This window comes from Mixophyes fleayi, chromosome 7 (assembly GCF_038048845.1).
Source record: "Mixophyes fleayi isolate aMixFle1 chromosome 7, aMixFle1.hap1, whole genome shotgun sequence".
NCBI lineage: Eukaryota > Metazoa > Chordata > Amphibia > Anura > Limnodynastidae > Mixophyes > Mixophyes fleayi.
Genome location: NC_134408.1, coordinates 2690269 through 2762357, shown reverse-complemented (window position 1 = coordinate 2762357; position 72089 = coordinate 2690269). Strand labels below are relative to the sequence as shown.

General features: G+C 36.6%; 2 protein-coding genes across 2 annotated transcripts; one reads left to right on the top strand and one right to left on the bottom strand.

The window, feature by feature from the left end:
* Nucleotides 1-30168: 30168 nt before the first annotated feature.
* On the bottom strand, nucleotides 30169-31065 carry LOC142098213 (taste receptor type 2 member 40-like). Its single transcript, XM_075180879.1, has one exon. It carries the CDS (start codon nucleotides 31063-31065, stop codon nucleotides 30169-30171), a length of 897 nt encoding a protein of 298 aa, XP_075036980.1.
* Nucleotides 31066-37509: 6444 nt separating this feature from the next.
* LOC142098206 (taste receptor type 2 member 9-like) lies at nucleotides 37510-40419 on the top strand. The gene is made up of 4 exons (XM_075180851.1): nucleotides 37510-37536; nucleotides 38744-38879; nucleotides 38990-39052; nucleotides 39596-40419. The coding sequence occupies exons 1-4, from the start codon at nucleotides 37510-37512 to the stop codon at nucleotides 40417-40419; spliced, it is 1050 nt and encodes a 349-aa protein (XP_075036952.1).
* The last annotated feature ends 31670 nt before the right edge of the window (nucleotides 40420-72089 follow it).

Genomic DNA, 72089 nt, shown 5'->3' with positions numbered 1-72089 from the left:
TCAATACGTAAAGTTGCGATGTACAGATGTATACCTGTTGAGTGGCATATGTCATAGATGAACGAAACATATGTATCAGTATGTGAGCTCCAATTGTAGAGAGTTCAATTGCCACAGGCAAAACAGGTAAAGGTCATGCATCTTTAACATCAATAGTAGAGATAATAGATCCCAATAATGTGGAATCGATGTCAATATATAGAAACTACACCGATAAATATAGTTCCGTACATGTCTCGCAAATATGCATATAGCAGTTTCTTGCTGGTGCAGATAAAAAACAGCCGGATATGGAGTGTCACCAATCATATGGTGCAGTACTCCATTCAGCGATGGTGTAGATATAGTGGCTGGGAAATATCATCCAGATTCTCATCAGTAAATGGATCAAATAACAGTGGGTATATCCGTGAGTGGATTACTCAAATATATGTAGCATAAGCCAGTAGGCTGCAGTGATGAAAGAGTCAATAAGCTCCGAACAGGGTAGTACTCCACACCAATTGGTGCCGGATTGCAGGGGACTTACCAGATCCCGGGTGATGTGAATGATATGCCCTCTCCTACATGGAGTGTCTGCTCAGTGGTTGGATACTCCCGGTGAGGCAATAGTGTGTTGGCGCCTCACCGGGAGTATCCAACCACCGCGCAGACACTCCATGTAGGAGAGGGCACATCATTCACATCACCCAGGATGTATGTCATTTAGAGGGCGTGAGCCTACCCCTCTGTTGTATCTTGAGGCAGCCTATCGTCCATATACACCTCAAGGAAGCGAAGGCCCCAATCCATCTCCATATTGATCTGTATAATCTCCACGCCTATGTTATGTTTATGAGTTATATGGCTGCAATCTGATGTATATATATATATTTTATTTATTTATTTACGCACGATACCCTCGAGGCCTCTTGGTTATATTAATTTGGTCTTATGTGCTTATGCTTTTATAGGAACAATAAATTATGTTTTATTTAGATATATACGCCACATGTATTTGTTCTAATTTCAATATTTGTATCCTATGTCATCGAATTATATGACCAGTTAATGATATAACTGGTCATATAATACTCATTACACACAGGTCAGTGAGCGCAGAGATCTGTTTTTATTGTTTAGTTCTTGTATAAGGAGGGATCCTTATTTCTGTTACCGCTCTTGCCATCCAGCGGAAGTTAAGCGCAAACTCATTCTTTTTTAAACGTTCCATCAGGTTAGCATCTACTCTCAAAGGCTTCAAGTGTGCCCTTAAGACTCATTTCTTTATTCAAGTCTATCAGTCCTCCTCCTAACTCCCTTGTCCTGGCTCTCTCCCCCAGTTAGTACCACCCTATTTGTGTCTCCCCTTCCCTTTAGGATGTAAGCTCTCATGAGCAGGGTCCTCTTTCCTTGTGTGCTCCTTCTACTATTCCATCACCCCCTGTACCTCTTGGCCTGCTTCACTAGCCCTGTTTTTCCTGTTTTCTTAAGCTTTGGCCTTCTTCTCGCTGATTTCTACCATCCCTTTCACTATCTGTCAGATATAATCTGATTTGCTTTACCCTGTCACCTGTGTTTGTATATATTTTTGTATCATGTTGTGTCTTGGTTCTGTGTTCTGTATATGTAATGTAAGGCACTTCGGACCCTTTGTGGCGCCTTATAAGTCAAAGATAATAATAATAATAATTTTCTAGGATATGATCTGGTACTGGGCACATGATTTTGAGGACAATACACTCAAAACTGGCAGATACCTTCCTTGATGAATCATGCATTCAGCTATTTCATCTGTCTTAAATCTCCCCCTATGTCAATGGATTTTCAGCAAAAAATTTCTTCTGTGTCCAAGGAACCTACCTCTAAGAGGGCATATTGTTCGCATATATAGTATATTAAAGATTACAATACATAATGAATGCATTTGATCTGACAGATAACATCAGCTACCTATTCCCATCACACTATGGAAAACCATTAAAATAGTATACAATGTAGTTATTAGGCTGGAACACATTTAAATATGTTCAAACCGACTCGGACACTGGCGAACCCATTCACATTGCTCAAAGTTTTTTTAAATCGAAACGTTTAGAATTCATTAAAAAATGTTCAAACTTTAAAACCGATTTGTCAGATCATTACGAGATTCTCTTTGAAACAATTTTGAGCATCGGTATAGTTAATGCATTCTGTCTAATCAGATTTTTTTTTCCTTTTTTTCTCTCTTCATTAAAAATTTAAATGTTCTATAATATATAACTATATTGTGTTGGTATTAAGGTCTGTGCTGAACAATAAAGAAAATTAATCAACAATGATAAAGAAAAGATCCAAAGTAAATTCATGTTTTCAGTGGCCTTTCCTGTGGCTTTTATGTTTCACATCACTTGATTTGTCTTCTATTGATGTGGAAAGTTCCATCAGATAAGGATGATACTGATATAAAATAAACAAGTATCAGATGAAGCCAGAGTATCACTCTGACACCTGATTATAGATGCACTGTCCATTAAACACAGCCCTCACCTCTGATACTGGTACTGAATATATTTGCATTCAACACTCAGGTTTATATGAATCTTCTGCTTCAGTCTAATCATTACACTGTAGACTTCTCATCCATAAGGTATTTATTGCTAAAGAGGAATCAGACGAGGTTCATAACTTAGATAGACAATGTGGCCAGCTCTGAACCTGTTCAGATTAATTATTACAATGATCACTGGGATATCTGGGATGATCACATACTGTTCAATTTTCAAAGTGTACTTTAGACACTGGAAAGAGGGTCCTAATGTGGGTGTTGGTGATAAAATCCAGCTTGTTACAGTGCTTACAAATGGCCTTTTCCAGATCTTCTTGACAGTTGATGGCATTTTAGAATTCTTTGGGATATACCTTATGCTGGGCAAACACATATTACTATTCTTTTTTATGCTACAAGGTGTCCTATTTAATATTCATTTCTGGAACTCTACCTGGATCTCCATCTTCTACTGTGCTAAATTGCTGAATGTTTCACACCGTTTTTTTCTATTTTTCAAAACAAGATTCACGTCTTCTGTTCCTCAGCTCATAGTGGGATCACTGTTATGTTCCATTGTCATTAATATACCAATCTTATGGCCAACAAGTTTTGGTATCCACGAAAATAACACTGACAAACCAAATTTTGCTGGTTACGCAATTACCTGGAATTCTGATTACACCATCCTTAGTTCATTGATTGGATTTTGTCTTCCATTATCTATGACTTGTCTCTGTATCGGGCTCAGTGTCACAACTGTACTGAGACACATCTGGAGGATGAAGCTGGGACAATCTAATGTAACATCTCCTCAGCTCCAGGGCCTTGTCCGAGCAATCTGGTCTATGATTGAACGTTTTATACTGGACATCACTTTCTATTTTGTATCTGTAACACTACATTTTACTTCATTGTTCCCTCTTGGTGATATTTTGCAATTTACCTTATGGTTGCTTGTCCCACTTTATCCATCTGCTCAGACTCTGATTTTAATCTTTGGAAATCCCAGGTTAAAGAGCAGATTATGTGGTCACAGTGTCACAGCCTGATTATAAATTACTTGTAACTATCATAAGACATATTAATTTCTTCTTTCCTGACTAGATCTGTAAATAATAAGACGACTGTATGATCAATGATTTTAGACTGGGGAAATATTCTTGTGTGTATAAAAAAATAAGTTTGTTACCATTTATTAAGAAAAAGAGTAAAAACTATATTACAAGTAGTTATGTTTAAATATGAATTTAGATTTTACATTTGTTATATATTACTTGTGCTTTCAACTATTGTATAATTCTGTGTAAGATAATGCAGCCATGTTTAATTCATCAGGAAGGGACTGAATGAGGTTGGAAGAAAGCTCTGTAGGAAGGTGGCTCTTTGAACTCCAGCTTTGAAACCATACTGCGGAAATTTTCTACCGCCACTAAGATTATTTGATCCATAGGGAGGCAGAATTTTATTCAGCTAAACCATTTTTTAATGGATCTCTTTTTTGTAGAGAGGGATAAACTGGGAAGAGAAGGAGCCAGAATTGTGGGCCTGCTGGTACCTCTGACTCTGTGATTCCCTTTGAAAGATCAAAAAAGCTCGCTATTAATTCCTGAACCTGAATTATCCAGTCTAAATATCAAATTACTAAATCAGCTCCTGTTGTCCATTGTTCCCTCTATTTCTTCCCTAACCCCATTATCTTACCTATTTTACTTTCTTTGTCTGTGTCTCCCCCTCGCAATGGTTTTTGTTTTCTATCCACTCCTAATTAAAGTTATAACACAGGTTTGTGAAAAGACTTACAATCAAGATGTGAGAATTGTGAATATTAACGCGCTGGTTCAGTTTGATCTACTCCATATTTGCTCTGTACACTGTAACCTTTGTTTGAAAAATAGAAAATAAAGAGTGTGTATATATATATATATATATATGTATATATATATATATATATATATATATATATATTCAAGATATATTTCTACCCTTCCTCTCTAGTGTGATACATGTGCAATTATTTAAATATAATAACATATATTAGGAATCCAACATTGTAATATAAAGTCCTGTATGATGGTGTCACAAGAGTAAAAATCACAGGGTTTGTTGAGCCAAAAAAGATACATTATATTCATTCACTCAATGCCTTCTATTCTCTTTCCCTCTCTCTCCTCTAATATTCTTGACTTCTGCATTGATAGAAAGAAGGGTAAGGTTTGAAATTGACAGATATAGGTTTGTATAATCTTGTGGTAGTAGCACTTAACAAACTCTCATTTATTTTTTTGCTCACAATTTTTTTTAAACATTTTAAAATCTATTTAATTACCACAATAGACTAAACATTGCAGTAATAAAATACATTCTTCCCATCTAAACATATATCATCCGTTACAACTGGAATTGACTGTGTGATCGACGTTGCATGCAACATGTAGTTGATTTCAGCTATTGTGCTTTATGTGTATGAGTGTGTATTCTCTATGTGTATGTTCTTCTACATAGAAGATATGTTTGTGAGTGGTGAAGACTTACTTGTATAGTGATTACTGAAGGTCTGAACTGAGCTGTTGGGAGTACAATTGTTGGGGGATAATGTGTGTATTATTATTGGTGTGCGGGTTTGTTGGGGAGAAGTATAATACAACAGATACCAAGAGGTGTGAGAACACTTCTTGTGATCTTGTATATACTGGTCAAGGTGTCTTGCAGATAATCCAACATAATACCTTCTCCATGATGCACCAAAAAATTCCCATGTCACCAAGAAACCTTGTTTTGCACAGCCCCACAGGTTTAAAGAAAAAAGAAAGTTTAGAAGAAAATGGTGCGAACAAGGATGAACAAGGGATAAAATAAGGAAGTAAAACCAAAAAGAATCTTTCTGGTTTTGTGTATCGTGACATTAAATGTCTCCTAAATGAGACTCCTCAACAAAAGTTTACATTTTCACTTAGTAGCATTTTAAAAAAAATGCAATAAATAGATTGTTATACGTTATGGTTCCCAGTATGAAAACCACAGAAATTTCTTTGAAAATAAAATCAGTGCTTTACTTAGGACAAGGATCACACAGGTAATACTAGATGCAGACAATGGCAAATTTAGTCATGTACAATTGGTAAATTGCATGTACAGGATGTCAGGATAACCAGGTTTAGCTAAGGAGCAGGAGTCACTGGAAAACTAGATACAATTGGAGAACTGCAGGCACATGATGTCTGGATTACCAGGCTTAGCTAAGGAGCAGTAGACGCAGGAGATGCACAAATGGATGGAGGTCATGCAAGCCAGGGCCAAAGATCTGGAGATCCACAACAGTACCAGGGACTAAAAAGGAGCAAGGCCAAATTAAGCCGAAGTTGGGTTCTGAAGAAAAGGTGCAAAAACAAGCCAAACAAGAGTCAAATGCATGGATATTAATCAGGCAGTACTAACAGAGACCACGTGCAACAAAAAATTGAACTGTCACCAGTCTGTTGGAAAGGCAGTCTTAATAAAGGCCAGACACAGGTGTACACAATCCAGAGTAAAGGATGGGGTCTTAAACTCTTACAGGCAGGATCTGAAACAGTCAAGGCAGCATCCAAAGAGGAGATGATGTACTGCAGACAGAGGCAGATCATAACAACATACACACATTCAAATTAACAAACCAATAAGGATGTAATGTCAATACTAAGGCATAATGAAATATATAGAAGTATTCTACTAGAGAAACCTAAAGTTATATATAGAATGTAGACAGTTTACTAAACAAACTTGTAACAATTGGAAATCCAATGAAAGAAATAAACTTGGTTGGGTGTGTCAGCATATTGTGCTTCCTTCATTCTCTGTCAATATGCACACATTTTGTGGTATAACTATTTATAATAGACTGTTTAGTTATCAGAATACAGAGATGACAGGTCTTACATGAACAGCAACATTTCTTGAACATTCCTGTACAACAGAGCACATTTCTCTAATATAGATTAATTAATACATTTACACATTTAGTAACAGCACCACCAGCTATCCCTCCAGTGTAGTCATGCAAAGAACTTTAAGTTTCAGTCTGCTGTAATATCTCAACATAGTGATCATAATTATGTTGTTCTACTACTGTCCAATGTGCCAAGCATCCAGCAGTACAAAGCAGCAAAACACCAAACCTGTTACCAAGTTCAATTCCAACAATAAAGACTATATAGTCGGGTCTATTGTGATGCCAATGGGGAGATTTATATGCTTAAATGCCAATGCATCCTTCAATATATAGGCTGCACAATATTTGAAATTTGAAGGTGGAAATTGCACCTATGGAATATAAAAAACAATGATATCACGTACACAGCACAAATTTCAACAGTCACTGCTAATCTATCTAGGAATAAAAAAGGTAGCAAAACCATGGAGAGTTGGTTATTATATAGCATTAAATTCAGAAGAAGAGTCTAAATGGATTTCTAACATAAACAAACTCTCCCCAAATGGTCTAAACTTTGGCCTTAATTAAAACATTAGTCCGACTTGGGTTCTTCTACTGATTTTTAAACTTTCAACCATTCCCAGTACCTTGAAAGTGCGAAAAAGGGACAGATCCAGCTTCATGATCCAGATCCAATACACTGAAGAGTAATATCGCATCAGGAAATTAGCTGAATATGTTTTATGAATGTGCCTATTAGACTCTTAAACAATATAATAACGGAATTTTCATAATAAACAATTAAAAATGTTAAAACTGTCAGAAGGGAACTGCCCGGGTTGGATTCCCCAATGCCCCTTCCCCTGATCGAATTCTACCACCTCCATTTTTGAAGAAAATCACTTCAACTATGTGCTGTAGACGGCAATTTTAAAATTGTAACCATAAAATACTTTATGTCAATACCTTAATAAATTGATGAAGTACAAAACAATGTTACATAAGTTGGAATGAAAAGTATGCCCACCCCAGTTAAGCTGTGAGTGCGTGTAAGCAAACCACTAATGCCTGACAAATATCAGCTTTACATAGTAAGCAATACAACAGACCATATACACAGCGCAATTTGCTAATGCTTTTCATCCATTTATAGTATATAATAAAATATTGTGAACACTCATTTATGTATAATTTGAAATACAGAAACATGTTTCTATATATATATATATCAAAGAATAACTTCCATTCTTGTTAGGAAATATGGTTATCACTACTCATTATTAAAATGCTTTTTATCTGGATAATACAATTCCACTTCACATATCACATCAGCTCAGGTGCTATATCTGGGCATCCAGGACAGTGGTTACACATTTAGTCCTAGACTTGATCTTCCGATTAATAATAGCTTTGTTATTAATTACAATTTGCTACCGGAACAGTATGGGTTTATCATTTTATTTCTAAGAAGTCCTAAATTAAAGACAAAACTGTTATGTAATAATAATAATAATAATCAATAAATATAAAATCAATAATAATGATGTAACATGACTTTGAAACATTTAGGCCATTACGGAATGTAATTTAATTGGATTCCTATTAATGTTACAAGATATAGAAAAGACATCTAAAAGGTAAATTACACTGAATATTCACACTGCTTCCACCAAAATTTTAAAAATGATAATAATTCTACATATTTTGTCCAATTGGCCACCGCTCTATTTATTCCCTGACTTATTACATTAAGTTATTATTATAATTATATTATTGAGTTGGGGGAGGACTGTGTCCACTACTTCTGTTCTTCTATACTGGACATGGGGTCTTACGGACACTCCTGGTACACTTCCGCTGGGTGCCAAATGCTCTGTTCCATGAACTCCCAACTTTATCAAGAAACCATGTTTTCTACAGCACAGTATGTCCAGGTAGAACTACTAGTAAGCCTGTAGTTATCATTAAAATTGACCGGGCCCTCATGGACTGTGATTTTTAATATCTTTCCTAGTTGTATTAGCTGTAAAGAGAAAATAAAATAGTAAAAATGGAGAAGGGGCATCTTATAATTGTAATGTTCTCTTTGTATTTAATAAAACAAAAATTAAGTTAGATTGTAATAACATTTCAAATAAGACCACCCTCCTTGAAGCACCACCAGCATTCCATTCTCAGCATTTGCTGCTATCTGGACCATTACAGATGAGCAAACCCTGAGTTATTTATTTATATAGCACCACCATATAATGCAGTGATGTACAGGGAATATTTAATTTTTCAGTCCCTGTCCCATTGGAACTTGCTGTCTAAATTGCCAAATAACCTACTAGTATATTTTTGAACTATGAGAGGAACATGGAGCTTTCAGTAGACACCCACACAATCTCGGAAAGAACCTTTAATCTCCACACAGATGGGGCCTTGTTGAAATCAAACACTGTGAAGCAGTAGTGCTAACCATGTCCCACTCTGTTGGCCTACTGTACAGTAGTTCACATACACCAATGGCGGGGAACATTTTTTTTGCCAAGAGTCATTTGAGTATTTATAACCTCAATCACGGGCCATACAAAATTATCAACTTAAAACTTAGCCTGCTATATTTGGTCAAACATTTAATTAACTCACCCCTAATGTGATGGCTGGAAATGCTTCTCTTTGGTGAGACGTGTGATGTTAGCTGGTACTGATGATTTTTCTCCCCTTTGTCTCCCCACTTTCATGCTGTGCCCTTTTATGCTGTTTTTCTACCCTTCACTTACCTTTCAATTGCCATCTTTATTATCTACTGTTTTCTTTTCTTCTAGTACACTTCTTCTTCTCTATGTTGTTCACGGCTCCTCACTGCATTTGCGGGTGTGATGACGTCATGTCCGACATTCTGTGCACAGGGAGGAGAGGACAGAAGGAGTGTGCTGGACTGGTCTGTCAGATAGTTATTTTTTATTTTATTTATTTATTTTTTCTTTTGGGACGGCGGAGAAGTGGGATGGCAGAGGGCCAGAACAAATGATTTTGAGGGCTCTATACTGATCGCTGACCGGATATTCCCCATCCCTGAAATACACCAACACCACCTTTGATAGAGGAGGTTACGCACACATTGACAGAGACCAGCAATGGCTATTTTAGCAGAGCAGTGTGATTTTAGACATTTTGACAAGATTGTAAAGTTTGCTATCAGTGTTGTATGTAGTACGCATTAGTATTTACATAATTTTCAATAAGTCATAAATTTTGGATGTTTCATGTTTTGCTTTTTTACAAATGTTATAGTTTAACCCACTCGTTTGTATTATTGTATGGCAATGGCTCAAACAGACATTGCTTCATTATCCAACCATGTGACATGCTCAATCTCAGCCTTTCTCTACATTGAATGTGCTGTAATTTAAGTGGTCAGCATTGCTCTGTCACATAGCTGGGATCTTGGGTTCAATTCAGGCCAAGGCTCAATCTGTGTGGAGTTGTTCACTTGTTTGCATGGGTTTCTCTGGGTGCTCTCACATTCTAAAAATATACTGGTAAGTTAATTAGCTTCTGAATTAATTGTGTGCTAATGTGGTAGGAAATATAGATTGAAAGCCCCACTGTGGCATGGACATGTTTGAATACTCTCTGCCAAGTGCTGAGTAACATGCATGCATTAAATAAATAAATGTTAAATTGTAAGTAACAGTCTCCTGAAATATGAGCATTGGCTGTGATAGCTATTATTAAGACTTCCACTTCATGATTGCCCACTTTTTGGGGTTTATTTTTGTTTGGCTACTCCAGGCCCTTGGATATGTGTTTTTTTTTGGATACCTACAGGACCTGTAGAATATTATGGGGTTTTTTATGATTGGTTTCAAGAATTATTTGATTAAAAGCTTGCAAGATTGGATTATTTACAGATGAAGACATCAGATGGTAAGTATGTGGGGATTTATTATATTTAATAAATATATGTGGTTTTAAGGAGGTGTGTGGTTTATTTTAGGTCTTTTATTAATTTTATTAAAGTAATATGATTGTAATGAGGGTTGTGTATTTTATTTAGATTTTACTTTATGGGACTACATTCTGACTTTTGTCCCCAGTTATCCTGCTTGTTGTCTGGCTTAAGCCTTAGCCTGTTTGATTCTTGGACCAGATATTGCCTAGTGCACGTTCATCACTGCTCTGCTGTCTGTTCTGTGTCACAGATCCTGCTCCTCATCACTCTGCACATCTTATTTACAGACTGACTCTTTTCTGCCTCCTTGGGTTGCTATTGTTCTGACCTGTCTTCTGGCTGTAAAGCCCACTCCTGCTGGTAATGGACATTACTGATGCTACCAATTTTCCAAGTTCTATCAGTATTTGTGCTGCTTATCACTACCATTGTAGTGATGGCTAAAAACTGGTATACAGCTTGCACATTAGTTTGAGGGTAACTATATTACTCAGTACTCTCTACTGCAAGACTAGTGCTGGTTGCACTTGGTACTGCATCATTCATGTCCAAAATACGCTTAATTTATGTAATAAATCGAAGTTAGACATTTATTAATACTGTAAACTTTATCCTAGGATAACAGTTTTTAAATGATTAGTGAAACTGACAGTTTAACATAAGTTAAATTAATCATTTTAATCTCTAAAATGTAAAATACACTGTAAACATAACTTACACTCATGGCCTTTCCTTTGGCTTTCATACTTTCCATCACATGATCTGTCTTCTGTTCATGTGGAAAGTTCCATCAGATAAGGATGATACTGATATAAAATAAACAAGTATCAGATGACGCCAGAGTATCACTCTGACACCTGATAATAGATTCACTGTCCATTAAACACAGCCCTCACTTGTGATACTGATACTGAACATATTTGCATTCAATGCTTAGTTTTATATCTCCTGCCTCAGCCTAATCATTCTACAGCAGACTTCTCATCAATAAATAATCATTGCTAAAGAGGAATCACACGTGGATCATATCTGATAGACAATATTGTCAGCTCTGAACCTGTTCAGATTCATTTTTACAATAATCATTAGGATATCAGGGACCCTCAACTACTCTTAAATTTTCATTCTGTATTTCAAACACTAGAAACAGATCAGTGATCTGGGTGTTAGAGATAGAATCCAGTTTGTTACAGTGCTTCCAAATGTCTCTCTTACAGAGCTTCTTTACTTTTTTTGACATCTTGGAAATATGTCTGATTCTTGGCAAAAACACATGTTTATTCCTGTCACTTCTACAAAGTGACCTGGATGATAGTAATATTTGGAACACCACCCGGATTTCCATCTTCTACTCTGTTACATTGAATAACATTGCCTACTGGGTTTTTTTTGTGTGTCAAAAAAAGGTTCACTACTTCTGTTCTTCAACTCATATTAGGATCACTGTTATGTTCTATTGTCATTAAGATGCCAATTTTATGGTCAAGAAGAATTGACATTTCCCAAACTATCACTAAAAAACTGATTAGATGTGATTATGTAGTCACTGCTAGTTTTCATTACACATTCACCAGCTTATTAATTACATTTTTTCTTCCATTTTCCACAGCTTGTCTCTGCATCAGACTCAGTGTCACAAATCTACTGAGACACATCTGGAGGATGAAGCAGGGACAATCTCATGTAACACCTCCTCAGCTACAGGGCCATGTCCGACCAGCCAGGACGTGTGATGATGGACATCGCTTACCAACTGTAGCTGGATCTCCATTGTTCAATTTTGACAACATTTTGCAATGTACCCTTTGGCTATTGATGCAGATTTATCACACTGCTAAAACCCTCATTATAATGTATGCAAATACCAGGCTAAAGGGCAGATTACGTGGTCAAAGATTACCACCTGAACAATATGGAAGTAACTTGATGAGCAGTGATGTCCACATTATTATTATTATTTTTATTTATAGGGCACCACTAGGTGTCCGCAGCACCGTACAGGGACAGACAGAAACACGATACAGGGTGAGACAGCACGGTACAGTTAACAAAAGCACAGTAACTCCGAAGCTCAATGTACAGCTAGATGAGAGGTGAGAGCCCCCAGCGGGGTAGAGAGAGGGGTAGAAGGGCAGGAGGACCTCGTGGAAGAGACAAGGAGCTGAATAGCAGAGTTAAGGTGGTGGAGAACAGAAGGAGAGGAGGCCCTGCTCGAAAGAGCGTACAATCTAATTGGAGGGTAGGACGGACAGAGACGCAATGGTAGGAGGAGGGAATGGGGAGAACAGAGGCAGAGACGGAGAGGGGGGGAGAGGAGAATGAAAAGGAGGGAGGTAAGAGGGGGACAGGCGGGAGCGCAGGAGTGGGAGGGGGGTAGGGGGAGACTGGGAGGAGGTCAATTAGGTGGGGGACTGGAGGGCTTTAAGGAAGATGTGGGTTTTTAAGGCCCGTTTGAAGCTGGACAGGTTGGGGGAAGTTCTGATGGAGCGGGGGAGCTGGTTCCAGTGGAGGGGGCAACGCGGGAGAAGTCTTGGATGCGAGCATGGGAGGAGGTAACCAGGGGGGAAGAGAGGCGGCGGTCATTAGCCGAGCGCAAAGGGCGGGATGGAGCGTGAATGGAGATTAGGTTGGAGATGTAGGGAGCAGTGGAGTTGGAGAGGGCCTAGAAAGTAAGAGTGAGGAGCTTGAACACGATTCTGTAGGGGATGGGGAGCCAGTGGAGGGATAGGTAGAGGGGGGAGACAGAAGAGGAGCGGCGAGAAAGGAAAATGAACCGAGCGGCAGCATTGAGTACGGAGCGAAGGGGAGTGAGATGAGAGCAGGGGAGGCCAGTAAGGGGGAGGTTACAGTAGTCCAAGCGGGAGATAATAAGAGAGTGGACAAGAGCTTTAGTGGCATCTTGGAAGAGGAAGGGCCGAATGCGTGCGATGTTGCGCAGCTGGAAGCGGCAGGATTTAGCGAGAGAGAGAATTTGAGGGGCAAAGGAAAGAGAGGAGTCAAGGGTGACGCCGAGGCAGCGAAGTTGAGGAACAGGGGAAATAGGGGAGTTGAGAACGGTGACAGAATGGTCGGAAGGGGGGGGAATGAGCGGGTGGAAAGACAATAAGTTCGGTTTTAGCGAGATTAAGTTTGAGGAATCTAGAGGACATCCAGGAGGAGATGGCAGAGAGGCAAGCAGACACCCTGGAGAGGAGGGAGGGAGAGAGATCGGGAGAGGAAAGGTAGAGTTACATAACTGCTGCTATAAAATTCGGTCAGTGCAAGCCTGCCTTGATTATTGAGTGTATCTGATTCTTGTCCAGCATAACTGTTCCTGTGTTTTGTGCAACTGACTCAACTTACATTTGATCACTGTCTGATCACTGCCTACAATACTGACCCAGCTATTGGTTGTGACATCTGCTTCTCTTTCGTGAACATTTCTCAGATTATTACCATAGTTAATCAATGATGTTAACTTGCATATTGCTTTGGAATTCTTGGGTGATTCTATTGCAAAAATGAACTTTTATCAATGACTTGATCTGTTGTTGCTGTGTCGGTTCCTGTCTGGCTTCTTCTGATTACACATCATTTGCACCATGGTACTTACGTACATCCACTCCTTACCCAATGCAGGAGATTTTGTCAGACTGTCCTTGATGTCAAGGAAGGCCTGCTCTGTTTTCTCAGTGTGTTGGACATGCTTAGGTTTAGATAACGAGACTAGTTCTTGCAATGGTAATGCGGAATGGAGAACCTTGGTATCTGATATCAAAGTGTGAAAGTAATAATTAACAAAATATATATATATATATATATATATATATATCAAATATAAACTTATATATTACTGATAAAGAACTAATCTAAGTTTATGTGCCTGTACTTTTAAGAGGAAAAGTACTGACATTTCTTTTACATATTACACAATAGAGGAAAACAACAAGTTATAACGATAGACACACTTTTTGTAAATTTCCATTATCTCCATTATCCCACAATGATCGGACAATGCCAGGGACATATTTGCTCAGAATAAGGTCAAAAAAACCCTTCCAGAAGACCCCTCCAAGAACATGTTACTTTAATGATGAAATGTCAACTTTGACGCGGGTCAAGAGGTTTGGTTTGGCAAGGAAAAGTAATGTTTTTGGCAATGATGAGTAACATCTTCTATAAAAGAATGACTTAATCAAATATAGATGGTCAATTGGCATTTGAGACCCTGGGCGTATGTCTGCTTCTTCCAGTAATGGCTGTATCTATGCATAATGTCTTTTAATAAATAAATATTATGTTTTGGAATCCTGCTCATCTCAATTATTATTTAAATAAATGATTAGGTAAATCTTATACAAATTATACCCAACACATTCTGAGGAACATACATATCTTCTGTTGGTTCTGTGGTAGTGTTATGTCCTGCATTGCCTATATCCCATCTGGTGTCAATTGTCTTAGTCCCTGGGTGAGACAGTGTCCTAAGTATTTAACTTTCATCTGATATAGCTTTAACTTATTCTTAGACACCCTGTGTCCTGTTTTTGAGAGATGGAAAACAACTGTTTAGCTAAAGATAACATTAACGAACCAGAGCACAGCAACAAATCATCAACATATTGTATGAGGACAAACCCATTACCTGGTTGAAAAGATTGCAAACAGTCTAGCTAGGCTTAGGAAAAGATACTAGGACTGTCAATAAACCTTTGAGGCTGTCTTGTACCCCTTGAACAGTGAAGGCAAAGTAGTACTGACAGTCTGGGTGTAGAGGTACAGAGAAGAAAGGAGAACAGAGGTCAATGATGGTAAAATGAGTAGAAGTTGAAGAAATTTGTTTCAAAATGAAAGAAGGATTGGGCACCAGCTTTCAACTACTTGGTTCTCTTTTTACTGGTAAAGGTGAAACTATTGGTTGTGCTTGCCATACAAATTAAAATACCTTGTTGAGCAGCCTTTCAATTACTGTGCAAACTCCTTACTCAACGTCCAGCTTTAAAGGACACTGTGATATTTGTGGCGCTTGCCTACCATCTTTTAAGGTTGCCATTAGCGGGGCTGCATTCACCATTAATCCAGTGTCCTGCCCATCTTTAGTCCATAAGGAACCAGGTATTTGGTGTACAGCAAATAATGTACCCCATCTTACATAACAAGTCTGGTCCAAGCAAGTTAGTTAGAGCTGCAGCTGAAATAAAAGAATTTTATGTATGTAAGGCCCAATAGGAATTTCTGACAGAACAGTCAAAGAGTAATGATGCAGTCTTTCTGTCACCCCTACAGTCAAAATTGTTTTCCTGAAACAAGTTTAAGGGACCGGTTAAACAGATTTGCCACCCCTGTATCTACTAGAAAGCTTTGTTTAATTTATGCAACACTTATTTTCACATTTGGCTCTTCTTGCAAATTGTTAGTTAACATTAGCATATGCAGCTTACCGGTATGACCAAATCTTCAATGGTTGCCACAGTATGTATGTGTACCTAACACACAGCATCAGCAGTGGATGCACACTTTTCATTTGGCACATAGCACTATCCTATAATCCCTTTCCTGACAAGTTTGAATAACGGTATAACCCTGACTATGTCTCTGGAGCTCCTCCCTGAGTGGCTGAAACCTTCCTGTTCTATCTCTGCTATTAGTATAACCTCTATGTGGACATTTCTGAGCTATATATTCCCATTTTCTGCATATATAGCATGTTTTCATATGTTGTTGTGCCAACCCATCATACTGCGTATTGTACTGTCACTGTTGTTGTTCCTGCACCTGTAATGCTTGTATGCTTACTGTCATTAATTTACTGCTCTGACTCTATCTCCTTTTTGCTATGTTTTTATCTTGGTTTACCGGTGACAGTCAAAGTGCAATCACAGATGTACATTTGTAATTAGGCATTGATGTGTGAACTCTAGTCCTTAAGCTTCCTTGAGTCCATTCATCAATACAGCTATATCCGTGTACTTGGGCATTTTTGCTTAATCTAAGAAGAATACTCACCTACTTCCTCACATTTCTTTTGTTTAATAGAACATTTTCTATGCCAATCTATCCTTTATCTACAGTTAAAGGAAAATAAACACTCAATTGAACATTAATATTTTCTATATAGGTTTGATTGACTGCATCATAATAAAGGTCTGAATATCGACACTTGCGGGATGATCTCCTTTAGGTACAATACCCCAATCATGATTAGTGGATTAATAAGCAGTTCCGAGATCTCTAATAAATTTCTGGCAACTGGCTAAATCTTTTATAGGATCAGGGAACTCTGAAATTATAGAGCACAGCTCTGACCTATTCTACAGACAATACATTTTAGCATTCCTAGTTGGTACTACCCCATCTCTATCACCTCATCGGGGACTGCAAAAGTATGTATTGGATATACCCCTACATGATCCACATATTCAGGTTTAATGGCAGGTACAGTAGTTTCTAAACTATGAAACTATGAGTATTTAAAACATTATTTTCATGTGGTTACACACTGGTGTTATGGGTCAGCATTATCCTTCCTCCTTTGTTGCCCCACATTGCAATACATGGGTAAGGGCTGCAACCAGAGATGATTTATCCTCCTCATTCTCATCACCCCTTTAAACAATTCTTTACTCAACAAAGGAAACAATTTTGTAATATTGTCGGCAATTTTGCTTGAGTCCGCGTAAGGTGTAGCCTGTGGCACGATCGTTGTTCTTTTCTAACAGGTTAGCATTTTTTCACACCATTCCTCGCCTTCACATTGGCATTTACTATGTTTAAGCTGCAATTTGCGTGAGCTTATTCTACTGATCTTATCACTCTTACGCAATCTTTAACATGTTTTTATCAAAATTGCCAAAAGTAGGAAATGGATGCACACATCGAGTAGTCACCTTAGACCACTTCTCACAACACACAGTTTGGTGCAATAGCACCATACTTTTTATCCATAATAAAAATAGCTGAACCTTTCAGCTTAATCCAGATCAATGTAGCAGGTGGTACTGGTACATTAACAGATTGTCTAATCCAAAACAATATGGTTCCAAAGCACATAAGGATTTATTTGCAACAAAAGTAAATTGAAAAGTGCTATATAAAGTATATATATATATTACAATTTTGAAATCAGTTGTGGCGATACAGAAAACTTTTTTTTACAATTCAAGGTAATCTTTGACTATAGTAGAAGAAACAAATGTCTTTGATCCCACTCTACTATGCAGAGATATAAGAAAACTAAAAACTTGTGACTTATTTTGCATCTGACACCAGACAAACCCCTGGATAGTGAAACACAGATTTAAAGCTCCTAAATAAGCTACATTGTATCCCTGACAAAAATTGTGTCTTTCTTTCCTGTGACATCATGATGTCAGTCTTTGGCAAGATAAGATGGAGTCTTGTCATTCATCCAAAATAACTGATTTATATCATCTTCCTATCATCACAACTTATCAATACCCCCCCCCCCCCCCTTTCTCTTTTTCTCCTTCTCAACTACTGGAGAGGAGAAAAACAAACAAAAAGGATTTCTGAATCTAAAAAAGTCCTAGAGCACAACACTAACTGTGTTGTGCTCTAGGATTTTTTTAGATACAGATTCCTAATTGTAGAGAATATAGGGTTGATCTATATCCTCAAGCTGCACACAGAATAACAAGCTAATTAGTGCGCTTTCATCTTTTCCTTGAAGAAAGAAGGATTTCTGTTGTTGATTGTGAGAACAAATCTATATATAATAGAGAGAAAATGTGAGAATCCATAATACACTTGTCAATTCATTGTCTCCTCTACATCTTTTGTTTTTACATCTTTTGTCTTTAGCCAAACTCATCCAATTTCTTGGTCAACCCAAAATTTTATTTTGCAAACGTGACGGTACTTTTGATTTTGAGGAGGGTGCACAGGGCACATTAGGAGCATTTGTGTTTACAGGTAAGCATTTTTCAGTACTTAATTTGCGTGCCATTCGTCACCTGCATGTTGTCATAGTTCTAAACATTCACTTAGTCTTAAGATGCATTTTGGGTGAAATAGCTGCATATACTTTAAATTCTTACGGACTGATTCATTAAGGAAAGTAAAGCAAAAAAAGAGTAACTTTGAACCTTAGCAAAACCATGTTGCATTGGAGGGGGAGGTAAATTTAAAATCTGAGGACAGATTTATAATTGGGGTAGAGCATGTCCTAGATTAACTTTAAATTTCAGTGTAAAAGTAAAGCTATCATGAAAAAACGTTAATATTTTCCTTATGTGCAAAATAATAGACTAATTTGCAACTCTGGCATTGCAATATGGTTTTCCCAAGGTTCACAGTTACTCATTTGTTTGCTTTACTTATTCAGAGTGAATATCTCCCATACCTCCTGCTAGCTGTGCATCTTTTGTGATAGATTGTATTGGCTGTTTTTCCTTAGTGTACTTAGCACTGCGGTTGTTCTCAACTCCCCTTTGCTGTCGCACACTAGGTGACCACCGCTTCCAATTGCTTTGATAAGCTGACTTTTGCTACATTTACTTATTACTATGCTATTTCCTATCGATACGGACACCATAAATATAGTGTGCAGCCTCTCTGCACACAATAGATAGCACACAATTCAATAACAAAATGATTACACACAACAAAAATGCTCAATTTGCAACAGTCACACAGATTGTTAGATGCCTGTTACTCGCTAGTACTTTCAACATATACTGTGTATAACAAGCAACCAATTTGTTATACTATCAGTTATAGTGCTTAGATTTATGTCAATTTGACAATAAAAGAACACAATATTCATACACAAAAAATTGCTTGAGAAAATAGATCACTTCTGAAAAAATAACTCTAAAACAATTCCTGGACTTGTTTAAGGGAAAAATATGCACAAAAACAACATACTTCTGACATAAAAAAATCTGTGACTGGCCACTGATACGAACAACATACACACCTCATACTTGCCAACTCTCCCGGAATGTCCAAGAGACTTCCAAAAGTTGGGTCGGTCTCATGGACTCCTGGGAGAGCTGGCAAATCTCCCACATCCCGCTACTTCTGTCCAAAATAACGCGATTGGTGGTGAATCGCTTGATTTTGGCCCTGACCCTGCTGCAAAATTTAATTTTCGTTGCGGGTTCAAAATGACGCATTTGGCTGCGCCCCGCCCCCTCCCACCCTCCAGACACGCCACTCTCTCGGAAAGAACATGCCCAATGTAGGCAAGTATGACATACCCATTTCTGTCGTATCACCAACTTGCAAAAACAAAATATATATTACTATTTTTATTTTTATTATGTAACACTGTATAATACTTACCAATATGCTTAGTTTTCAATAATTTTTTTAAGTAATAATAATCTTAATATATCTTTAAGATTATATTAGTACACTGCATTCATACATCTCATATACATGTCATGTATAAACTTTAATTTCCGCATATTTGTTTTTTCTTAAATTTGCTAGACCATCATAAAGATTTATGAAAATCAAAGTTATAAGTCTCACCATGCCCACTAATACATATCCACCATATCCACTTATATCTAGTAAATGTACATATATCTGTGGTTACATAAACTTGACTAAGATATCAATACTATTGATACAGAGAGATGTACTTATTCAGTATTTAATATATTTGTTTCAATCAATCCTTATCAATAGTCAAACAGAATTTAACAAAGCAAAAAACAACCATCTATAAAACGTTGTGAAGCTCCACAAGGTTACCAAAAAAAATCATCTTTTGTAAATTTTGGATACTTCATACTTTAAACAAATAATTAATTATCAACAGCATGTCTCTGTTACAATTTATATTTCCTTATATATATATATATATATATATATATATATATATATATGCTCAAGCATACATTTTTTTCCATTTATCTTCATCGTCACCTTCAAATTATCTAATGACTGTTGAGGTGGATTCTCGCCCCAAGAATCTGCTCTTCAATTTGGGATTTCCAAATATAAGTACAAAACATTGTACTGAGGGATATGACAATAGAAACAGAGAGAAGATTATCTGTATTGCAGGTTCCACATGGAAAGACACTACTCTTGTGTAAATTACGATAATTAGGAAGGTTAGGTCCAACATCACACGAAGAGTCATTGTCACAGCTGCCCGAACCAGAGCCTGGATCTGAGGAGATGAGCTGACCTGTGATACATTCTGCCTGATCTTCCAGACGTGTTGTATTAGAGACCTCACACTGAGTCCAATACAGATGAGAGTCAGGATAAAAGGCACGGTGTAACTGATCAGCAATTTAAACACACCATAGTAGATATTATCATTTATATTAACATGAAATGGTTCATCAGTAATATTTGCATTATGAAGAAATATCAGGTGTGTTGTCCAGAAAAATGGCAAATTAACCAAAGCTAAACATATTGCTGATCCTATGAGTACTTTGGTAATGGATGAGGTGAACCAGATTTTAAACCGAAGGAAGATCCGGTGGGAAACATTGATGAGTTTCACACAGTAGAAGATGGAGAGCCAGGTGGTGTTCCAAAAACTCATATTGAACACAACAAACATGACATAAAGAGCAATTAATGCATTTGTATAATTTTCTCTCTGACTCTCAAAATAAAGCAAGTAACTATAACATAACAGTGAGCACTCCAGTAGGACACTAGTGAGAGCCATAGTGAACAGGATTTGGTCACTGACACCAGGACTAGTGGTCTTTCTCCAGAGTCTGATGTACACAGTGAGGATAGATGAGTTTATGATGATCCCATGTCCCCCGATGATAACTATAATGATGTTTATCAAAATCTGCTCAGCCAGCTGCATTCTGTAAAACTGGACGACTTGTCTTATTTTCTTTGGTAAAAATAACAGCAGATCTGAACAAGTGTCAGTGGTGTAATGATTTCATATGGGCAGAGTGAGGAAAGAACATGATGATGAATGCAAATCTGTTTAGTATTAGGTTTCCCTCTGCATATTTTGTTTAATGTCATCAGTGAAACTTGAAGAGATGGGAGGAGAGGATGCTGCAACAGGGTAACAGATAAAAAAGGTAAATTATACTAATTGTACATACATAATTGTACAACCAATGAACAAGTGAAAGGTAACAACAGAGAGGACCATGAATAAATATTGATACAACGTTGTGGTGAGTTAAGGAAAAGCGCTTCTGGGTAGATATGGGGATAGGTGGTTGAGTGCAGCCACAGTACTTTACAAAAGGTTTTCTGCGCCCTTCTTAAGAAGCAAAGTAGAAAGTTGGAACTCAATAAGTAGGCGGAAGTTGGGAGGGAAGATGTGGTGGGAGTAGGGACAAAGGGGAAAATGATTGTATGCACCTTGTATGAGTACCTTGTCTACAGGTAAGAAGCACCTGCAAGAATTTGTGTCTGCTATTTCTACATTGATCACTAAGTAACAAGAGACAGCTGTGTAAGTGCTCAGAGTAATTTGTTCTACCACTGCCTGTCACTGTATTACATTATGCAGATTTTTTCGGTTTACTGCGTGAACTAAAAAAAACAGATATGGATGTTTCAAGATTTTGGAAGCATTCAGTTACTGGATGTTTAGTGAACAAAGCTAGATATTCATATCTTTCCAAGTTAACATAAGGACTGGAGATAACTCCTCTAACTGTTTAATAAATCAAGACTATTTTCATCATACAGCTTCACATATTGTTATATAGATCAAGATTCATACGAGATACCTACAATAATTTTCCCCTTTATCCTAACCTCCACCACATCTTCCCTCCCCACTTCCGCCTACTTACCAAGTTCAAATTTTTGAAATATAGATACAGTAAGGACATCTCAAGATCCTCTGAATTTCTGACTCAGTACATAGAACACAAAATATATTATTATTAATATTATTATTATCTTTGACTTATAAGGCGCCACAAAGGGTCCGCAGCGCCGTACATTACATATACAGAAAACAGAACCAAGACACAACATGATACACAAATATATACAAACACAGGTGACAGGGTAAAGCAAATCAGATTATATCTGACAGATAAAGAAAGGGATAGTAGAAATCAGCAAGAAGAAGGCCGAAGATTAATAAAACAGGGAAAGCAGGGCTAGGGAAGCAGCCAAGAGGTACAGAGGGTGAAGGAACTGTAGACAGAGCACACAAGGAAAGAGGGCCCTGCTCATGAGAGCTAACAACCTAGAGGGAGGGGAGACACATAAATGGGGGTAGTAACTAGGCGAGAGAGCCAGGACAAAAAAGTTAGGATATTAAATCCTATTAAAGAGGGAACATGGTATCTCTCTACGTTTTCACGTAGGATAGTCAGGCTCAAGTGAACAATATTAGTAAACACATTTTAAAGGTAGTTACAAAGTGTGCCTTCTCCCTCATTATACTAACAACATGAATAATTGTTCTGGGTGGAGGTACAATGGGAATATCCATTGGAAGACCAATGTTTCTGTCAAGAAACAAATAATATTATGTTAAAAGTTATCTAGTTGTACATTCACTTCTGACTTATGTTAGGTTTGTGCAGACTGATTAAACAATGCAGTCATATTAGCATAGGTACAAATAATGCAGATTCAAATATAGTTTTTCGAGTTCATGCAAATGATATATTATTAGTTCTCATCAGAACGATATATTAGTTCTTAGACTTCTGCTGGGTAGTTTATTAAATAGACACAAATATAGAAATGGTTAGTATTAGAAGCTTGATACAGGGAATTGTTACACTTCAGTAAGGGAGTTCACATCTGTTACATAGTATCACAATTTTATTTAGAGGGGAGAAAACTACTCAGTTGACAATTTTCTTGACCAAAAATTGGCTATTTTTATTTTTTGCAGGGAGACACACTATTATTTTTAACTGACTTTTAGTTTTCACTTATTTTGTGTAATATTTTCAATAGTCTTATTCAACAGGCATACATTGTAACTCCTGTCTAGTTCCATGCAATATGTAGCAGGATAGCACCAGGGTCATGGGTGGTGATACCAGAAGAACCTATCTACATGATGTATGAAAACAAAAGAGAGTTACACAGAGAGATAGAACTGATGTTGAACATTGTACGTTAGAGGTAAATGAACAGCTATAAATATTGTTCACCGTACTCAAAATGTGCAAAATTAATGAAAATATCATAATAATTTGAAAGGAAAGGAAAATTATCTAATGTATAGAACCATATTTGCTTAAAGTTAAAAATATATTTATTATATATAAAAAGGGCAGTATTGCATCCCACTCTACAGTGAATACCAGTCATAGGTGCAGGACTAGCACTTCTGGGTCATAAAAACTCCATCCCCCTCCTAGAGGCTGAAAAATCTTCTCACTTCCAGTATAAAGGAGATGTCACTAATACAGATTCATATTGAATCATAGCAAATCAAAGTGAATTATTTTGTAAATCACTTTATAGTTGCCCTATAAATACAGGTCTGTTCTTAAATCTCTGGTATGGTGCAGAAGACAGTGATTACAAACTTAATTTACTGTTGATTTTGATAAATCGTTAATGCTATGTAAAACTCATACATAGTGATCAATGATTAAGCCTGTATTAATACAGCAATATATTATACTTAGCATGTAAGTGACATATAATGGGTGCAGTTACTTTCAGCAGAGTGAGTTTAACCAAGCTGAATAGACAGCAATTATAATAAATAGCCGACCACATGTGTACGTGGCACAGATGTTGTTTGTGGTCTGGAGCTACAAGTTTCCTTATATTATGAAGATACCCACCCTGAAATATCTATTAAAAACTCTATTGGGAGAATAGGAGTATTTGAAATTATATGATGAAATATTATGATTGTGTATTTATGCTGAATTTATTATTTTATTGAGAAGTTATGTGTTATTATGCTTGTTACACCCTTAGGATGGCCGCATTGGTGTTCTGTAGAAGGTTAAATAATACTGAAAAGAACAGCTTTAGACTTTACTGTACACCTGCACATGGTCTAGCACTGTCTCGGGGGAAATAAATTCTGCATTAATGGGTGTCCTTGTGTTGTCCAGTCACTACCTTGATAAATAAAGTTCAATGCTAGAACAAAAGCAATCATTCAAGAATGTATTATCGTAACATTAAACAGAATGGTGAAGGGAAAGGTGGAGATGCAACAGTAGTGAATGTGTAAAGTAATAACACACAATTATAATATATTTTAAGTCAAATAATTGTGTCAAGGCTGCTATAAAAATACATAAGGCTAAAACCAGGAAAAACATAATATTTTATATTTTGTATTTTCTTAGCTGTCTGATGGGGTATGGAATAAATTACTGTTTTTATTAAAAAAGGGGAAATTGTTCCTGCTTAAATGAATTAACCAGACCCACAGGCATTAATATGTAAAAGTGTACATGTCATCATCATCATCACCATTCATTTATATAGCGCCACCGATTCCTCAGTGCTGTACATAGACATGTCACATCAAAGTCCAACTTTGTCCCACTTTAGTTTCATATCCTTTTACCTAAACACAATTTTTTTTACTATCATTTATTGCTTAAATTAATGGTGAGTGCAAAGGACGACAGGGGGTAGATGTATCAAGCTGAGAGCTTCCGGCAGGTTTGCCTAATCATTTTGTAGAAGGTAATAAATCATCATCACCATTTATTTATATAGCGCCACTAATTCCACAGAGCTGTACAGAAAACTCACTCACATCAGTCCCTGCCGCATTGGAGCTTACAGTCTAAATTCCCTAACACATATACAGACACAGACAAACAGAAGGAGAAACTAGGGTCAATTTGATAGCAGCCATTTAACCTACCAGTATGGTTTTGAAGTGTGGGAGGAAAGCGGAGCAACCGAAGGAAACCCACGCAAACACGGGGAGAACTTACAAACTCCACACAGATAAGGCCATGGTCAGGAATCAAACTAGATAAATGATCACTAGAATCTGATTGGTTGCTATTGGCAACATATCTAAGCTTGATAAATTTATCCCTTGGATTGATATGTGGTGATTGTGTATGTTTTGAACTGTTTATTACATTGCTTGATATGCACCTGAAAATAAGTAAAAGTCATAATATTGCCATTTATAATATAAGGCAAGACCTGGAGAACACCAGCTCTGAGATTATTTAATAATAAAGCTTCTGTGTGGAGTGGACTTCCACTAAATATGTACCCTCTCCAGTCCTTTATCTTCTTACAATAATCTCCCTTCACATAAGCAAATGAGTATGTAGACAATAACCAGAGGAACAACTGGTGAACAAAGATGACCAGTATTAGGCAAAGGTAAATTAAGTGCCAAAAATACAAGAATGATATCAATGCATTGTGTGTAATGTATTCAAAGTTATCATCCAAACAAGGTTATCCATTCAGGAGAGAACTGGTGATCACCATGAAGTGCGGGATAAAAAGCACAATGGACATCACCAGCATGGTTATCACTAATCATATTATTCAGGAGCAACAGTAATGCAAACAGTTAATTGGGTGAATCTTATTTTAGAGCAGTGCACCCTATTGAAGGCCCTATTTTAGTGACATCTAGCTTGAAACTTGTTGATTAGCATGAACATCAGATATAAGACATTTCTTATATATCATTGCTCTTCCTGTAGAAAAAAAATCCCATAGAAATGAATAGGACTGCTCCCAAGAAGCTCCAGTCATGACATAAGCTACTGTCCGGTGAGCCCACCAACTTAATACTGATTGATAAGAGACTGCTTCTAAATGACTTCACGTCTTTGCCCATTTGTTTGCCCCCACACTTAGATTCAATTAAGCCAAAAATAGACTACAGAAAACCATCTCACTCAAGCGCTAGAACTTATTAATACAAATGAAAATAAAATTGCATACTGTATTATGCAGAAACACTTGTCAGATGCCGTCCCCACATGCCCGTTAGGTGCCAGGGATGACGGCCTTGCACTACTGCACAATCACATTCTGTTGACTAGCAACGGAATGCTTCTTTTTTCTCTCTGGGCCCGGCATCAGCTATTTCCTGACCGCTGATCCCACTGCCAACAATCAGGGTCTAGCACACACTATTTAAGGAAGGCTCTGGCACCATTAGGATACCAGAGTATCAAGGTTCACTTACGCTCTAGCACTCCTGCCTGTTTCCCTGCATTCTGTCTGCCCTGCTGACTACTGCCCTGGCTTTACCTGACCCTGCTTCTGGATTCCCTTTTGGTTTGTGTAGATTCCTTGGTTTGATCCCATTCTGTGCCTCCTAGCTTAGTAGTGTCAACTCCAGCAAGCAGACTTCAGTTCAAGCAGATCTGTGACAATACTATGATATTTAGATACAAATAGATTGAATAATAATATGAATTTACTAATAATTACTGTATTTAATATGTATTGCATGTTAATGGACACTATCATATTATATACTATATATGAGTGGATAAGGTCAAACCAACATGTAATAAGGGGCTATGTACAGGAAGTTAACTGGCCAATTAGGTACACTCAAAATCCAGATTCACCTTAATGTATTCAGAGTCCCATAGGTCTATTTTTGCAGTGTTCTATTCAATCATCAAACCTATATCACATAAGTCTGTCTCTAGATAAAATCATAGATATTAAATAGAGCTCAGAGATTCAGAGAAAATAGACTTATTTACCCATCGGTGGCCACCAATTTCAGAGCATGTAGTTTATTTTAGCAAATAAGACATTGGCCCCACTGTAAAAAAAGAAGCCCAGTGCTAAAAGCAGTGGAGGTCTTTCCACAAATTGCGGGCTGTGGGTTCTTTGGTAAAAAAAAGTGTTAATTAAAAAAATTATGCCAGGACATGCTGGTGCCTCTAGTAGCAGAACAAATTCCTGGCTCAGGAAACAGTGCCACCTAGTGATAGAATAATGACAGAATAATGTGAATTTATTTGGGAGAGAGTTTTTAATCACATCTTAAGTCAATAACTTTTTCCAACTTAATTTACTTTCAATTCAATAGTCATGCTTCTTATAAAGGAACATTTAATACAATTTTTTTAGCTGAAACAGGTGACATTATTCTCTAACTTACAATTAATATTTACAGACCTTTGATGACTGAGTGAGAAAAAAAAACATTTAATGTGATGTTGGGATGAACAGAGAGCTGTAATACCTCTTTTAGTCAACAGGTGGTAATGCAGACATGTATTTCTTATTCAGTGTACACTGTGGACCGCCGTACCAAATCGGTGGCCATTGAGGTAAATGCCATCGGGAGAGCACTAATTGACTTATGAACATTCTACTAAATGTGAGTGTGATTTTAAACAAATATATTAAATGATTTTTATCTCAGTTTCATTTGCATGTATCTATATGAGATTGGGAGAAGGGGAATCAAGCAAAAAGGAGTCAGAGCTTAATCTTCAGGCTATTGCTGGACATTGTTTTAAAATGTGCAATATTGAGACTAAAGTAAAAGGACTGTGTGTTTTTCATATGAAATATATTCAGTAAGGTTGGGCATTAGGCTATCATAGATTGCCATTACAGTTATTTTGCTGGTTTCAGGAATACCATGACTTATGTAATGAGTTATCTTTATTGAAAGCATTTCAGAGTACCAAACATTGCAGTTGACATCTCTGTTTGCAACACTTAGATTTCTTTGGAATTTTGAGTTATATCTACGAAACATGTTACTCAAATATTGGAGTACAAAAAAACATATCTAGATACATTTAGACAAAAAAAATGTAAACAACAAATATGCCATTCCCCATTTTCCCAAGACTTTCCTTTTGCGGCCTTTGCCTTATTTTGGAATATTTATATAATAATTTAGAGGAAGTAAGACAACCCTAAGGGTTTGTGGCAGCATCCAAAATTCCTCCCCACTCTTATGCCAGAGGGAGCGCTATTCCAGCACCAAGAAAAACTTTATATGATTGTTCATTCTTACTGTATGAACAAATAGTAGAATCTATATGTAAGTGGCTAATTATACATATTGAGCCTGATTCATTAACAGGGGCAGGATGGGTTGGAGGACAAGGAGGGGGGGCAGTCCCATAGTGTGCTACCTGGGCTAGTCACTTGGTTATCTGCATTTTTTTCCTTTTAAAATGATCCTAATAGGCTGCTGAGTCTAGTCTTGTTCCCCAGGCTTAAATATGCCAGCCCTCCCCTGTTCATCAAGGCACGCATACTGGGCGCAAGCTGTGTTTTTTTAAAAATTTCATGAATCGACTCTGTGTACTCCCGAATTCAACAAGGAATGAATCTGAAGATATATGCGCTTATGGTTACGGGTGTATAGATAAATATACTCAAAGGAGCACACGTGAAAAAAGCTATTCAATTAATGTCTGAGATCACTAGTAATCAGGACTTAGACTAGTCCTCTAGCTGGAGCAAGAGATACGGCAGAAAAACAAGTACCTTTGAGATGCCCAAACCTTGAATTGGACATGGCTGTGTGCGCTCGAGTTTGGCACACCTATATTGTACATTGACTATGGCCAAACATTCCTCGATGCGCGGATCCCTCCCTGAAATCGCAGGCTGAAGTAAGTGTCCTTTCTTTCAAAGATGAATCGCACTTTGCTGCATTCTTTGGCGCTTAACCCGGTTCTGGGCATGCGCAGACTCATTTTGCGTACGATACACATAAAATCGACATTTACATTCCTTAATGAATCAGGCCTAATGTGTGTACTGTATGTTTCTAAGTTCCACATCTATGGTATGTCTGATAATATACAGTTATACGTACATGAAACACAGTGTTAATTTAGAGTGAAAAGGAATTGTATTTCTTGTGGAAACTGCCTTTGAAAGTGGTTAATAAATGAGATTAGCTATTACATTTCTGTGACAATAACATGTTTTTTTACACACACTGTACACTTTATGTGTGACATATTATTATTAATCACCTCTTGGTTTATGTTGGTTAATTAATTTTGCCCCTGTGGAAAATATATAACAATTTGTTGCCCATAACGGCAGATGACTGACTGTATTTCAACAAAACTGATTTATTTGATTTACCATTTTCAAAACCCACTGAATTGTATTAGTTATTTGCCTGTTATTCTTAAAATATATTATTGTTATTATTATTATTATTATTATTATTATTATTATTATCCTTTATTTGTTAGGCGCAACAAGCTTTCTGCAGCGCCGTACACCATACAAACAGTACACTATATGGGGTGAAACAGTACAAAACAATAAACAAAAAAAATACCAGTACTTCAGAAACTCCAGGCTGGTTAATGCAATAAACACGGAGCAGAAGAACAGGTAGGGAGACAGGAGGGAAGAGGGCCCTGCTCATGTGAGCTTACATCCTAAGGGAGGGAAAACAGAACAGGCACAAGGGGAGCCAGATGAGGCAAGGGAGAGAGCGAGTGGAGGAGATGAAGGGGTTATGCGGATGGATCTATTTCTTTGACATCCAACAGGATTGGAAAAGTTATGTTTCATTATTATCATTAATATTAATATAATTGTAATATATTAACTATAGTAATGGTTCCGGCGACTTGTACAAATCGTAGTATGATACATTTACCCCTGGGTGTTATACTTAGGTGTAAAATGAGTTAGAAAGTTCAACCGTGCGATGTCATAACTGTGTTGTTTCTGCAGTGATGGCAAACTTTAAATGTAATTTAGAGTTGGGAGTGGGATGTGTCATACGTTATCTCTTATTACCAGGTTATCTCTAATTACCAGTGTAAAAGTAAAGCTGCCCAGTACATAGGTGCTATATGCAGAAGCAGACATTGATTTTCAAGCAAGCAAAAAAGATTGTATGTGCACTCCTTACATAGCAAAAGAGAGAGAGATAATAGGTAAAATTTAATATTTTTCTCAAGAGGAGATATTTTGACCAAAAAATTTACTGTATAATTTGGGATTTCCTACAACTAAAGTGACAGCTTGGGCAGAGGGATATGACATCATAAATGTCCAGAGAACTGCTTCCCACAAGTTGCTAAGTTTGAATGATGACAAGAAGATTGAAATGACAGCCGAATACATGATTGAGTTAAGCAATACTTGTAGAATCATTGTCCTGGCTGCTCGAACGTGGACCTTAAGCTGAGGAGATGAGTTAAACTGAGACATGTTCTGCTTCATCCTCCAGACATGTCCCAAGAGAGACTTCACACTAAGCCCAATACAGATGAGAGCCACAAAACATGGAAGACAGCAGCCAAACACTATATTAAAGACAGTGTAGTAAATGTTTATATCAACAAAATAAATATTTCTAGATGCATCAGTCACATTTTGACGAAATTCTAATTTGATTGTCCAAATAAATGGCAGATTGATGAAGAATGATCCCACCAATGTCATTATGAGTACTTGTAGAACAGAAGAGGACAATCTCTTTTTCAGGAAAAGGAAGAAATTATGGGAACAGTTGACCAGTTTCAAGCAATAGTGAACTGAAAGCCAAGCAGTGTGCCAAAAGTTGCCATAAATTAGAAAGAATTCAACGAAAAAAAAATATACATAACTTTTGTTGACATTTAGCAGGTGAGTCCATAAAAATTGTATCCAAACATTGATAGCCATGACACATTGGAGGACGACATTTGTAAGAGCCATGGAGAGAAAGATTTTGTCACAGACTATAAAGTGTTGTTTCTTTCTCCATTCTCTGAAATATACTGTAATTATTGAAGAATTTAGAGTAATTCCTGAAACACACATGATAACTGCAATCGCAATCAAGTAAATTTCTATAGTTGTCGACATCCCTGATGTATTTTTTCTCTGTAGATGTGAAGCTAAAATGCGACACTGCACACATCAGCTTTCAGGAGCATATAGTGATTACACAAGGTTGAGGACAGTGTATATATATATACAGTATATGAGCAATGCATGCAAATACCTACAAGGATATGTATTACAGAGAACATGGTACAGTGAGATGTGTTTGTTACTGAGTGGAAATGTTTCATTATTTATCTATCTTGTATATATATATATATATTAAATGTTAAAGTCATTTTATCGCTTACCAAATAAACATTGTCCAATGCGATTATTGTGGCACCAAAGCACAAAGATATTTAATTGCAATATATAGCAGGATCTACAGCAAGCCATTATTACGCATTAAAGATGTTACAATAAAGCAGGAAAAGTATAAAAACACCAAAAACATTACATCACGTCTAAATCTTCATCCAGGCCCAGGATAAGGTAATCATGTCTACTGTGTAGTCAGGCAAAAATAGCCAGAAATATAGGCCAGTGTGCTTATATGCAGCTTCAGTAGAGAAAAAACTACTGATGATGTAACTATGTACACAAGCAAAATGTCTAGGGTCTTCATTGGCTCAGGGTTAAATGATGTTCCAATTGACTGCTGATCATAGGCTAATTCAAAGGGTTCTATGGGAAGGTGTGATCACCTTTCCCCAACAGCTGAAAACTTGTGCTTCTCAAGGAAACTGACCCAAACCAGTTCTAAACAAACTAAAAACATATTGTAATTTTGATCATTCAATCTTTTGTCTTCCATAATTATTGATCGCAGGAAGTGATCGCAAAGTCGGAAGTAGCAGATTAGAGATGGTAATGTGCAGATAAAAATGACACTAAACATGATACATTTCCTTTATCCTGAGCCTTAGATACTTTTAATATATTACCATTTATGTATAAACAATCTAATATATTTTACCTATAAATAAATGTGGATTGGAACCTTAATAAATGTGCATTATTTACAAGTGTAAGTGCGAATGTAAATATGTGTGTTAGGAATCCTTGCGATTGCGTCATAACACGTGAAGTATTTATCGCAATCGAGCGGTAAAACAATATTAATCAATTTGGTTTACTTCATTCAATTATTTGACTTCCACAATATATATATATATATATATATATATATATATATATATATATATATATATATATTATAAGAGCACAGACGTGCCCTTATATTAAGGTTGCTTATAATGAACAACATTCCGCCATGTTGAATCTGCAAGTCAAATAGAGTTGTATATAGGGTGTACTCAGACTGGCTTCACTTAAGAGTACAAATATGGCTGACCCCTCTCGCTAAATAAATTTCTTCTGTGAGCAGGAGAAATTAGCCTCACTTTGTTGCCACAGGGGAGCTGGATGGTGTTTTGGGGCTGAGGGGGTCACACTATACTAGTATTAGCCCTGGCAACGCTCTCATTTTACAGTTTAATCTCTCAGAGCGGTGCCAGAGACAGCTGTAACAGAGCCCGTTTTAATCTACCCACCCCTCAGTGACGTCAGTTCATTTATTCACTGCTCTGAGTTGGGAGCATGAGATTTAAAAGTGCTCTGCTCTGTTTGGGACATGACAACATGTACAGTGTATATAAAGGGCCTTACAAGCACTCTCTGTGAAGGATATACAAATATTTGGGGCGTCTGATCCACATTACACAATAATCATATCTGTATAATGCGCTGACAGGTGGTATATGGCGATGAGATCACCCCACACTTTTTTACTGTAGATCAGCTTGTGCGGCAGTGAACTTTCTAGTACTGTTCTATTAAATGTCCTACTGACTGCTCCCATCCCAGTCACTGTTTCAGCTGTCAGAAACTGAACATGAAGCAATTTTTATGTAAAACAGTCTCCCCTTCCTTATTTATTTATTTAAAGCCGCAGTGTCTTTTATACTCATCACGTCCAAACTATGCTCATTTTGAAAAGTAGAGGGATGACCAATTGGCAAAATATTTGCAGGAATGATAAGAGAGAGCACAGACAGCAGTAACATTGTGCGCTCTGATCGAGATCCATTTTACTTTTCAGAAATTCAAAATAATGTGTCCTGCATATAAGTTCCAACATCTGCTGCAAGAAAATCTCATGACCACAAACAGATGCTGTACACAGACCAAGCATTCTGCCGTACTGTTGTATGGGTGATCAGATATCAGAACAATACAGACACATCATCATCATCATCATCATTTATTTATATAGCGCCAACATATTCCGTAGCGCTTACAATTGGGGACAAACATAGTAAACTAATAACAAACTGGGTAAAACAGACAAAGAGGTGAGAATGCCCTGCTCGCAAGCTTACAAGCTAAATCTGACGGATCTGTTGTGAGAGTACAAATGATAGAAAATGTTAACTGGTATCTATCCTATAAACCTTATCCTTAAATCCCAGCAGCAGTCAATCCTACATATATTATCATAATGACTTACCCATTATATAGGAAAGTACATTTCAAAGACTAAGGTCAGAAAGATCCAGTGACATTTGCTTGGAGATTGATTAAGGAGCACAAATCCGAAACGATTTTTCAAGCCCCACTAATCCTATGATAGGTGAGTGTGCGATCATTCACTTGCTCTGCCTGTCTCTTAGGCAGCTCGCCCCTTGTTACAGCTCTTGGCGAATCAGGATGCAGGGGGAGTGACAGTTGAGGGTCGGGCTGTGTGAGAGCTCTCAGCAACTCATTGAGGGGAAGTTTAGAGCTAGGAACAAAAGGAAGGTGAGAATCACTGAAGAGGCTGCACTGAGGAGGGGGCAGCGAGACTGTGGAAAGTAATGAGGTTTCTACACCAGTTTGAGAAAAGCTACAATTGTTATCACTAGATTGTTACCTCTAGATTGTTAACACTAGATTGTTACCACTAAATTGTTACCACTAAATTTTTACCACTAGATTGTTACCACTACAATGTTACCATCAAATTGTCACCACTAGATTGTTACAACTAGATTGTTACCATTAGATTGTTACCACTAGATTGCCATCTCATACATTCACAATTAGCACTTGGTCTTTCAGTCTGTGCCTGAGATCAAATGATTTTTTACAGTTTTGACAATAATTGAAACAGCAGTCTCACTCCATGATAGTGCTGAATCTGCAGCTAACCACAGGATGTGATGACATACCATGTCTGTATTGTGTGAGTGACAGTAATCTCACTCCATGATAGTGCTGAATCTGCAGCTAACCACAGGATGTGATGACATACCATGTCTGTATTGTGTAACTGACAGCAATCTCACTACATGATAGTGCTGAATCTGCAGCTAACCACAGGATGTGATGACATACCATGTCTGTATTGTGTGAGTGACAGCAATCTCACTCCATGATAGTGCTGAATCTGCAGCTAACCGCAGGATGTGATGACATACCATGTCTGTATTGTGTGAGTGACAGCAATCTGACTCTATGATAGTGCTGAATCTGCAGCTAACCACAGGATGTGATGACATACCATGTCTGTATTGTGTGAGTGACAGCAATCTCACTACATGATAGTGCTGAATCTGCAGCTAACCACAGGATGTGATGACATACCATGTCTGTATTGCGCAAGGAACACGTCCATTAAGGTTTCTGCCTTAATCGTCGGAATTTCATTGCTATTTGGAGTTTGAGTGGAAGAGTTTCAATAGTTTTCTTACATTTTAGATGATGTGTAAGGAACCTTAATCAGACATGTTAAACTGTAAGGTTTTTTGTCTATGGAATATATATATATATATATATATATATATATATATATATATATATATATGTATATCTGTATATTGTATACACTTTCATTTATGCATAATTTGTTGTTTCTTAAATTTGCTAGACCATCATAAATAATTATGGAAATGAAAATTATTAGTCTCACCATGCCCAATAATACATATCCCCTGATATCTAGTAAGTGTACATATATCTGTGGTTACATAAACGCATCTATAATTTCAATCCTATTGATATAGAGAGATGTCCAAATTCAGTATATGATATATTTGTATCATTTAATCCTTATTAATTTTCAATCAAAGAATTATAGAATTATACCAAAGCAAATAACAGCCATCAATAAAAACTTTCATGTATTCCTCCACAAGGTAACCAAATAAAAATAAAAATATCAGTATTTGCAAATTTTACAAACTTCATATTTTGAACTAATAATTATTTGTATTTCTGTTACAAAGTATATTTCCTTGCTGCATTTCTATATCTAACTTTTCACTCATGCATATAGGTAACTATTTGTTTATTTCTTGATAATAAATAATCTAGCGAAAATCTTAATATATAATTGTCCAATAATATTTTTTACTTTGAAGATACATTTACATAATATGGTTCTAAAAAATAATAGTATAATATATATATATATATATATATATATATATATATATATATATGTATCACATGTTGTGCAGTTTAGGAGGGCAAATGGCTGACAATTCCCTATTGAAGGCCATGAAGACCAACGCTGAGAGACAGAGATAATCATGGCTTTCCTCATTGTGCTGAACATTGTGAGGACAGCAACAGAATGTCATTTTGTAAAGAATTTATGTATTTAATGGTAATTACATTTTGCTGGCCTATGTGAACCATCATGTAGTGGATTTCACTATATGGCTTTGAGAGAGGATATAATTGTAACCATATCTATACTGTAGTAATTGTAACCAAAACATATATTGTATTTTCTTCCATAATACCTATTACTTTCAATATGTAGCCACTATTTCTGTTTTCCTGGCCCTCCATCGATAGTTATTACAGTGGCAGACAGTGTTTGAGACTAGATTAGAGCAGGTAGCACTAGACGCTCAGTATCGCTTGATGTGTGTAGGGAACTGTTGGACAGGACAGTGCACAGTAGTATTGGGCCAATGTGGGATGACTGTTCCTTAGATGACTGAGGGAAGATGATTACCTTGAAGACACTTTGTAACATCTTTCTTCTCCACGGATTTTCCAGAAAGCCAAAATATACTAAGTTATTGTGTAGATTAAATAAATGGTAGCACTAAATCAGGAACAGGGTGTGTAGTGAGAAATAAATTAAGGGACTGTATTGAAATAGGATTCTAATATTAGCACTCCAAAGACAAAGACAATGTACATTAGTGTGTGTGACTATATATATATATATATATATATATATATATGCTCAAATATACATTTTTTTCCATTTGTCTTCATCATTACCTTCAAGTTATCTAATGACATTAGAGGTGGATTCTCGCTCCAAGAGTCTGCTCTTCAATTTGGGATTTCCAAATATTAGTACAAAACATTGTACTGATGGATATGACATTAGAAACAGACAGAAGGACATCCCTATTGTAGGTTCCAGATGGAAAGACACTACAGTCGTGTAAATAATGATAATTAGGAAGGTTAGATCCAACATCACACGCAGAGTCATTGTCACAGCTGCCCGAACCAGAGCCTGGATCTGAGGAGATGAGCTGACCTGTGATACATTCTGCCTGATCTTCCAGACGTGTTGCAGGAGAGACCTCACACTGAGTATAATACAGATTAAAGTCAGGATAAAAGGCACAGTGTAACTGATCAACAATTTAAACACACCATAGTAGACATTCTCAATTAGTTTAATATTTAATGGTTTATCAGTAATATTTGTATTATGAAGAGATATCAGGTGTGCTGTCCAAAAAAATGGCAAATTAACCAAAGCTGAACATATTGCTGATCCTATGAGTAGTTTGGTAATGGATGAGGAGAACCACATTTTCAACCGAAGGAAGATCCAGTGGGAAACATTGACGAGTTTCACGCAGTAGAAGATGGAGAGCCAGGCGGTGTTCCAAAAACTCATATTGAACACAACAAACACGACATAAAGAGCAATGAATACATTTGTATAATTTTCTCTTAGTGTTTGAAAATAAAGCAAGTAGCTATTACATAACATTAAGCAATCCAGAAGGACACTAGTGAGAGCCATTGTGAAAAGGATTTGGTCACAGACACCAGGACTAGGTATCTTTCTCCAGAGTCTGATGTACACAGTGATGATAGCTGAGTTTATGATGATTCCATGTGCCCAGATGATAACTATAATGATGGTTATCACAATCTGCTCAGCCAGCTGCATTCTGTAAAACTGGACGACTTGTCTTGTTTCCTTTGGTAATAATAACAGCAGATCTGAACAAGCGTCAGTGGTGTAATGATTTCATACTGAGCAGAGTGAGGAAGGAACATATGAGAGATGCAAATCTTTTCTCCCAGCATATTTTGGTTAATGTCATAAGTGAAACTTGAAGAGATGGGAGGAGAGGATTCTGCAACAGGGTAACAGATGGAAAGGTAAATTATGCTAATTGTACATACATAATTGTACAACCAATGAACCGGTGAAAGGTAACAACAGAGAGGACCATGACTAAATATAGAAACAACTTTGTGGTGAGTTAAAGAAAACCGCTCCTGGGTAAATATGCGGATAGATGGTTGAGTGCAACCAAAGTACCTTACAGAAGTAGGGGGAAGTATGGAGGGAAGATGTGGTGGGGGACTTCCACCAGCGAAGTCAGATTTACAGCAATTTAAATGTTTATTTTAGAATTTCTTACTAATTGGAACTTTTATTTGTGGACAAGGTAGATTAAATGAATAGCGCTGGGCATGAAAACACTGGGTATTATACTTAGGTTTAAATTGAGCTAGAAAGTTTAACCGTGCCATGTCATAACTGTGTTGTTTCTGCAGTGATGGCAAAGTTCAAATGGGATTTAGAGTTGGGTGTTGGATGTGTCATAGGTTATCTCTCATTACCAGGTTATCTCTAATTACCAGTGTAAGAATAAAGCTGCTCAGTACTTGGGTGCTATATGCAAAAGCAGACATTCATTTACAAGCAAGCACAAAAGATTGTATGTGCACTCCTTACATAGCAAAAGAGAGAGAGAGAGATAATAGGTAGAAATTAATATTTTTCTCAAGAGGAGATATTTTGACCAAAAAATTTACTGTATAATTTGGGATTTCCTACAACTAAAGTTACAGCTTGGGCAGAGGGATATGACATCATAAATGTCCAGAGAACTGCTTCCCACAAGTTGCTAAGTTTGAATGATGACAAGAAGATTGAAATGACAGCCGAATACATGATTGAGTTAAGCAATACTTGTAGAATCATTGTCCCGGCTGCTCGAACGGGGACCTTAAGCTGAGGAGATGAGCTAAACTGAGACATGTTCTGCTTCATCCTCCAGACATGTCCCAAGAGAGACTTCACACTAAGCCCAATACAGATGAGAGCCACAATAACTGGAAGACCGCAGCCAAACACCATGTTAAAGACAGTGTAGTGAATGCTTAAATCAACAAAATAAATATTGCTAGATGCATCAGTCACATTTTGAAGACATTCTAATTTCATTGTCCAAATAAATGGCAGATTAATGAAGAATGATCCCACCAATGTCATTATGAGCAATTGTAGAATAGAAGAGGACAATCTCTTTTTCAGGAAAAGGAAGAAATTATGGGAAGAGTTGACCAGTTTTAAGCACTAGTGAACTGAAAGCCAAGCTGTGTGCCAAAAGTTGCCGTAAATTAGAAAGAATTGAACAACAGAAAAATATACATAACTTTTGTTGACATTTATCAGGTGAGTCCAGAAACAATACAGCCAAACATTGATAGCTATGACACATTGGAGGACGACATTTATAAGAGCCATGAAGAGAAAGATTTGATCACAGACTATGAAGTGTTGTTTCTTTCTCCAGTCTCTGCAATATACTGTAATTACTGAAGAATTTAGAGTAATTCCTGAAACACACATGATAACTGCAATCAAAATCAAGCAAATATCTATAGTTGTCGACATCCCTGATGTATTTTTTCTCTGTAGATGTGAAGTTAAAACGCGACACTGGACACATCAGCATTCAGAAGCATATAATGATTACACAAGGTTGGGGACAGTGTATATACATACAGTATATGAGCAAGGCATGCAAATATCTACAAGGATATGTATTACAGAGAACATGGGACAGGGAAATGTGCTTGTTATTGATCGGAATTGTTTAATTAATTATCTATCGATCAATCTATCTATCTATCTATCTATCTATCTATCTATCTATCTATACATGACAATGAGCATTTCATTAGGAATACAAGAATAACACATTTCCATAGACATGTGCATTGGAGGAGATTGAAAGGGGAACCTACCACAATTGTTTTCTGTCACAAAGAACATTTCCATGTTCCCTTTAATACATATGCTTGTATAATTTGCATACATTTCTCACATGTATACACTGTCCTCAACCTTATATTTTCATTATGTGCTTCTGTGAATGCTGATGTGCCCAGTGTAGCATTTTAACTTCACACTGAGAGAGAACAAATACATAAGGGATGTTGACAGCTACAAATATATACATGATTTTTATCTCGGTCATTATGTTCATTTCAGCAATAATTCTAAATTCTTCAATAATTACAGTATATTTCAGAGACTGGAGTAAGAAACAACGTTTCAGTGTCTGTGATCAAATCTTCCTCTCCATGGCTCTTACAAACATCATCATTCAATGTGTCATGTTCATCGATGCTTTAACATATTACATCTGGATTGACCTGCTATCGTTCAAGAATGGATATGTATATATATATATTGCTGAATTCTTTCTACTTTATGGCACTTTTTGGCACACAGCTTGGCTTTCAGTTCACTATTGCCTGAAACTGGTCAACTGTTCACATAATTTCTTCCTTTTCCTGAAAAAGAGATTGTCCTCTTCTATTCTACAATTACTCATAATGACATTGGTGGGATCATTCCTCATTAATCTACCATTTATTTGGACAACGCATTTAGAATTTCTTCAAAATGTGACTGAAAATCTATCTAGTAAAATTTATATTGATGAGATAAACAGCGTGTTCACTCTATTTAACATGGTGATTGGATGTTGTCTTCCATTTATTGTCGCTCTCATCTGTATTGGGCTTAGTGTGAAGTCTCTCTTGGGACATGTCTGGAGGATGAAGCAGAACATGTCTCAGTTTAACTCATCTCCTCAGCTTAAGGTCCACGTTCGAGCAGCCAGGACAATGATTCTACAGATGTTACTTAACTCAATAATGTATTTTGCAGTAATTGCATTATGTCTGTCATCATTTAAACCAAATTACTTTTTGGAAGCATTTTGGGAACCAATTCTCTGGACAATTGTCTGGTCGTATCCCTCTGCTCAAACTGCCACTTTAATCTTGGGAAATCCTAAAATATACAATAGATTATTTGGCCATGATGTCTGCTCTTGAGGAAAATCTATCTATCTATCTAATATATATATATATCTATTTATCTATCTATCTATCTATCTATCTATCTATCTATCTATTTATTTATCTATCTATCGCATATCTATCTATCTATCTATCTATCTATCTATCTATCTATCTATCTATCTCATATCTATCTATCTATCTAATATCTTTCTATTTATCTATCTATCTATATAATATCTATCTATCTATCCATCCATCTAATATCCATCTATCTCATATCTATCTATCTATCTATCTATCTATCTGTCTATCTATCTCATATCTATCTATCTATCTAATATCTATCTATTTATCTATCTATCTATCTATCTATCTATCTATCTATATAATATCTATCTATCTATCTAATATCTATCTATCCATGTATCCATCTAATATCTATCTATCTCATATCTATCACTCTATATATCTATCGTTCTATCTATCTATCTATCTATCTGTCTTTCATAGATATTTTACATGCTCTGTATGGTAAAAAGTAAATAGTGTATGTATCATATCTGTTAGATTCTATTAAAAGTTTAGTATAAACTAATGAATCAGAAAAGTGTATATGATAATTGAAATTAGAATTAATGATCTAGAAGCTCAGGCTAAACACAATTTTCATTATATTTTCCATTTGTTAGAGATTATATTAGCCCATTATTTATCTCTATTAAAATTTTGTATGTTTATCATTACTTTTTATCATCGCTTTTCTAATATTGATCAACACTATTGCTTCACTTTTTAAAATTTCACATAACAGATAATTGCAGGTATTGTATCAATCAATGAAATAAATGTTATTACATTTTACTTTTCTCATTTTCCCTAAGTGCACCCGACTTAATCACTTTCTTTCTCTGCTTGGTTTTAAGGGTAGCAGCCCCCTCACTTGTATCATCTGTTATGTCTTTAGGATTTTAGGACAGAGGGGGAACCTCTAGTAGTGGTTTGGAAAATAATCACATAATTAATCTGTGTGGCTGCATATAGTACAAGTCTGGGCAAATACAGCAAAAACACTTAAAAAACCTGTTCCCTAACCACACTTAGTGCAACCTACATTTTCCAATAGCCTTTTGAGAGTTACGTCAACCCTATCCAAAATATATTGTTGGATTTTTGAAATTTGGATGATAATGAACAGCTAGGAGCTTGGCCCAAAATGTATGACCATTCCCTGTCTGAAATAGACCCTAAGTTATTTTCCCTTTTCATTCACAGAGAAACAAAATAATCAGAACTAAAATTAGCTACAAAAACTTGCATATAATTTAGAATATTTAGTAATAAGATGTTTTTTGTGTGATCCAGCACCTTGAAGGATTCTTTTCAAAGGAGATGTTATGAATTTACAAATTGAGTCTGAAAATGTTGCCTCAGGTCAAGATCTGTGGAATATTGACAAAGGATTATCAAATTCCTCTTGGAAATGAGAAAAAGAGTTTAAATGGTTTTGGAAAACATCATTTCTCAATTTGAGGTGTTTATCCATTTTAACAGTATACCAAATTGGGGGTCTATTCCATTACCACCCATTAATAAAGGTGCAGTACCCCATATATGGATAGCTTGCTTGAAAAGCAGGGGTATATTTCCTTTGATTTTGCCCTCTTAAAAGGGCCTGTAACAGGATATGACAAAATCAAACTTGCTCAACCAGAAATATCTGTAGGCCGGTACCGGGAGATTCAGACAATAAATCTCTAAGTTGTGCCAATTGAAATGCAAAATAATATAGTTTATAGTTGGCAAGCGCCAACCTCCAGAATCTGGAGTTCTATGCAAAACATTGAGTTTTATTATCTCCATTTAACACTCCCAGACCAGAGAAGAGATCATATTTTATTTAACTCTGGCTGAGACTGTAAAGGATAATTCCTTCCACATGTGGCATTTTAGTACCAAGCTAATCAATAATTGGAGAATAAATATTCCTTTTAATAATTGGAAATCCAAAACTACAAATATTTAAATGCCATAATAAAGAAGAAAAGGGAGTAAGTTCCTGGGGAAGTCCCTTTTAAATGGAAAAATTACATTGGGCAACAAAATGCTACTCTTATGTTAAATTGATCTGATAGAGTGCTTCTAATAACATTTTCTCTGCTGACTACAAATCTGTTTTCCATATTTATGTGGATGGCAGGGATTTGAGTAATAGTTTTTTTTCGAAATATACAAAATATAATGCAATGATTTTCTGTTGTATTCAGTTTCAGCAACATCCTTTTTTAGTGTCAAGCAGTAATTTGCAAGCATTTTTGGGTTCCATTTTCCTTTGTATCAAGTTTCCATAATTGACATATCCTACTGGAAGCGCTCACCATGTTCATCACTTATATCTCCAAGATTTTTTGAAAAAAAAGTCCAAATGTGAATCAAAGAAATGGATTTCAGAGATGTTTTGCAACCCAGGGATTTGTATTTTTCAAAAAGTTCACTATCAAATTATTTGTAGAAATATACAAGTGGAATATGTTGTTCATGTGAACGCTGACACTCAACTGAAGCTCTGATAAGTCACACAATGCAAGATTTTCTTATCTTGCATGACTCATGGGTGTAGGATAGTAAATAAAAAAACTAAAGTAGATTAAAACTATCGTAAAACTGGAGGAGTGACTGTTACAGAATTAGTCACACACAGCAGATTCCTCTACTTTATTTTCTGCTTAGACATACATAAATGATTAATAGGGAATAAATAATGTATTTAACATGATTTGCTGCTCATTATAGAAGGTTTGAAGCAAAAATAAATCATTTAAAAAATGAATGAAAAGAACCATACAACATGCTGTTTTGAGCAAAATGTATTTATTTATTTATTTTTAATATCATGGCAAAAGAGTGGAGCCCTTAACACAAATCCTGACCTAATTTTCAGAATTGGCACCAAAAGATACCTAAGAATCTGCCAATATTGTCAATTAACAAAATCATTTTTGACCAGTGTTATTGATTTAGTCCAGTTAATTTGTAGAAAAAGTTCGAAATCTTACCACCACCTGCATTCATTTTGTAAAGGATTTTGACCAATCTGGTAAAAAAAATAGCAGCATATCATCTGCATACAAAGCAACTAATGTTATGATGATTTCTTATTAGAGATTCAAGATGCCTTATGGCCAAAGCCAATAGAGTCAGAGATAGAGGGTAGTCTTGACCCGTTCCCCTTTGTAACGTAAATGCTGAAAAAATATACCAATTGACCAAGATTCTCCCTAGTGGAGCAGAGTATAATAGTTTAATCCCATTAAATAACCTACGTCCTATACCAGATTTCTTTATTACCTCCCATAAGTAGTTCCATTCGACAGATTCAAACACTTTAGCAGAATCTAAAGATGCTACTACTGCCTCATTATTATTACTGTGATTTAATTGAAGGTGTGTAAATAACTGTCTAAGATTTAGAAAGGTGGATATACCTGATATAAAACCACTCTGATCTGGGTTGACATTTTGTGTAGTAATTTAACGACAGTAGCCAATAATGATATTGACCTATATGAATCAAGATTCAGCAGATATTTACCTAACTTTGGAAGAATGATAGATATAGAGGGAGGGAGATTATCCTCTTCACACCAAAATGTTAAATAAATCCAAAAGCTAAGGAACCAAACAATTCTGTTTGTTTTTGTTCAATTAGTAGACAATTCTCGGAGCCTTACCGTCCGGAAAAGGCTGAATCAATCCCATCAACAGTGAAAGGGGCTTCTATTGTCAGATAGGGCTAAGAGAATAATGTCAGACAAATAAGTGATTAACTGCACAGCGCTATAATGTACTTGTGAGATATATAAAGTGAGATAATAATTATAAAAACATTTTTGTAATCTTTCATCATCATCATCATCATCATTTATTTATATAGCTCCAACATATTCCGTAGCGCTTTACAATTGGGGATAAACATAGTAAACTAATAAACAAACTGGGTAAAACAGACAAAGAGGTGAGAAGGCCCTGCTCGCAAGCCTACAATCTATTGGACAATGAGAGTTTGACAAATGAGGTTAAGTCTACATTTTCAGTCGGCCCAGCCAGACTGCAAAGGTAAAAGTGACTCATAAGCTAAATGATCCTGTCACACAACAATGGTGATCAAGGGGTAGTTGTATAACAGGTGGTAATAGGGTAATGCACTGAGGTTAAGAGGGTGGTTGAGGAATATTATAAGCTTGTCTGAAGAGGTGGGTTTTCAGAGAATGCTTGAAAGCTTGTAGACTAGAAGAGAGTCTAATTGTGCAAGGGAGAGAATTCCATAGAGTAGGTGCAGCCCGGAAAAAGTCCTGTAATCGGGAATGGGAGGATGTAATGAGTGTGGATAAGAGACGCAGATCTTGTGCAGAATGGAGTTGCCGAGTTGGGAGATATTTTGTGACAAGACAGGAGATGTATGTTGGTGCAGCTTTGTTGATGGCCTTGTAGATTAGTAAGAGTATTTTATAATGGATTCGGTAGAAAACAGGCAACCAGTGTAGAGACATACAGAGTGATTCAACAGAAGAATAATGATTTGCAAGGGATATCAATTTTGCCGCAGTATACAAAATAGATTGTAGGGGTTTGAGTCTGTTTTTGGGAAGGCCAGTAAGGAGGGAATTGCAATAGTTGATGCGGGAGATGATAAGTGCATGAATTAAGGTTTTTGCAGTGTCTTGTGTGAGATATGTGCCAGAGTCAATGTGGGGAACAAAGGATAGGTGTGAATCAAGGATTACACCTAGGCAGCGAGCTTGTGGGGTGGGATTTATGGTCATGTTGTCAACAGAGATAGAAATGTCAGGTATGCTCTTGTTGGTGGGTGGGAATATTATTAACTCTGTTTTAGAAAGATTAAGTTTGAGTTGGCAAGAGGACATCCAAGATGAAATAGCAGAAAGACAGTCAGTTACACGGGACACAGATGTCGAGAGATCAGGAGAGGATAGATAGATTTGGGTATCATCCGCATAGAGATGATACTGAAATCCAAAGGAACTTATTAGATTTCCAAGAGAAGCGTTATAGATAGAGAATAGCAGAGGACCTAGGACTGAACCTTGTGGTCTCCAACTGATAGGGGAAGCGGAGCAGAGGTGGCTCCATAGAAATTAACACTGAAGGAGCGATTAGAAAGGTAGGATGAGAACCAGGATATAACAGTGTCTTGAAGCCCTAGGGATTGCAGTGTTTGTATGAGGAGAGAGTGGTCAACGGTGTCAAATGCAACCGAGAGTTCCAGGAGAATTAGGAGAGAGTAATGGCATTTAGTTTTAGCAGTGATCAGATCACTGAACACCTTAGTCAAAGCAGCCTCTGTGGGGTGTCGTACACGTTTTTTTTTTGCCCTCATTTTTCAGTATTGTTGATGTAATTATGCTTTCATATTCTTCCTTTGCCAAAAAGTCAAAATACTACCATCTTTGTCAACACTATAGCGTTTCACTCGTTTGTCATCTGGGGAATTAGGGTACTGGATCTTTCAATCCTGCCACATCAGAACCGGCAAGTATTGACTCTGAAACAGCAGTTATACTGCATGAAGGATAATCAACTTTTATAAAGTATACTAAAATACATGCATATTACTGGGGTTTTTTTATCCCACGTTAAGTTTAAGCAAAGTTATGATTTATAGCTATATTGGAAGCACATTGTTAACCTGCTAGAGCAGCGCCAATAACGTATCTGGTGAAACTATTTCAGGTTCTTTCAGGTTGCAAGGGGTTAAAGTTCAAATATCAATTTTTTATTGTTAACAAGTAAAAATATATCAATAATGTACATAGATTTGATCCTTCTCTTAGTAATATGTTTAATCAGCAATTATCCAGGGCCCCACCCTCTCTCTCTCTCTCTCTCTCTCTCTCTCTAGAGAGAGAGAGAGAGAGAGAGCTTGATAGACCAATGACTGGCACCATTACAGAAGGTCCAGGACGAGGCATCTTGTGTTGCAGCAAAACCAGTTTTTATAGAAAGGAAACTAAGGCTGCTGGATATCACTAACATATAAGGTATAAACATAATTGGGAGCTTCTTATTGATAAACTCTGAGCATTAAACAGTTTCACTTATTTTATGCACGTGCAACAGCAGTGAAGTTACACGGGACCATTCAGTATATGCGCAGTTAGCACTGGGACTACGCCTGGCTGATATATGTATATAGAAATACCCCGGCTTTGTCTTGGTTACTACAGCATTTCATAATACACACAATAAAAGTACAAGAACAATAAAATGGAGTTAAGCGGCTATTTTGATTGGCCTGTCACACTGACAGCAACCACTATTTTCACAGGTAGATCACGTCACAAATGTAGACCAATAGTGTTTTAAAGGTCAGATGAGCATTTAACTAATAATAACATACTTAGGACATTTGTCAGAAAGATAAACAGGATAACTGTCACAGGAGAGGAAACACATGATCTATGCCATGAGCCACAAGGTCTCATGGCATTGCAATAAATGTATATGTTTAATGTGTTCCTACAAATCTATATTTATATCTAAACTAAGTCTTACCCTTCCTTGTATCAATGTAGAACCAATAATGTTAGTCCCTGAGTAACATAAGGGGACAGAGAATAGAGAGGATAGAATGTGATAGCTGTGATTTAACAATACAAATACTGTGATTTGGACTCTTGACACCATTATCCAGGACTTTATACCACAGTGTTGGATTCCTAATATATATTACTACAATAAAATGATGACACAGACATCACACTGTGAGGAAAGATACAATATATATTTATTACACTTTCAGGTAACAAGTAAAACATGACTACATTATCCTAATAGAAGCACTCAGGGTTCTAAAATACCCCCAATGTAAATAATATACAGTAAATACATAAAGTGTATTGATATTTAAAATGTGATGACGTGTTTATTATTTGCTTTCTCTCCTAATAAATTGTTAGATATGTAACGTATTGAAATGGGCTTGAAAATACATGAAAATTATCCTCTTACAGCTTTGTTATTATTTACAGATTTAGTCACAAGAAACACAACAGAATTCTCATTATAGCTGCACAGACTTTATATTCAGGGGTGACGCTGTGACCACATAATCTGCTCTTGAACCTGGGATTTCCAAAGATTAAAATCAGAATCTGAGCAGAGGGATAAAGCTGGATATATAGCCAGAGGGTGAAATACAAAATATTATCAAGATATAAAAACGATGCTAAAAATGCAGTTGTTAACAAATACAAAGCAATATCCAACATAACACGTAGAATCATTGTCCTGACAGCTCGTACATGGCCCTGGAGCTGAGGAGATGTTACATGAGATTCTCTCTGCTTCATCCTCCAGATGTGTCTCAGTACAGTTGTGACACTGAGCCCGATACAGAGACAAGTCACAGGAAATGGAAGACACAGTCTAATCAATAATCTGGAGATGGTGTACGTATAGTTCCAGGTAAATGCATGACCAGATAGAATTGGTTTGTCAGTGTTATTTTTTGTAATGTCTAAGTTTGATGTCAGGACTATTGGTATATTAATGACAATGTTAAATAACAGTGATCCCATTATGAGTTGAGGAAGAAAAGATGTGAACCTTGTTTTGACAAGAAGCAAAAACTGGTGGGAAACGTTCACCAATCTAACAGAGTAAAAGATGGAGATCCAGGTGGTGTTCCAGAAACTAACATCAATCTGGAAACTATTAATCATAAACATGATTAAAAACACATGTTTGTCCACAATCAGATATATCCCAAAGATGTCAAAAATACCATGAACAGTTAAGAAGCCCTGGAAGAGAACGTTTGTAAGTACTATAACAAATTGGATTAAATCACCCAGATTACTGATCTTTTTCCAGTGCCTGAAATACACATTGAAAAGTGAAGGACATATAATGGTCCCAGATATCCCAGTGATCATCAGAATAATGAATTTGCACAGACTCATTGCTGACCACATTTCCTAACAATTGTGATCCTTGTGTGATTCCTCCTGATCAATGATTACTTTGTGGATGAGAAGTCCGTAGTGTAATGATTAGACAGAGGAAGTAGTTTCAGATAAATCTGTGCTCTGAATGCAAATATGTTCAGTATCGGTATAACAGGTGTGGGCTGTGTTGGCAGAGCCTCTATAATCAGGTTACAGAATGATAGTCTGGCTTCATCTCTGGCTTCATATTTGTATCAGTAAGATCTTATCTCATGGAATTTTCTCTTGAGCAGAAAATAAATCAAGTGAAATATGAAAGCCGCGGGAGATGCCATGATGGAAAGTTGTATTTACATTCGATCTTGTTTTAATCAGATAGATTAAGTTGATAACAGTAAGTGAGTAGAAACTGTCAGTTTTACCACTTTACATTATCAGTTATGCTCTAACTTGAGTTTATTATATAAGTTACATATAGCATCCAAAAGTTTAGAGGATGGAGGAGTCTCCTTGGCCATGAAAGTACTTTCCATAGGTAATAGCACAGAAGATGTCTTGAAAGCTCTGTTGGGATGTGGCTATCAGTACATAATTGGCAGAGCAGACAGGACGTCAGGGTGTGTGAATAAATAAAAGGTCAGGGGTGTATAGCGGTGGATGAATGCTCTGTAGGACAGAGATCAGAGTTCAAACTATGTTCGGTAGAGAACAAGAAATCAAAGTAAAGATTGGTGAGGTGGTGAAGAGGAAGTGAAGAGGCAGAAGATAAAAATAACTGAACAGAATTGAAATAGGGAAGAGATGAGGAAGTTGTCAAAGTCAAGTTGAGAGATAATGAAATAGTAGATAATAGTTTCTGTAGTGTTAAAGGTGAGAAAGGTTCTTCTACTGGTGATTTTCAGAAGTTGGTGCAACAAGCTGCGGAAAGAGACTAGATATGGAGAGAGTGGTAAACAACGTTTGGATTTGAAAGATAGTGTTAATTGTGCTGAGATTGATGTGAGGGTCTTCAGAGCCTCTTGAAGGAGGGAAGATAATGAGCCCTGTTTCAGATATGTTGAGCTTTAGGCAGCAAGACATTTAACAAAGGAGTGAAGGTCAGAGGGAGTAGAAAAGATTTGGATTCCATCAGTGTAGAGGTGGTATAGGAAATGTAAATACTTGGTTATTTCAACAAGAGAGGAGACATACACTGAGAAGAGCAGAGGGCTGATGACGGGACCAAAAGGGTAGGGGAGAGGATGCAATCAGTTGCTGGAGAGGTAGTGAAGTTAAGGTGTTCAGGAGTAAAAGGTTGTCAAAGGTATAGATGGCAGCAGGAGACTGAGCATGCATAAATGAAACATGGACTTAGCAGACCTGGTAGTTTTAGTATGGACGGGCAAAATATTCACAAAAATAACCATAATGAAAAAGAATGGAAATAAATATGCTATAATCACTATAGCATCTAAACTGATCCTGGAAATAAACAAGATTTCACCTCTGAACAACCTGAAAACCTACAGCATAGAAGAACCACGTTTGTATTTGTTTTCCAGTTGTCAAATTGATTGAATTTATTTTACAATAAATAACTACAAAGTGGGAGATTGTGAGAAAATTCAACCAATAGCGTAAGATGACATAGATGCAGGGTTACAAAGAATTTTATTGTCTTGTGGTATAACCACACGATTAAGGTTGGTCTACAAAGCATTCAAATTCAAGCACAATCTTAAATCACTTTTATTGTTAATAAATAAAAACACTAGTCAATTTATATACTGTTCGCCAAATGCAAAATACTAAAATAAAATAGGAGAAAAAAGAATAAGAAAATCTGTGAAATAAAATAATGATAAAAAATAGACCCGCTGTGGGAGCCGGTATAAAGCGTGTGGATACATTATTTCTTAAGGGTGTCAAAGTTATCATAGGTGTTAAGGAGATCTCAGCATAAATAATTCTTGCTTCATATCTTCTCATTGTGTCTTCTTATCTATATTTCCACCTACAGATACCAAACCTCCATATGCGATATATGTATCTTAATTTATCTTGGGAATATAATTTATCCAAGACTTATCACATTTCAAATCTTTTAATGATTCAACACACACATGTATTTTCCAAGATATATAATGAATATCTACACTATGACTATGTAAAAATATTGTGAACTGTGGGAAGATACTGGATAATCCTAGAGGTAGTAGGTCTCTAAATAATGATAGCCAACTATAAGATGTTTTCATAAGCAATCCTATCAAACGGTGTTAGACATCAACGCTCTAACCAATATGATTGTTCATTTCATTATTATTATCATTTATGAATCGTTTGTTCAAAATATAAATATTGTTTTGTTTTTGTTTTTTATTTTTTTATCTATTTCTTTCATGTATTATTTTCCTTTTTCATTTGTTTATTAGTAATTAATACATATACAAAGCAGATCTGATCTCAAGAACTTATTGGTAGATCCCTTAATTATTCTTCTTACTTGAGTGCATAAATAATTTGGTCAGAGAAATATCCGACCAAAAGTGTGTGATAATCAGTGTTGCTTAGTGTGATGCGATAATAATTTGTTCCCACGGCCTTCTCCACTTAATAGGTGTCTGTCATCAAACACTCAGGGTCGTACTACAATTAGGCTTCTACAGTGTTCACGGACGAATAATGTGTTGCATTACATGATGTTCCTTATTAATTTCTTAATATATAATGTAACTCTCAAGTGTAATACAGCACTGCTAGGCCAGATGTTCATATCTGCACCTGCCAGTGAGAAACTAAATGCAACACCAAAGCACCCAAATTCTTAAACAGCGATGCTGCCTCTTAGTATTATGCAGTATCACAGTATAACTCCCCTATTAGAAAAGCTCCCCTAGATTATTATCACATGAACACAGTGAATATAAATGTAAATATAATTTCATGGACGCAGTTGAACACCGCTTGCTAGCCCCTTACAATTTCCAGGTTCCAGATGTCACAGGGGACGTACAACCCAGATGCACATATTGCCATTTAGGTTTAATAATGGGAATTACCTGTTTACTACTGAGTTATGCATTAAATATTGTGGATAGCCAATCAGTTTAATGAAATTTTTATTGCCATGAGAATTGTCCAATTCTTGAAATCCATATGTCCTCAGCGCATTACAAATGCCTCAATTACAGAAATGTCACGATATTCATATCTGAATCCAATCGATACAGAGGAAGAGAATATATATATATATATATATATATATATATATATATATATATATATATATACATATAAATCCGAGACAATTTCAAACATTCGCACAAGTATGTAGTGTTTGTTTGTAAAATGTAAAGGAATGCACCTACCTCTCTGGTAGAAGAATCATCTAATTTAACCATATTGGAATGTCAGCAAAAATGAATAAATAATCAGTTTGACTAAATGACAACATAGTATTCTCCCTCTGTCGGTCTCACATAGTGTTGTATAACAAGATGAGTGTGTGCAGGTGTATAGTAAATTCTCCCATTATGTGAGGAGGAGGCAAATGCTGTGTTTAGTCATCACTATGATCCGTAAGTTACACTTGCCTGTGAGTAGGTGCAAACTTTACATCGAAAACGGCGCACTTCTGCCTGCGCTGGAGCTTGAATCGCACATATCTGCGGGGAACGCCTTTACTGAACATTGACAATGTGCATGCGCCACTTCCCCTCCTTATTCAGCCCATGAAATCATAAGTTGTAATAAGAGTCCTTTGTGCTCGAAGATGTATTGGACATTGCTGCGTTCAATGACGTATGCTCCGGTTTTGGGCATCTGCAGAGCGTTTTGGGCAAAATACGGCAAGAATTGGCATTTGCATTGTTAATGACTCAGGCCCACCATGTGCATGCGCAAGTCTGTATTTAAGATCAAGTGCATACAGGTTATATGTTCCTTGATGAATACTATATTAAGTCACTTACGGGCGTAAAATGTAACACATGTATCACTGCGTTTGTATTTGCTCCTTCATATGATTTGCGAGCAGAGACACCTTATTGCTCTACATACTACTGTATTACTCCTGATAGACAGAGGAGCACACAGCTGTACTATCCCTTTATCACCCTCATTCACCTTATTACACCTAAACACTCATGTTTCATGGCAGTTATTGAATATTAATCCTTTATAGGCAATACCACATCGATCTGTACTATTCCATGGTATGCAAAACCCATTTAGAATTTATACTACCTTAATCAAAGTAGTGCACATTTGTTTTAAAAAAAACTAAAACAAACACACAAAATGTTGTTTTTTAAAATGAAGCTTTCTTTAGTAAAAAATAGTCAAAATTCAAAATAACACTGAATAAATTTTAAATAATTGTCTTGAATCATATTGACATATTTCACTATACATTTTTGTTTTTTCAGAATCACATTCAGTGGTAGGATCTCTTTGGCGCCTGGAAAAAAAAAATAATTAAAAGACTTCATTTTAACATCAAAACATTTTAATATAATGAGAAACATTTCATATAGAGCATATGGGTGTAGTTTGTTCCTACGTTTCTCTGACTCTGCAGAGTTAAGAGGTGCTACATTAAGGTAAGTTCTCAAAAACATTCATTTTTGTGTGAACACAGTACTAGCCAGAGGACTGTATTTTGGAGGCACACTTTTTAGGCCCATTAGGGTAGACCCCAATAGAATAGCAATCTTTGACTAGGTTAGGAAAAGACACATTTAGTAAAGAAAGGCTTTGCGAGACCTATAATTTTATGCTGCAAAACAAAATGATTAATATAATTCTAGATTATAAAATCAATATACTAACATTCTTCTGCAGGACCTGGGATGTACCTGCCCTTTACTGCTCCTCTATGGTGTCCTCCTCCAGGGGCTCCTTCATAATGTCCAGGTTATCCTCTTACCCTTCGTCAGATGGTAGGTAAAGGGATTTTGGTGGTGGTGGGTAAAGGGATTGTTATGGGCATGGGGAAAGGGTCTCCTACTGGTGTGCGCCCTCTTGGGATGTCTCCTCCTGAAGGGTCTCATCTTTGGGTGCATCAGCAGAGAACACAGCCTTTTCATTAATCTCAAGTGAAACTAAAACGGATATTTAGAAGCAATTGTCACAATTTAGCAAACATTAGAGATCGCTTTGTCGATATTAACATTCAAAATGGATAAGCTTTTATCTATTCTTACATAACCTCAGTCAATCAATTACGAGAAAATAATTATTATTGACTATTATTATAAAGCACTTATTTCTTATGATAAGGGCTCATTTGATTTCAAACAAATCCTTTAAACAGCACCTGAGGATCAGTTTCATTAAGGTATTCTGAAAAAATGTAAAATCAGCACTTAGAGATATTAAATCAAAAATCATCTGATATAATTACTAAGTCCTTCGCTCGCTAGCTTGTTTGGTTTTAAGGGGTTCTAATATTTTACTTTTTAATATATAACATATTTTAAAGGCATCTGGCAAAGGTTCATTTATATTACTTTTTGTCTGGGCTGCTTGTATTATACAGTGAGTAACATTTACAATTGATGCCATATATTCGATCTTTTGGTAGTACTGCCTCAGGAATACCTCGTATGAAAATCAGTTCCCTTTTTGTTACAATAACCTAAGATTATCAGTTGTTACCATGTTCCTTGAAATGTTCTCATTCTATCTATATGTAGTCATGGTCCTCTATGTTACCTTCCACCGGTTCAATGAATGGATGAATTATTTATGTAATTTCATTATAATTTATATCTGTTACACCCTAGTCCAAAAAATGTAATATTTACAAATAGCGTCCTCTTCTCCCATCTCTTCAAGTTTCACTGAGGTCAATAATCAAAACACACAGAGAACATATTTGCATGTTCCTTCCTCACTCTGCCCAGTATGAAATCATTACACCACTGACACTTGTTCAGATCGGCTGTTATTATTACCAAAGGTAACAAGACAAGTCGTCCAGTTTTACAGAATGCAGCTGGCTGAGCAGATTGTGGAAACCATCATTATAGTTATCATCTGGGCACATGGGATCATCATAAACTCATCTATCCTCACTGTGTACATCAGACTCTGGAGAAAGATCACTAGTCCTGGTGTCAGTGATAAAATCCTGTTCACTATGGCTCTCACTAATATTGTCCTGCTGTGCTCAGTGATGTTTGACTATTACTTGTATTCTTTTCAGGCCCAGAGAGATATTGGCACCTATGTATTATTTGATCTTTATGTGCTGAATGTCACATTCAGTATGAGTTTTTGGAACACCACCTGGCTCTCCATCTGCTACTGTGTGAAACTTGTCAATGTTTCCCACCAGATCTTTCTTTGGGTGAAAATGTGGTTCTCTTATTTCGTTAACAAACTACTCATAGGATCAGCAATATGTACAGTTTGTGCTAATTTGCACTTGTTCTGGTCAGCAAACGTGACATTTATTCAAAATACAAATATTACTGTTACATCAAGTAATAAAATAAAGATGAATGTCTACTTTGGTATAATTAACCTGTTGTTCAGTTACACCGTGCCTTTTACTCTGACTCTGGTATGTATTGGACTCAGTGTGACGTCTCTAATACAACACGTCTGGAAGATCAGGCAGAATGTATCACAGGTCAGCTCATCTCCTCAGATCCAGGCTCTGGTTCGGGCAGCTGTGACAATGACTCTGCGTGTGATGTTGGACTTAAGCTTCCTAATTATCATTATTTATATGTCTGTAATGTTGTTTTATCTGGAACCTGTAGTAGATATTATCTTATTTCTGATTTTCGTGTTATATCCATCATTACAAGCTTTTGTATTAATCTTTGGAAACCCAAAATTGAAGAGAAGTCTCCTACGGTCAAGAATCCACCTCTGAGGTGATTACTTAATTTGAAGAATTTGCCAGAAGACAGTTTTTTTTATTTTATTTTATGTTCATTCAATGAAGTTGTACATTTGCATTTGAATGTCCAATTTATTATGATTAGAAAAATAAATTATAAATCCGCATTTAGAGGTAATATATATTGTCATGGTCATCCATTGAGGATCCTAATAATGGCTCTCGCCTGCTGTCTGTCTACCAATCACAGGAGTCTAATCTAAGGTTTGTAGTCAGACTGTAAGCCAAGGTGTAGTATAGTGAGCGGTTCTTCCATCTCAAACACCTGTGAGAGTAAAGGCATAATTAATATACAAAGACACATTGACACATAAAGAGTCACATACACTAATACAGTATATCTTTGTCAGTGAAACAATAACATTTGTGTCTTATTTACGTGCAGTCTCTGAAAGTATTGCCATTTACTTGTCACTCTTCTCCCTGCTCCTTTCTAGTGCTGTAATAAATGTAATCTGCATAATGATTTGCTATCTCCTGGTTTTCTGGAAAGTCCCTGAATCAGCAGGATGCTACAGAATATCTTTAAGACAAACATCTTCCTGCAGTCATCTAAAGAACAGTCACCCCACAGCTCCTCAATAATCCTGTGCACTATCAGTGTTCTCTCCTACAGCTTCCCCTTTACACAACTATGGATGCTGACCACCTAGTGCTTACCCACTGTAACTGAGTCTCCACCTACATTAGAGTGCTAGTATCTCTACTGACACTGACAAGGTCATCATTTCCAATCAGGAGAAGAAACTGAGACTAATCCAGACCAGAAATGGGACAGATAATAATGCAGGGTCCTAATACTTACCCTTACAGTGTAACACCAAGAGGTGAGGGGCCAGGAGTGCAAACATAAGTGGCTACTTATGGAATGTAATAGCTGTTATGGGAAGGAATGCAGATGTATTTATCCAATACAGTACAGCAGTCGTATATCCCACAGTACAGTTTATCGTCTCTTCTAGCCTTGTAGTAAAATCAGCTATTTGATAATTCATAGAAGCCAGAAACAGTTAGCTAAAAACAACAAAACCACATAGATGCTCTATACAATGACTTTTTGCTGCTGACTTAACAATTTACAACAATGAGGAAAAACATGATAATCTCTCACTGCCGGCTTTCATTTTCCCTCCTGGACACCTTGACAGCTGTGATAGAATTGTTTTTTTCATAATATTTATTACATAAAGTTTAAATGCATATATAAGTAACTCAAGACTTTACCGATTTACAGTTTTATCTAATAGGTGTCGGCATAATTATAATGAAAACGTTTAAACCACTTAATTTTATATAAGAGAAAAGAAGGTATTTGGTGTGGATTTTATTTTAAATTTTCTAGTGTGGACTTTAAATAAAGAAGTGCCCTGATCCTCTTCTACACAATGGTGTTTTGGGTTTGGGGATTTCCTGCACAGGTCCAGATTTATTAATTTCTATGCTAAACTCATTATTTGAAGCTAAGTAAACATATTTATTTTATTCATTGAAATATTTGTGTCTGTGTCATTTCTTTTAACATTTAACTTAAAACAATAGTCTTCTGCTGAAGAACACATACAAATCTGTCCAGCACTAATCAGCAGCAGACCATGTCCCGTACATGCACTTTATTGCGTTATGAAACTGTGCCAAATTCTATCATGTAGACTGGAGGAGATCATTTGCAAGTGGATATCATAGGAAGAGGAGAAAGCAACATCTTTACTCTGTGGGCATTAACCTTGTCAAGGTCAAAGTTTCCTCCATGCAAGTCTTACACAATATGAAATATACACAGGCTTACATTTAAGAAAACATCTTACATGCCTTAAATAGCACTAAAATCCACTGTATAATTTTGATTTAGCATCTCCTGTCTCATAGATTTATTTATTATCCATCTTCTTTAGATTCCTAGAATCCAACACTAAATTCTTTAGACAATAAATTGCAGATGACTGTTTATCTTAAAATATATATTGCTTTTGCATTATAGCAAAACAAAGAAGAAATGCATAGTCCCACTAAATTAATAGTTCATTTATGGTTGTGTGAAGGACCCAACTCTACAAGAGTCGTATCCCAATACATAGACTGTGAAATTCTTCCTTCCCCCAAATTCCCTGCCCATGTCCATGTACCTGTACTGACATTAATTTTTTTACAGCATCTCTGCCTTATCCTACTTGTCAGTGGTGCTTTTGCACCACAAAGGCGATAAACAGCTCCTCTTCTATATTTTCACAATATACTTCAAGATAATTTTGCTAATTTTATTAAATGGCAATGGCTTTAAACAATAATTGTTACCATACAATATTTTATCTATTATGTAAGTGTAATACTGTTTCCCTCTTGGTGCAACATAATATGGTCCAATAAAAATATTGCACCAGATGTTAAATTTTTTTGGAATGTGAAGATACCATATTTTGTGATGCTTTACAAACATGCATATTAAACAGACTGTAAAATCTCCAACACAGAGAAGTAGATACCACGACCTTGATCCTTTGTCTCAAAAATGTACTTATTCTAACTTCAGGAGACAGCGCTTACACTATGTAGCTGTGAAACCTCACTTCTGTATTGCACACAACCTCAGAGAAACACTTTTCATACAAGTCGGCACAGAATAATATGTTGTGTAGTGACGGCGCACATGTGCACTAATGTCAGGGATTGATAAAGCTCTGCTCACAGTGACATCACAGAGACCAAGGGAGCGAGGGAAAAGTGACAGTTAGGTGAGAGGAATTACTGGAAACTGGCAGTTGAAGTGTAGCAGTTGGTCTGGAAAAAGAGGGCCAGAGAGAAAGGAGGCTGAAGAGAGAAGGAAAAGAAGAAAGTGACAAGCAAGAGAACAGACAGGAGGCAGAAGTGGAAAGTTGGAACGGAGAAGAGAGAGACAAGAGGAGTCTCAACAGAGTGACATATACAGCAGCAGGATGAAAATTAAAGACAGAGGGAGAAGAGAAGAAAGGTGAAAAACAGCAGAGATTTACATGAGAGGAAGAGGAACTAATAGCATGACAGAGGAGTGAGAAAAAGAAATCAGAATGCCAGAAGCAAGACAAAGTACATTATTAAAGCTGACAAGCAAGAGATAAGACATCTTTCACACCACGTTAAATACCTGTATCCCGATCCTGAAGAGACTGCCTGAAACTAGACCTGAAGCAACATATTTATAAGTACCCTTTAGTTTTATTATACTTCCTGTTTTACTAGAAAGACTGAGCCAAATGTACATATTAGCTTAGTCAGACATATAACTTTTTTCCAGGATTGAGTTACATTTTAAAGGGTAAGTTTAGGGATAGTTAGCCAAACTTATGAACTGAGTCAGATAGGAAATCAGTTATAAGGGTTCGGTATAGTTATGAAAACTACTCAAGAGAGACAGTAAAATACATGTGACAAGCATTGGAGAAATCTGTGTTTATTCCTATTTTATTATTGCTTGCTGACGGATCTCTACCATAGGAGTATTGCAGTTACCATTTTATTTATACTGAGAACTCATATAGTATTACTGAAAAGTAACAAAATGACCCTGTAGACACAGATACCAAATGCACTTTATGATGTGTGCTGCATATTGTTATATATTGGACAGTCATATTTACATGTGAAAGTTATATAGGTTTAAATTGCAGTGTTTTTTTACATGGCACTGTTTAGTATAAACTGCTCGCTAGAATAATGTTCAGATGTAGAGGTACCTCTGAAGTTAGTCTTTAGGATATTAAGAACTGTGTGTTATTATATGATAAGCTAAAGCTTAATCTGTTGTTTAGGTTACATTGAGCCGATATACTATTTTAAATGTGCACTCATTATGAAAACTTATATAAAAAAAAAATCTAGCCTGGGGAACCGCTCTAGAAATAAACATACCGGTGGTTTCTAATGCTAGCTATACAGTGGTGTGTGTTTTCTGTACTCGAGCCTGGGGTTGAAAGTAAGGGTGTGGAGGACTCCTTGGTCTCCCTCTGGTGTCACTGAACAAGGGCTTTACCCCACAAAGAGCTTACTATCTGAAGACCAAGGTGGAGGCACTGTGAATCAAGAGTAATGATCAACTAGTGGGCCATTAACCGGAACACACCCACACACATCCATTCCCATACACGCCTTAATCCTAGGAAAAGAGGTGTTACAGTTAATACTCAAGTTAATGGCCATGTAATGAATGCAGGCTACAAATCTCTTCCACCTGTTATTTGATGAACGAATACATTATTTCACTTATAAGATGCCACATAATTCCACAAATTAGATGCTACAAATTTACATCAGACTCTATCCTTTATATCTTTTAGCAGTTTATCACACAGACATCTTCCTGATGAGAACATGGGGGAATATGCAAAAATTTAAGATTTACCCATGTAAAGAACTAATACACATAACACAGAAAATGAATACAGACTACAAATCATATTCACCTGTTATTTGCTACTTCATAGTTTTAGAGTCTTAGAAGACTCCACCCACCAAGTTTTAAAGGACACCAGACATTTAGGCCCTGCGACATGATTCTTCACCATCACACCTTGAAAATACATCTTTAAATAACTATATGCCCGCAATAATCTAAGTCTTATAAAGTGCAAGATGTATAACTGTGCAAGTAAATTGAAGACACATTTGTGTCAAAATAAATATTTTGTTAAGAAATGTAGAATTGTGACCTTGTTTTTATAACTTTTGTTAAGGTGTTTAACCATAGAATATTGTTGGCTTTTAGGGACAGAGTTTTCTATGTGTGAGCTAAGCAGCAAAGGGTGTAGGAAATGAATGAGAAGGTGGCTCCTGGGGCTCAGGCTCACCTGCACCAGATGCACAACTGAGGCCATGGTGTGTTTTGCAACATTTGGCCACTTGTTCTTTTTACAACAGACACTATTTTTTTCCATTATGACATTTTGAGATGAGTAGTGTGAGCAACGTTGTTCACTTATAGAGGCTCCTGTGAGGTTCTAGATGGAACTTGCCATTGGCCCAGGTGTAGATGAGCATGGAGGGGGTTGGTACTAGTGAATAAACTGGAGGCGACCGTAACTGATAACATTTTTTATTGGGAACAAAAAGTAATAATTTTGTCAGATCATACTGATATATTTCGCTATAGATTATTTTTTTTCCGAATCACATCCAGTTGTAGGATTTCTTCTGCATCTGGAAAAGAATTAAAATACTACATTTTTACATTACAATAGTACATATGAGAAACATTTCATATGGAGAATATGGGTGTAGTTTTTTTCCTACATTTTCCTGGCCATGTAGAGTTAAGAGGTCACTTTACAGCAAACACCTATTATGCCCATTAAGTCAGATACCTGTAGAATAGCTGAAATACTCTACAAGGCCTACAATTTTATGCTGCAAAACAAAGTAATTAATATAATACTAGATTATAAAAAGATACTTACAAACTTGCACAGGGGGCCTGGAAAGTCATTGCCTCCTCCTGCTCTTCCATGGTGTCTTCTTCCAAGGAGTTTTATCTATTCCCTCAAACTCTTCGTCTGTTGGTAGAAAAAGGGATTCTTGGGTGGTTGGGGAAAAGAATCCTTGGGGGTGTGTGCAAAAGGATTCTTGGGATTTGGATAAATGGCCTCCTCCTGGTGTACCTCTTCATGGTGTGCCTCCTCCTGGGGTGCCTCCTCCTGGGGTGCCTACTCCTCCTGGTGTGCTTCCACCTGGGGTGCCTCCCCCGGGGTGCCTCCTGCCTTTTCTTCCCAATGATGGTTGGAGGCAGAGTCTTGTGCAGTATAAAAAATATGAACCCAGACCCTGTGAATATCAGAGAGGGATTATATCTTATAATTGCTTTGACACATTCTTAAAGAATGGGACATCTATTTGGTGAGCTCTTCTATACAGTGAGACTTCTCGTAAAGATTGTTCTTAACCAGAGGGACACTGTTGGTTCCTTATATATTCCACCATAATCAGAAACTGTTACTCTCCTCCAGACCACATTTCTATTTTGACATCTGCTGATCCAATTTGGCCACTTTTATAGTCAGATAACTGTATGATATCTATTGCAGCTGTCCATTCACTACCTGATTTATATATAACTTGTGTGTGTGTGTTACTTATGGTAGATATGTGTTTATTAATAAATTGGAAATTAATTAAGGTTCTGCAATATGTAATATTTTGTTATTATCCTTTACAAGCTTAAGCACAGTAATTATTTTTCATAATCTATTGATATGTTGTTGATAGATTTTAATCCTTAGTGCAATCAGCATAGGCCTGTTTGCTTCTCTGTAACCTCTTCTCACTGCCTTTCTCAGTGGACTGTCTTTCATATTCATCAAAATATCCATCACCTTGATCTTGTTTTCTCTAATCTTTGACCAGTTTCTGATATTTTTTATCAGTCCTTTCCCTCTCTTCGACCATCACCTGACAACCAGCAATCTTCCACTTTGTCCTTTAAGCCCTCTAACTCAAAGAAGCCTCATCATACCTGCAAATATCTCAGTTATATTACTTTTCAAAAATTGATAATTCCCTACAACACCTCTTCCCTCATTTCTGACATTCTTCTGTCCTGATCTGCTCATCCCACATCCTAATCACACCCTAGCAACATTTCCTGAGTAAGTGACTGAAAAACTTCCCAGCATCAGGGACAACCTTAGCCACAGTACACAAAGGAACCAACTTTCAAAAATTGTTCTGAAAAGTACAACATTAATGGTGATATTCACCAAAGTCTGTAGTCTGTATGTTTTCCCCGTGTTTGTGTGGGTTTACTCTGGGCGCTCCAGTTTCCCTCCACATTCCAAAAAAATACTAGTAGGTTAATTGGCTGCTATCAAATTGATCCTAGTCTGTGTGTGTGTGTGTGTGTGTGTGTGTGTGTGTGTCAGGGAATTTAGACTGTAAGCTTTGTTGGGGCAGGGACTGATGTGAGTGAGTTCTCTGTACAGCGCTGCTGAATTAGTAGCACTATATAAATAAATAATGATGATGAGTGCCTCAAAGATATTTACCACACCTAACAAAATGTTCTGGCTGTTTCCAAGCAAATATCCTTATCTTAAATCTGCTTCTGTTAATCCCAAATGCCTCTTTTACATATTTAATATTTTTAACTATCCCATAGCCATATTCTTTGGCCAAGATCTTGTTTAGTACTTCAAGGACAACATTGACAAGATATGATATGACAAGGTATCATCTTTCCAATCAACAATCAATTTCTTTCCAACCTTCCACCTAACCATCTCGCCATGCTCGTTCTCATCACCTCTCTCTTCCCGGCTCCCTTAACTGCTGCTCCTGTGCTTGATCCCCACCACTGACTCCCTTTTGTGCCTGCTGTCTGTTTGCCCTCCCTTTAGGATGTAAGCTCTTACAAGCAGGGCCCTCTTCCTTCCTGTCTCTATACCTATTCTTCTGCTTCAACTTCACTATAATTGTTAAAATCTGGAGCTTCTGGAGTCTTGGTATTACTAGTTTATTGTTCTGTATTGTTTTCCCTGTATGGTCTATTGTTTTTATTGTGTATGGCACTGTGGAAACCTGGTGGTGCCATATAAATAAAGGATAATAATAATAATAATAATAATAATAATAATAATAATAATAATAATAATAATAATAATAATTATAATAATAATAACCTCTAGAAATGTATTTTCTTTTGATGCCACAAAAGAAGAGGAAGTCTCTATCCCCTTCTACAGATCAGTAACTCACTTATTGTTGTGCTCATCCAAGCCTCTAACATCTGTAGTATCCATCCTCTTCACTTTCCATCATTATTCAAACAAGCAGTAATTACTCCTACCATAACAAAAATAAATTTCTGATATTCTCTCTCTCAGATTACTGTCACATATCCCATACATATCCCATAATCCCTGTGTTCACCAAGATTACTGAAAACCTTTCTGTCATTTAATCTTGGATGTCTTCTTGGTAGCTTAAGTTCAGTCTTTCAAATACTGGACTACATTTTTTAATAACATATCAATAAATCCTTCACTCACTGCTTAGGTAACTGTCCCAGTTACTCAGTAAACCTCTAAATAGAGCGAATCAGGTTTTAGTTTTAACCAAGCATTGTCTGAAATGCATAAATATTGATGAGATATAATGTCAGGTTCAACATGTGTCACTTCTTTATAATGTGAATACAAATCCCAGCTACAATAGCTACAAGGAAAGTCAACTGACAGTAAGTACATTTGGAATTATTAATGTTGATTGTTTATGAGCGCTATACATGGGCTGTCATTAAAATCATAATTTAAGCATGCAATCATTGACATCACAACCATTTGCAACTTAAATCAGTCAACATTTATTTCACATCATTTTGCAACCTAACTTGTGTGTAACTCTTTTGAGTGCTTGATTTACCTGATTAGAAAGATGTTTAATTGTACAGTTTCTTAATTGTTCTTCATTATTATTATTATTATTATTATAATATTTCCAGTAGATTGTCCAGAAGGTATCTCACTATAACAAGACAGTCACTGTATAATGATTGCAATGTTACAGTAATGTGTTTACTAATCACGCAGTTAGGAAACACAGGAGAGTTAGCTAAACAGGGGAGTGTTTGCCATGGCAACAACTCGCTTAATATCAGAGAAAAAAATTGCAGTTTAATACATCTGGCAACTTGGGGACAAAAATCGCGGGAAAACACCCGTGATTTGCAGCGATTTTAAAACGCTGAAAAAATCGGACCTTGATACATTTACCCCCAGGTGTTATATCTTTTTGAGTGCTAGAAAAAGTTTCTGAGTGCTATAAGAATGTGTAATCTTGATTTTAATAAACAGAACAGTTTCTATACACACAAGAGATGGTGTTGTGTTCTCTCTGTTCTCTAATTGTTCGATCAATGCATGCATAAAAAACAATTCCTTTGATTGTGTATAGCTTGGCTTCAATTCATGGATAGTATACGTTTGGAATAGACACAATATATAATAAATACATGCATAAATAATTAACATTAAGAGCCAGATATAGAGAAGTCTGCAATTTTGAAGTCCAATCACAAACTTAAAATTTCAAATACAACGATGCATCCTAATATATGTTACTTCAGTTACAATTTGGGTTCCATATAGAATTCAGTAACAAATACAGCCAAGAGGTACAAATTTCACTATGGCAAAACCATGATACATAGCTGAGGGGTCAAATTCAAAAAGTGAGCAAAGATCTTAAATTGGGAGTGGACCACATCCTATTTCAACTCGAAATCGATTGTAACAATAAAGAAAGCCTACGAAGAAAAAAGCACAACTTGCGCCACAACAGGGTGTGTTCTGCAACATATTGGCGCTTTTTGCTGGAATTGCTTATAGCTCAAACTGAAGCTTATTCAGTGTATCTTTATGTGGCACATTAATGATAAGTCAGTCATGATCTTCAATTTCTTGAAATAACAAAGGTTAAATTAAAAATAAAAATGGGAGTGGTTATGAACGAGAGAGTGACTTTATTCCTTATCTCTACACCTCTTGCTTCTCCGGCTGAAATTAATCTGTGATTGCAAAAAGAATAGAAGGCACCAAATAGTGAAGTATGTATGAATTCCACAACTAATGTGAAATAATGAAAAGTACGTTACCTTGTACCAAAAATTAAAGGATTGAGAAATGAGTATAGTTAGACCCCTCAGTATTAGTTGTATAGAGGTGGTGACGTTAAATCAATATGCGGCATCCTTCAGAATCTAATAATTTCCTCTGAAGTATAAACATAAATATGCAATAGTATAAAAAGATCAAAAGACACAACTTAAAAACAATACATACATCAATAAAATATGGATTAGGTTAATGTGGCAGGGAAATCCTTTATGCAATATATCTAAAATATCCATCCTGCCTCAGAGAACAATTGGAATGGATGGTTAATTATTCACCAGAGAAACCTCAGAAGCTGTTCCACAAAGCACCTTTTAGGGACCAACGCATTTTGACTTTTGCAAAATCCATCAGGGGAATGAGTCATATTGCAAATGGACCCCTCTTGTGTAGTACCAGAACACCTCAGTACCATGTGATCTTATCAATATATTAGGATTTAGATTTAAGTTAAAGTCCATAATTGCTGAATACTTTTACAAGAAAACCAATGTTTCCATAAACATAATGTTTAAAACAACGTATACAGCATCCCACATTCTTATACACAAGTGATATTTACATTTTCACCATATGGAAGACTAATGTTTCCTCATTTTTCCTTTTTGTCTGCTGTTTTTTCCTAAATTGCCAATGGTTTAGGGGTTTGCACACTACCATACATTGGATGCGGTTTGAGTTCTCACCCTCCAAACCTCTGGTTAATGAATCCTTCGGTTTGGACTTGAAAACAGTGGCAAGTTGCACACCGCACAAAAAATGCTGTTTAGTAAATTTATCCCATTGTGTTTTTTTATGAATTCTCTGCTGTCAGAAAAATTATGTGTAAGCATCAGAAGCTGTGTAATGCAATGTACCATGGACTGTTGCCTCTTTTAACTACTCCACAGTAATGTATCTTTAGACACTTTTTGATGTGAAAAGTGTCTCCTATCTTATTAGACAAAATAAAAAATAGTCAACACCTTGTGACTGCTGAACTTCTGGATATAAAAGTGATAATGTGCCCTCTCCACCAATTTATTGCATGAAAATATTATTGCTCCACAAAATGAAATGTCATTTCTACAGGGGTGCCCCTACTTCATACTTTACTAGACACATCTTCACTCTCTGCTCAACTCTTCCCCTCTCACTGCAAATTGCTGCTCCTCCACAAATACGGCCATCTTACATCACAAACCTATGTGCCACAAGAAAATCTAATCGTTTTGAGCTTCAAAAACAACCTCCTGTCTTTATGGTCCTTTTACAACCACACTAAGAGCCCCCGGAAGTTATAAGGCCACTCAGCCCATACCCAAAATGGCCAGATCTTGTCTAATGTGACCATCTCTCTGCATGTGGTCAAATTGGACACTGATACTTTATCTCACCTCTCTGTATTTTGGATATTTTGGATTTTCATCTCCTTTTCATTTGTTACAGACTAGGAAACACAAAATATCATTAGTAAAATCACATATATTTGTCTCTTTTACAATGTAACAGAAACCACCAGGATTGATGTCACCACAGGGGATTTGCATCATGAGTGCTAAGGTTTGTTTAGTTTAGAGAACACAAATAGATTCTTCACCGACTCTCCCGCTGTGTTTTACATAACAGAAACATGAAAACATTGAGGCTGCGATCTACACAGTACTTAGAATGTGTCTTACATTGATGGCTGTACATTAACTCAGGAAGATTTATTGCTCGTGATTTGGGTGAGAGGATGAAGTAAAACAGTCGGCATCTTACATCCTTTATCCTCAGCACTGACCGTGGTGCTGATCGTTTGCTATAAATCACTGAACTGACGGTGTGACATCCTCTGAGGGTGTTTACAAGTCTGTAATGTGTCCCATAGATCACAACAAGTATCTGAAGCTCCTAAAATATATCTGATAGCCAATGACCAGGACTAAAGTAACAGATCCCACTCAATGTAGGGACGATGGATCTCTTACCCCTTAACTCATCTTTTGAGTGTCTTCACCACATTTACCTTGATCACATTTACCTAAAGTCGGTCATTTTCTTCTTGCAACCCTTTTTTTTTTACATTTATTTTGCATACGTTTTGCTTATACATCATTTGCTTGTTTATCTCTATGTATATTTGCCAACTCACTAAGCAATGAAACAATAAAAGTCTTGTATATTTTTGCAACAAGCAACACATGCACAAATATATCAAGCATAATGTACAACTTTAATCACATAAAAAGTATATATTAAAAATTAAAGTACCCATGATCTTTGGATATATAAAATGATTGAATAAATCTGGGGGAAAAAAAGTATCAATCAAATGGATATAAACAGAAAATGTGATCAGCACTAATTGAAAGGGTAAATAAATGTATGAATTTAATAGATATGTATAAAAAAAGTGATCCTCCCCCACATCTCTGCTTTCCTTCCCCCTTTTCCCACCACCCCTCCCTTTGGTCATTTGTTCACTCCAACTTTGTTCAGGTTACTCCAACATACTATGATGGATAGTTATACACGGTCCCTTATGTGGCCTGCCAGGGTCTTGCTAAACGAACCACCCCACAAGCACCCTTACTTGTACTATCATGTTTTTTCTTCATTGTTTGATTATTTCATTGATGGCCCTACCTGGGGCTCTCCTCTCCAAGGGTATTTGCCTAATTAGGCCTCCTTCTTTTTCTTCTTTCTATCTTTCTCTTATCTGTTGCAACCTAACCTTCCCTATCCTTCTCCCAAGGTTCCAGATGGACTGATGATCATTTTTTGCTTTTTATTTATTCATGTAACTTTTTAACCAATATTATGTAGGACTTACGCTTCCTCCTGTACTCATGGTGCCTAAGGTATTCTCGATTATCGTCAATGGTCTGAGCTCACCTACTAAACGTGCCAAGGTCCTAGGAGCCTGCAGGAGAAAGAAAGTCAATATAGTTTTCCTTCAAGAGACCCACCTAACGGGACAACACACTTGTCTACAAAGTAAACACTAGGTCTTTTGCCTCTGTGGACTGACAGAAACGTGGATTGGCAATAGGGTTCTCTTTCTTCTAAATAAATCATAGCCAGATCACGACGGTCGGTATTTGATTCTGACTGGCACACTCCGCTTAGAGCAAATAGCACTCATTTCTCTTTACGCACTTAATCAGGGTCATAGTTCCTTTTTTTCTAAAGTATTTAAAAGTATTGGGCGCCTTGCACGGGGTCATATGCTTCTTGCTGGGGACTTCAATACCATTTTCATCCAACATTAGATGGATACTCTGGCCCCTCCAACCAAAAACCCTCACCCACTTCCTTAAGAGATTCTCTGCTGACTTGATTTTTGAATAAAGTATTTTTATTGCGATTTTTTAGTTACAACATATAAATAACATATTTAATATCTAATCTAACTAACATCTATCTCTGCGTATGTCACTATAAATATTATACAGTGATATCTAGTGAACTTTTAGGGTGATGATATTATCATAGCATTTTCACTACACTCCAGGTCAGATCAACTGAAGCTGCACAGGGCTGAGAGTTAACCATCCACCTGGTGACTCCTCAAACCCACCATATCATCCTGATGAGGGTGGATAACATAACTTGATTCATACCAGTTATGCCATATCTTATGGTGTTTATATGTGGCCTTTCTACTTTCATACATGAATCGCTCATGCCTCCATACTTCAGTAGCTAGATTAATCCAGTGAGGTACACTAGGTGGTTCAGTTGCCATCCATCCCCTAGCTATAAAAACCTTAGCTAGGGTGGTTAAGGTAAATATATATTTGAAGTGTGATTTACTCAAATTTTCTTCTAATGTAGTGCCAAATACACAAATCTTAGGGCATAACAAAAGGGTAATACGTAGTGTGGAGGAGATGCAGTCCCATATTTGGCCCCAGAAGGACTGGACAACTGGAAATTACCATAAAAGATACCAAAAACTTCCCTCAATGATACCACACCTGGGGCACTCTGAAGAGGTGTGCAGTCCCTTCAAGTGCATTTTCGTTGGTGTTAAGTATACTCTGTGTACAATGTAAGAATGGATCTGCTGAAACCTAAGACATAATGTGACATGTCTAGTACTTCCCACAACCATATTCCACACCTCTTCATAAAGAACCCTAAGATCGGTTTCCCATTTTATTTTGAGCAGATCTAATCCTCTTGGGGACACCTGAGGTAACAATAAGGCATAGAGCACAGAAATAGTTTTATATATCCCTACAGATTGTTATATATTTTTAATCGGAGAATCTGACATATGAAGCAAACCTTTAGGAAATTGAGCATTCAGTGCATGTATCTGCTGTATATAGCGGAAGAATTGGTTGTTGGGTAATGGGCAGGTCGCTCTCAATTGTTCATATGTAGCTAATTGACTGTCTATATATATTTGACCAATGGTGTAAATTTCTGCATCCTTCCACATCATTGAATGCTCCAACCCCACCAGTTTCCTGAAAACAGTATTGAACCATATGGGAGTGTCTGGGTCTAACCCTTCACCTCCCATAAGAGCATATTGCCCAAATCATTGATGTCTGTCATATTATAGGGGCCACTTCACTAGGTCTATGTTTAGATAAGAAAATCCTGCAAAGCTCCAAGGAAAGGGTCCGTCTGCTCATCCAAGAAGTGTGAGAGTGATGTTCTGCGTGTCGCCTAACCAGGAGAACAAATTTGTAAGCTGGGAAACAACATAATAAATTCTAAGATTGGGCAGGGCCAGTCCTCCTGAATTTTTGGTTATACATAATGTGTTAAACCACACCCTAGCTCTCTTACCACTCCAGATAAGGGAAATTACATTTGTATTAATGTTTTGAAAAACCTTCAATGGTAGATACACCAGGGAGTGTTGTAGGGGGTATAAGTACTTTGATTGGATCACCATTTTAATTAGGTTGATCCTACAATTGACAGTGACAGGGAGCTTACGCCATGTGTAGCTTTTGGTCTTTAGATTTTCTGTTATCGGGTCAATATTTAGAGCAACATATTCTGATGCATGGGCTGTAATCCAGATACCTAAATATTTAAACCTGTTGGTCCAGAGAAGTGTCTGACAGTACACAGCACCTGGCGGAGTTTGTCACCCCATCAGAAAAAACACAGATTTGTTACAGATGATCTCGATTCCTGAATATGAACCAAAGTCCTCAACCACTTGAGGCCCATCATGCTCCACAAGAAAGACCAACATGTCATCTGCGTAAAGTGCAATTTTGCCAGTGACTCCTTCCATCTCTATGCCTCTAATGTGGTCATTGGAGTGGCTCAAACAGGCCAAGACCTGCGTAAATAGTCTTCTAACATTAGTAAGTGTAGATTTGCCAGGCATAAACCCAGTTTGATCTGGGTGGACAATCCCATGAAATTCCCATTAATTGGTATGGATTGAATTTTAGCCAGAATCTTGGCATCTGTGGTAATCAGGGAGATTGGGGCGTTATGAACCCGGATATAAAGGATCTTTATAAAGATTAAGGACAAAGGGAGTGGGAAGTGGTCGCACCAATTGTTAAGGAGTGGTTGTGCCCTTCTTATATAAATATTTTAGATAATTGTATCTCTATAATCCAATTTGAAGGGTGCATCAAAACCTATAATGATGTACATATAAAAGGAAAAGAAAAATTGGTTGATAAGATGCACTAAGCACTCCACTAATTAGATAATTGTAATAAATTAGGGATTAATTAGAGGCATTGCTCTAAAACTTAACTTTTATTATATGTTATATGTTAAAATAAAATTTTATTATTAAAACAGCGAAATATTTGACTGAATAAAATAGATTTATGAAATTATGATTAAAAGCTGGTCACATCTGATAAGTCTCAAATAACATTAATCATTTGGGGCAATCAGTTGGATACAATCTTATTATGGAGTGATTTTGTGTAATATCCCCTCTAGATAATGTAAAAGCAGTCTGGGTGTTAAACAACACCCAATTCACGATAGACCTGTTATAATCCTGTAATAGTGAGCTTATTGTTCACTAAATGCGCCTCATATAACACTGCTGTCATGGTTTCAATACCAGCAGGAATGTAGTTTATAAGTTGCAAGCCCAGTGTAGTGAGTTACATATCGGTTCTTGACACTGTTGCTATAATATAAATTGTAGCAAAATTGTGTCTAAGTAGTTATTAAGATAGCATGAAGAAATAGTGATAGAACAAGCAGATTAGAAATAACATCTACAATCTAGGATTGATGTATCCCAGTAATATGTTGGATATATCTATTTTAAAGGAACCATCCAGTGGAAATGGTATGCAGAAAATACAAAACCTATGGTATCTGTCTGAGATTAATCCAGAATCGGCATAGCGGGGAGTGTCACACTTACTGTTTATAGGAGGAAATATATACTCGAGAAATTTAGAAAGATTGTGCCTTATTAATATAATTGAACATGCAGTGGTAATGTATTACTATGGCAAATAAATATATTTCTCATACTGCAACACACTCATATATTCCCCATTTTTAAACTGAAAGGTGGAATTTGTATTTGCTGTAAATCTTATATGTGGGATATGAGTAGTTTTTCCCATGTAATTACTCAAATAGATGGATAGTTAAGACATGCGGACTATATAAAATACACAATTGATTGGTACATTGTGATATTTTCCATGTTTTCCTAGACAGTTATTCAAAAACTGATTCAAAAACATATTCTAGCACTTCAATTGTTTAGGCAGCCCACTTTACCCCAAGGAAATATGATCACAAACAAAGTAACCTCATTTAAAGCTAAATTCGATACTGGACTGATTTGCATTAGTACTGCAGCCTCTGTGAAACATCATATATTCATCACAACTATTTTCTTCTGGAGGTCAGTAAGAGAACAGAAGATCCTGCCCAACAAAATGAATCCAGGATTGTGGATGCTTGTTTTAGTCATTGTCCTTGTCACATTGATTTCTGGAATCATCTTAAACTCATCCATTATCATCATATATTTCAGAAACTGGAGACAGAATCTCAGGGCTGGTGAGAGTGATAAGATTGTACTTACCATGGCTGCAACCAATGTTCTCCTCCAGTGCTTAGTAACATATGGTGGAATCGCATATTATACAGAATTATTCATACTGGTCTTCAAAAATGCATACTTAACTTTTCTAATTAGTTTTTTGCCTTTAATTGATGTTTGTTTTTGGAATATATTCTGGCTTTCCATCTCTTACTGCCTTAAACTGATCAATACTT

Coding starts and splice junctions, on each gene's coding strand:
- LOC142098213 (XM_075180879.1), bottom strand. CDS start 31,065: ATGTCGACAACTATAGAAATTTACTTGATTGCGATTGCAGTTATCATG.
- LOC142098206 (XM_075180851.1), top strand. CDS start 37,510: ATGACTAAATATAGAAACAACTTTGTG. Junction 38,880..38,989: donor TCCAGTCTCTGCAATATACT/GTAATTACTGAA, acceptor TTTTCTCTGTAG/ATGTGAAGTTAAAACGCGAC. Junction 39,053..39,595: donor GCATATAATGATTACACAAG/GTTGGGGACAGT, acceptor CAATAATTACAG/TATATTTCAGAGACTGGAGT.